At 44.1% G+C, this 71,234-nt stretch overlaps 4 protein-coding genes across 4 annotated transcripts in view; 1 reads left to right on the top strand and 3 right to left on the bottom strand.

Moving 5' to 3' along the window:
- Window positions 1-15,124, bottom strand: part of fads6 (fatty acid desaturase 6) — a 17,145-nt gene extending 2,021 nt beyond the window's left edge. The window contains exons 1-4 of the mRNA XM_079261263.1: window positions 14,657-15,124; window positions 12,087-12,253; window positions 2,853-3,033; window positions 2,516-2,703 (exon numbers count right to left, since the gene is read on the bottom strand). Of these exons, the coding sequence (XP_079117389.1) occupies window positions 2,516-2,703; window positions 2,853-3,033; window positions 12,087-12,253; window positions 14,657-14,855 (735 nt within the window). The 5' untranslated portion in view covers window positions 14,856-15,124. The remainder of the gene's footprint in view (window positions 1-2,515; window positions 2,704-2,852; window positions 3,034-12,086; window positions 12,254-14,656) is intronic.
- A 6,121-nt stretch (window positions 15,125-21,245) lies between these two features.
- LOC306771345 (pre-mRNA splicing regulator USH1G-like) lies at window positions 21,246-32,428 on the bottom strand (the record flags this gene model as incomplete). Its single annotated transcript, XM_079260511.1, has 3 exons — window positions 21,246-22,064; window positions 22,681-23,128; window positions 32,265-32,428. 3 exons carry the CDS (start codon window positions 32,426-32,428, stop codon window positions 21,246-21,248), a joined length of 1,431 nt encoding a protein of 476 aa, XP_079116637.1.
- A 2,476-nt stretch (window positions 32,429-34,904) lies between these two features.
- Window positions 34,905-51,366, bottom strand: LOC306772029 (protein HID1-like; the record flags this gene model as incomplete). The annotated part of the gene is made up of 19 exons (XM_079261406.1): window positions 51,300-51,366; window positions 49,388-49,537; window positions 48,873-49,043; window positions 47,805-47,927; window positions 45,449-45,555; window positions 42,729-42,845; window positions 40,889-41,120; window positions 40,767-40,823; window positions 40,547-40,687; window positions 39,618-39,708; window positions 39,386-39,537; window positions 39,158-39,236; window positions 38,910-39,074; window positions 38,624-38,842; window positions 37,381-37,550; window positions 37,218-37,301; window positions 37,046-37,137; window positions 35,050-35,208; window positions 34,905-34,968 (listed from the first exon to the last, which is right to left on the bottom strand). The coding sequence occupies exons 1-19, from the start codon at window positions 51,363-51,365 to the stop codon at window positions 34,905-34,907; spliced, it is 2,439 nt and encodes an 812-aa protein (XP_079117532.1). The 5' UTR covers window position 51,366.
- Window positions 51,367-56,771: 5,405 nt separating this feature from the next.
- plaub (plasminogen activator, urokinase b) lies at window positions 56,772-67,305 on the top strand. Its single transcript, XM_079260753.1, has 11 exons — window positions 56,772-56,884; window positions 56,970-57,030; window positions 57,103-57,207; window positions 57,289-57,442; window positions 60,866-60,963; window positions 61,723-61,764; window positions 61,831-62,029; window positions 62,118-62,269; window positions 63,359-63,499; window positions 65,028-65,176; window positions 65,257-67,305. The coding sequence occupies exons 1-11, from the start codon at window positions 56,828-56,830 to the stop codon at window positions 65,449-65,451; spliced, it is 1,353 nt and encodes a 450-aa protein (XP_079116879.1). The 5' UTR covers window positions 56,772-56,827; the 3' UTR covers window positions 65,452-67,305.
- The last annotated feature ends 3,929 nt before the right edge of the window (window positions 67,306-71,234 follow it).

Below are 71,234 nucleotides of genomic sequence, written 5' to 3'. Positions count from 1 at the left end.
TGATGTTGGGGAGCTAGCGAGATGTGAAAGTGGCGCCCTGTCTTGGCTCCTCCTCCTGTCTTGGCCCCTCCCCCTCTGGTTGTGCTCCTTGCGTGATCCGAGGCTTTTTTCTTACCTCCGCCAAGGAGGTTATGTTTTTACTGGCTTTTATTTGTTTATCTGTTTGTGTTCAAGATGACTCAAAAAGTTCTGGACGGATTTTAATTAAATGTTCAGGAGTTGTTGGAAATGTAAAATGAAAGAACTGATTTTATTTTGTTGGTGATCCGGATCACCGTTTGGAACTTTTTAAAGGCCGTGTTGGAGGTCTACGAGTGTTTTTTTATTTGCAGCTTTTTCCACCAATGATTTTCTCTTTCTCGGCTGTTTAGCAGGAGGAGGCAAATAAACCGAGCCGGGTCGGGAAATCCTTCCTGCATTTTCTCAGCCACGTTTACCTTCCGAGTTTCTTCTTCACTACTTTGTATTTTCATCCTAACACGCTGTTTATATGCAGGGTGTGGCTATCAGGTATGCGCTGCTGGAGGGGGAGGAGGGGAGCCGGGAGAAGAAGCTACGAAATATAGGAAATTAACAACTTCATTAGTTTCATCAGTTTTTACAGATTTACAGTAAACTGAGGGGTCTAACTATATTTCTTATTGTTCATGATTACAGAATGTATAGACTACTATCAGGACGAGGAACCACTTCACCCAGAGGAACATGTCTCTGTCTCTGTATATTATGTTTGGCCACAAATGCTCATGTGAGATAGCTGGAAAAATAAATGTTCATGATTTGACTTAAATGTTAAAAACAACATATATAAACAGATAAAACTACATGGTTACAACTTATGTCTTTTTATATTCACAGATGTAGGCTGCAAACATCTGAAAAGTTAAACAAACTGGTCCTGGATCCTGATCCGGATTTAGTCAGTTTCAAACAAATCTTTTAAGTTTCTGAGAGATCTGCTGACAAACATACGAACCAAACGGCAACCGTGTTCCCACCTGAGTAATGAAATACAAACAACAGCGGTACAGCAGTGGTTCCCAACCTATGGCCCCTGGACTCCAAAGGGGTTCCCTAAAGAGCAGAAGGGGTCCTTGACTGTTCAGAACCATCCATTTATTCATTTTCTGTAGCGTTTAGCCCAACTGGCGGAGGAGGTGGAGTCTCTCAGCAGGTACGCCTTGGACAGGCTGTCGGTCCATCGCAGGGTCGACACAGAAACACAACCAACCATCACGCCCACATTTATTCCTACAGAGTTTAAAGTGACCAGTTAAGCTAACATAAAAGAGCCAGCAGAAGTGGTTAGCATCACAGCCTTGCAGCTGTGGAGGGGAGCCTTTAAAAGGGGCTTAAAAAGAGGAAGAAAAAGTAAAGGTGCAGCAGAATAAATACTTAGTGATGGAAACAAATAAAAAACAAAAGTTAAAAATGCTGAAAAGAAAAAGTACGCTCCTGGGACGTACTGCACAACAAGCGGTGTGTCCGGTTGTCATGCATCTCCTGCCTGATGGCAGAACCAGGATGAGTCTGGTTTCATGTTTGTAGACGTTTAGATCCTGTTCATCCATAAGGAACCAGGAATGCACCGTTTCGTTAATGAGACTACGAGATGCCAAAGAGCAGGTAATTGGCCTTTATTTATGAATAAAACAAGAAAGGAAGGCTAAATGTTCATCAAAGCCAGGAAAGAGGCAGAGCACATCGTTTATGGTGAGAAGCAGCGAATCATAAAACCAAGAGTGGTTTCAACACGGAGGGCTCGAGGGAGTCACGGCTTTTTGGCACAAAGGGGGTCGTCAGGGAAAGTAAGTCGGGAATGACTGGTAAATCTGCATGGACTCAGTTTACTACTCAGCATAAAAACAGCTTCTTTCATTATTAGGACTAAATTCTGTGTTGCCTGGATGCAGAATTACGGCTGAGAGCGAAACGTCAGGGAAACATGTAGATTTAACGTCCGGGAAACATTATGAGTGACAAAGTTTACCCCTCTGATGCAGGAGTTCTTCTATTAATTACTATGACACACATACACTGTGATGTTTTCTGAATTTTAAAATGATATAGTATAATATAATTGTAAGACAATATGTTGTCATATATATATATATATATATATATATATATATATATATATATATATATATATATGATGAATATACTGTAAATAATAATCTTAATATAATTAATGATATTGATAATATAATACAGTATAATAATATAATAATAATAAAATATAAATAATATAATAATAATATAATTATTAAATAATAATAATTATATTAATAATAAACATAAATAATAATATATTGATTGAATTTCCCTTTGGGGATTAATACAGTATTTTTCATTTCATTTACCATAAACACCTACATAAATGAGAAAAGCCTTTCATTTCAGTGCATCAAAGGGTTAATTGATCATCGATGAAGTTTCAAAGATAAAAAGTCTGAAGTCCGTTCAGGTCTCCTGATATTTCGGACCTGTTCTGGGCTTTATGTTGCGTTCTCACCTGGAAAATGTTGACGTGGATGTACGGCACCGAGAACATGGCTCTGCACACCAGCATGCAGAGCAGGGCGCTGAAGGCCGACCTGAACCCGGAGACGTTGATGAGCAGCCAGTACTGCGAGTACATTCCCAGTGTTACCAGTAGCACCGTCCGAACCACCAGGATGAAAGGATGCCCGCTGAGCTGAGCTGCAAAGAAACCAGAAGGCACCACATGCATGAGAACTCATCCTGCTGACGTAACGGAGCCCTGAGGAGCTCCGTCTGAACCTAACGCTGATCGTTACAGTTAACGTAGAAGTATTTCAGGAAGCTCAGAACGAGTCGGTGTGTCTCACCGAGGGCCACCAGCGGAGTGATGACGGGCACAGCCAGGGGGGCAACAAACAGGTAGACAATGCGGGGCAGGAAGGGGACCTTCCACACGCTGGAGTCGCCCAGTCCGATGACGTTGGTGTGGGCGTGATGCATCTTGATGTGGCCGTGGACGCCGGCTTGAGCCGAGAAGGAGCCGCAGACCTGAGACATGTTTCCAGACAGAAGAACAGACGTTACAGCGGTGCAACAGGAACATCCATCTTCCGCAAGCTGCAGGGTTTGTGGAAGAGCTGGCAGAAGTCAAAGGTCAAAGAAAGCAATGAGGACATCTTGCTTTAGTCAACAGCAGCCTGTTCAGTAAACATCTGTTTCTGCAGGTCAGTGAACCGATTTTTCTTGGGTTAACGAAGGTCATTTAACAGCATTCTCTTCACTCTCCCAGTCGCAGTCATTTGTCTTCGGCTGAGGTGGGACTTGTCGCCATGGTAACAGCCCAGCCTTGACAGGAAGATGTGAATCAACCACCACATGTTGAGGGTCTCTGTCGGACTGAAACGATCTATGAATCCGGTTCTCTTCCTTACGGCGACAGAAAGCGGAAATAAAGTCTGTGACTCTCAATGTTCTGCGTATCAGAACTAAACCGTCGTCTCTTCTTCAGCCGAAACGCAGAAGCACTTTATCCGTCTAATGCTGATGATCATGATCTGTTCCTGCAGATTGTTGCTCTGCAGCATTCAGGCGTCTGTTAACACAATGCCGAGGAGGAAAGACATCAGAAATGATCTGAGAGAAGGATGCGTCTCATCAGTCTGGGAAGGGTTTTCAGCTCATTCTCAAACAATCAGGAGTCCGTGGTTCTACAGAGAGGAAGACTATTTACAGGCAGATAACATCCAGGACAGCTGCCAGTCGTCCTAGACGTGGACGACCAGACGACCGGGCGTCCAGACGACCGGGCGTCCACGCCACCGGGCGTCCACGCCACCGGGCGTCCAGACGACCAGACGACCAGGCGTCCAATCGTCCAGACGTCCACACGTCCAAAGATGCTACATCACAGACTTTACAGGCATGATGAATGTTTAATACAAAATACCTCCAAATGCACAACTTTCACTTTTTTTTTTTTAATCATGTTTTTGCTGCGTTTATCCCTCCGTTTGTTTATCTATCCATCATTCCGTCTGTTTCATAGCAAGTTTTCACGTAAACTGCTGGGAGGATTTTTACAGTTTACTAACTTCGATTCCAGTAAATTTCAGAATTGATCTGGAAGGAATTGTTGACATGGGAATTTTAAAAAGGATTATTTTCAACTGTGACAGCTTAAGATTCATTTTATGTAAAATCTTTATGTTCTCATAAGGAGTGGTTGGAAAATATTCGAGACGAAGGTTCTGCTGCTCATATATATGATTAAATTATGGTGACTCCAGTTTATGTTGAGTAATACAGACCACTTGGAGAGCGTAGACCAGCTGGATTCCACCCATCTAGTCATTTCCAGTCTGTTCGAGTCATTTTATATGGATCTATCATCAGATTCCAGATCTATTGATCATGGATCCACAGTGTATTGACTATATTGTGATGTTTGTTACATGTTTGTTCTCTTGCAGTGATGAAAAGTTGTTCCTGTTCTGGATGGCAGTATCCAGAAGGTTGTTCCTGTTCTGGATGGTACAATCCAGAAGGTTGTTCCTGTTCTGGATGGTACAATCCAGAAGGTTGTTCCTGTTCTGGATGGTAGCATCCAGAATGTTGGTCCTGTTCTGGATGGTAGCATCCAGAATGTTGGTCCTGTTCTGGATGGTAGCATCCAGAATGTTGGTCCTGTTCTGGATGGTAGCATCCAGAATGTTGGTCCTGTTCTGGATGGTAGCATCCAGAATGTTGGTCCTGTTCTGGATGGTAGCATCCAGAATGTTGGTCCTGTTCTGGATGGTAGCATCCAGAATGTTGTTCCTGTTCTGGATGGTAGCATCCAGAATGTTGTTCCTGTTCTGGATGGTAGCATCCGGACTGTTGTTCCTGTTCTGGATGGTAGCATCCGGACTGTTGTTCCTGTTCTGGATGGTAGCATCCGGACTGTTGTTCCTGTTCTGGATGGTAGCATCCGGACTGTTGTTCCTGTTCTGGATGGTAGCATCCGGACTGTTGTTCCTGTTCTGGATGGTAGCATCCGGACTGTTGTTCCTGATCTGGATGGTAGCATCCGGACTGTTGTTCCTGTTCTGGATGGTAGCATCCGGACTGTTGTTCCTGTTCTGGATGTTGGTATCCAGGATGTTGTTCCTGTTCTGGATGTTGGTATCCAGGATGTTGTTCCTGTTCTGGATGTTGGTATCCAGGATGTTGTTCCTGTTTTGGATGTTGGTATCCAGGATGTTGTTCCTGTTTTGGATGTTGGTATCCAGGATGTTGTTCCTGTTTTGGATGTTGGTATCCAGAATGTTGTTCCTGTTCTGGATGGTAGCATCCAGAATGTTGTTCCTGTTCTGGATGGTAGCATCCAGAATGTTGTTCCTGTTCTGGATGGTAGCATCCAGAATGTTGTTCCTGTTCTGGATGGTAGCATCCAGAATGTTGTTCCTGTTCTGGATGGTAGCATCCAGAATGTTGTTCCTGTTCTGGATGGTAGCATCCAGAATGTTGTTCCGTTTCTGGATGGTAGCATCCAGAATGTTGTTCCGTTTCTGGATGGTAGCATCCAGAATGTTGTTCCGTTTCTGGATGGTAGCATCCAGAATGTTGTTCCTGTTCTGGATGGTAGCATCCAGAATGTTGTTCCGTTTCTGGATGGTAGCATCCAGAATGTTGTTCCGTTTCTGGATGGTAGCATCCAGAATGTTGTTCCGTTTCTGGATGGTAGCATCCAGAATGTTGTTCCGTTTCTGGATGGTAGCATCCAGAATGTTGTTCCGTTTCTGGATGGTAGCATCCAGAATGTTGTTCCGTTTCTGGATGGTAGCATCCAGAATGTTGTTCCGTTTCTGGATGGTAGCATCCAGAATGTTGGTCCTGTTCTGGATGGTAGCATCCAGAATGTTGGTCCTGTTCTGGATGGTAGCATCCAGAATGTTGGTCCTGTTCTGGATGGTAGCATCCAGAATGTTGTTCCTGTTCTGGATGGTAGCATCCAGAATGTTGTTCCTGTTCTGGATGGTAGCATCCAGAATGTTGTTCCTGTTCTGGATGGTAGCATCCAGAATGTTGTTCCTGTTCTGGATGGTAGCATCCGGACTGTTGTTCCTGTTCTGGATGGTAGCATCCGGACTGTTGTTCCTGTTCTGGATGGTAGCATCCGGACTGTTGTTCCTGTTCTGGATGTTGGTATCCAGGATGTTGTTCCTGTTCTGGATGTTGGTATCCAGGATGTTGTTCCTGTTTTGGATGTTGGTATCCAGGATGTTGTTCCTGTTTTGGATGTTGGTATCCAGGATGTTGTTCCTGTTTTGGATGTTGGTATCCAGGATGTTGTTCCTGGTCTGGATGGTAGTATCCAGGATGTTGTTCCTGGTCTGGATGGTAGTATCCAGGATGTTGTTCCTGTTCTGGATGGTAGCATCCAGGATGTTGTTCCTGTTCTGGATGGTAGCATCCAGGATGTTGTTCCTGTTCTGGATGGTAGCATCCAGGATGTTGTTCCTGTTCTGGATGGTAGCATCCAGGATGTTGTTCCTGTTCTGGATGGTAGCATCCGGAATGTTGTTCCTGTTCTGGATGGTAGCATCCAGGATGTTGTTCCTGTTCTGGATGGTAGCATCCAGGATGTTGTTCCTGTTCTGGATGGTAGCATCCAGGATGTTGTTCCTGTTCTGGATGGTAGCATCCAGAATGTTGTTCCTGTTCTGGATGGTAGCATCCAGAATGTTGTTCCTGTTCTGGATGGTAGCATCCAGAATGTTGTTCCTGTTCTGGATGGTAGCATCCAGAATGTTGTTCCTGTTCTGGATGGTAGCATCCAGAATGTTGTTCCTGTTCTGGATGGTAGCATCCAGAATGTTGTTCCTGTTCTGGATGGTAGCATCCAGAATGTTGTTCCTGTTCTGGATGGTAGCATCCAGAATGTTGTTCCTGTTCTGGATGGTAGCATCCAGAATGTTGTTCCTGTTCTGGATGGTAGCATCCAGAATGTTGTTCCGTTTCTGGATGGTAGCATCCAGAATGTTGTTCCGTTTCTGGATGGTAGCATCCAGAATGTTGTTCCGTTTCTGGATGGTAGCATCCAGAATGTTGTTCCGTTTCTGGATGGTAGCATCCAGAATGTTGTTCCTGTTCTGGATGGTAGCATCCAGAATGTTGTTCCTGTTCTGGATGGTAGCATCCAGAATGTTGTTCCGTTTCTGGATGGTAGCATCCAGGATGTTGTTCCTGTTCTGGATGGTAGCATCCAGGATGTTGTTCCTGTTCTGGATGGTAGCATCCAGAATGTTGTTCCTGTTCTGGATGGTAGCATCCAGAATGTTGTTCCTGTTCTGGATGGTAGCATCCAGAATGTTGTTCCTGTTCTGGATGGTAGCATCCAGAATGTTGTTCCTGTTCTGGATGGTAGCATCCAGAATGTTGTTCCTGTTCTGGATGGTAGCATCCAGAATGTTGTTCCTGTTCTGGATGGTAGCATCCAGAATGTTGTTCCGTTTCTGGATGGTAGCATCCAGAATGTTGTTCCGTTTCTGGATGGTAGCATCCAGAATGTTGTTCCGTTTCTGGATGGTAGCATCCAGAATGTTGTTCCGTTTCTGGATGGTAGCATCCAGAATGTTGTTCCGTTTCTGGATGGTAGCATCCAGAATGTTGTTCCTGTTCTGGCTGGTAGCATCCAGACTGTTGTTCCTGTTCTGGCTGGTAGCATCCAGACTGTTGTTCCTGTTCTGGCTGGTAGCATCCAGACTGTTGTTCCTGTTCTGGCTGGTAGCATCCAGACTGTTGTTCCTGTTCTGGCTGGTAGCATCCAGACTGTTGTTCCTGTTCTGGCTGGTAGCATCCAGACTGTTGTTCCTGTTCTGGCTGGTAGCATCCAGACTGTTGTTCCTGTTCTGGCTGGTAGCATCCAGACTGTTGTTCCTGTTCTGGCTGGTAGCATCCAGACTGTTGTTCCTGTTCTGGCTGGTAGCATCCAGACTGTTGTTCCTGTTCTGGCTGGTAGCATCCAGACTGTTGTTCCTGTTCTGGCTGGTAGCATCCAGACTGTTGTTCCTGTTCTGGCTGGTAGCATCCAGACTGTTGTTCCTGTTCTGGCTGGTAGCATCCAGACTGTTGTTCCTGTTCTGGCTGGTAGCATCCAGACTGTTGTTCCTGTTCTGGCTGGTAGCATCCAGACTGTTGTTCCTGTTCTGGCTGGTAGCATCCGGACTGTTGTTCCTGTTCTGGCTGGTAGCATCCAGAATGTTGTTCCTGTTCTGGCTGGTAGCATCCAGAATGTTGTTCCTGTTCTGGCTGGTAGCATCCAGAATGTTGTTCCTGTTCTGGCTGGTAGCATCCAGAATGTTGTTCCTGTTCTGGCTGGTAGCATCCAGAATGTTGTTCCTGTTCTGGCTGGTAGCATCCAGAATGTTATTCCTGTTCTGGCTGGTAGCATCCAGAATGTTGTTCCTGTTCTGGCTGGTAGCATCCAGAATGTTGTTCCTGTTCTGGCTGGTAGCATCCAGAATGTTGTTCCTGTTCTGGCTGGTAGCATCCAGAATGTTGTTCCTGTTCTGGCTGGTAGCATCCAGAATGTTGTTCCTGTTCTGGCTGGTAGCATCCAGGATGTTGTTCCTGTTCTGGCTGGTAGCATCCAGGATGTTGTTCCTGTTCTGGCTGGTAGCATCCAGGATGTTGTTCCTGTTCTGGCTGGTAGTATCCAGGATGTTGTTCCTGTTCTGGCTGGTAGTATCCAGGATGTTGTTCCTGTTCTGGCTGGTAGTATCCGGAATGTTGTTCCTGTTCTGGCTGGTAGTATCCAGAATGTTGTTCCTGTTCTGGCTGGTAGTATCCAGAATGTTGTTCCTGTTCTGGCTGGTAGTATCCAGAATGTTGTTCCTGTTCTGGCTGGTAGTATCCAGAATGTTGTTCCTGTTCTGGCTGGTAGTATCCAGAATGTTGTTCCTGTTCTGGCTGGTAGTATCCAGAATGTTGTTCCTGTTCTGGCTGGTAGTATCCAGAATGTTGTTCCTGTTCTGGCTGGTAGTATCCAGAATGTTGTTCCTGTTCTGGCTGGTAGTATCCAGAATGTTGTTCCTGTTCTGGCTGGTAGTATCCAGAATGTTGTTCCTGTTCTGGCTGGTAGTATCCAGAATGTTGTTCCTGTTCTGGCTGGTAGTATCCAGAATGTTGTTCCTGTTCTGGCTGGTAGTATCCAGAATGTTGTTCCTGTTCTGGCTGGTAGTATCCAGAATGTTGTTCCTGTTCTGGCTGGTAGTATCCAGAATGTTGTTCCTGTTCTGGATGGTAGTATCCAGAATGTTGTTCCTGTTCTGGATGGTAGTATCCAGAATGTTGTTCCTGTTCTGGATGGTAGTATCCAGAATGTTGTTCCTGTTCTGGATGGTAGTATCCAGAATGTTGTTCCTGTTCTGGATGGTAGTATCCAGAATGTTGTTCCTGTTCTGGATGGTAGTATCCAGAATGTTGTTCCTGTTCTGGATGGTAGTATCCAGAATGTTGTTCCTGTTCTGGATGGTAGTATCCAGAATGTTGTTCCTGTTCTGGATGGTAGTATCCAGAATGTTGTTCCTGTTCTGGATGGTAGTATCCAGAATGTTGGTCCTGTTTTGGATGGTAGTATCCAGAATGTTGGTCCTGTTTTGGATGGTAGTATCCAGAATGTTGTTCCTGTTCTGGATGGTAGCATCCAGAATGTTGTTCCTGTTCTGGATGGTAGCATCCAGGATGTTGTTCCTGTTCTGGATGGTAGTATCCGGAATGTTGTTCCTGTTCTGGATGGTAGTATCCAGAATGTTGTTCCTGTTCTGGATGGTAGTATCCAGAATGTTGTTCCTGTTCTGGATGGTAGTATCCGGAATGTTGTTCCTGTTCTGGATGGTAGTATCCGGAATGTTGTTCCTGTTCTGGATGGTAGTATCCGGAATGTTGTTCCTGTTCTGGATGGTAGTATCCGGAATGTTGGTCCTGTTTTGGATGGTAGTATCCAGGATGTTAGTCCTGTTCTGGATGGTAGTATCCAGAATGTTAGTCCTGTTCTGGATGGTAGTATCCAGAATGTTGTTCCTGTTCTGGATGGTAGTATCCAGAATGTTGTTCCTGTTCTGGATGGTAGTATCCGGAATGTTGGTCCTGTTTTGGATGGTAGTATCCAGGATGTTGTTCCTGTTCTGGATGGCAGTATCCAGGATGTTGCCGGGATCCACATCTATCTCTGATATCTTGGAAAACCTGTTGGGAACTTCTGGATTTTCTCAACAGTTATTGTGGAGTTCTATACAGATATAATGAAAATGATTTTATCTCACAATGAGGAAGAATCCTTCACAACATTCCTGCATCCGGATGCTGATCTGGATCATGGGAGGTGATGACAGATAAAAAGGTAATCTCCTAGGAGAAGGTGATAAAACATATAGGTCTGTTGTTTCTGGCAAACATCTGAGTTGTTGGTTAAAAACTAAAGAAAAGTCTGAACACCGTTAGTCGATCGTGGTTTTGTTCATGAGCTTCAGACGGAAACAAACGTCAGTGAAGCGACGTTGGACAGAAGAGTGGATCAGAACTCCTCCAACAATGTGAGAAATCATAAAAAACACCTAAAGCTGCTGAGGTTCTACAAGCTGCTAAATCATGCTGTGGACTCAGTTTTTAATGCATGAGCCGTCACGGTGAGTGGAGGTGAGAGGCAGGAGCCAGACTAAACACAGGAATAGGATTTATTCCTCAATACAAACTGAGGAGGACAGCACGGAGACGTTACAGGCGACTACAGACAACGAACCAGAGCTGAGAAGAGAAAGCACGTGGTATGAATCCAGTCACAGAACAAGAAGCAGGTGGATCGAATGGACGGACTGAAACCAGGTGAACTAACAAACGGCTGGCAAAACAGGAAACGTGACACGAGGGAACTAAACACGGAAAGCTACAAAATAAAACAGACAACTGGAAGTAAAAAAGCAACACAAACTCCACATCAGGACATTAACGGTCTCCTGACACCAGTGATGCATCAGTATATTGTCTGTACAGAGACTGTTGATGTTTTTAAGAGGCTCAAGACCTTTTTAGCTTAGCATTAACTGAATTTTATTTTATTTTCCTATCCTTATTTTCTTAATTTATTATTTCATTTATTTTTTAAATTATTTCATTTGATTTCTTATTTTTAGCACATTATTGTGAAGTCCTTTTATGTATTTTTATTATTGTTGCTCTTATTTCTTCTTACTGTTTCTAAAGGTTATTTAACATCTGTTTTTAACTCCAGTGTTTTCCTTATGGGAATCCAGCACGCTGGGGGCCCTGCCTGTTTGGTCTGGGGGCTGTTGTCATGACGACCGCTGCTGTTTGGGTGGTGCGGGGTCCTGCACTGCAGCTTTATGGCTGCGGGGTGGGCCGTTGGCTGCCTGGGAGGTGTGCGGTTGCTGTGGCAGCGGCCCCTATGAGCATGCGGGGGACTTGCTCCTGGTGTGGATGGATCTCGAGGTATTGTTTCCTCACATCAGCACCAAGTCAGAGTTTTTATCACTTAATGTTTTGTTTTATTAAACCGCGTTCGTTTAAAGAGACAGTATTCAGGGAATGATGTATTTTGGGAAATGTGGGGGTGGGGGGAGGGTGGTGTTTGCTCTCTGTCCTTGTGTGTGTGAGTGTGTGGAAAGAGCTTGTGTCTTTATTGTTTTTAAATGTCTTGTTATCTACTTTGTTTTAATCCTTATGACTTGATTTGATCTTGTAAAGCACTTTGTGTTGCCGTTGCATGAAAAGTGCTCAAGAAATAAAGTTTGATTTGATTTATTTTATTATATATAATGTATATAAAATATCCTTTTAAATGGAAAATCTACACCTGTTGTGACACCTCCACACGGCAGTGTGTGTTACACAGATTGTGTGTCTGTGTGTGTTACATAGTGTGTGTGACGTCCAAAGTCGTTCATTATGATTATGATGCATGTCAGAGAAGATATTTATGAATCCAGACATGTTTAAAAGCTGCAGCTTGTCATTCAGGGCTGCAGATCTGCAACCAAACTCCAGAAAAAGCTTCGCCTCAATCATGTGGACGACAGCCTTCAGTTTATTTCTGTACATCTCACCTCGATGAAGAAGACAGCCCAGAACCTCCCCCAGGCCTGCGACTCGCTCAGCGCCCCGTGGCTGGCCAGATGCGTCCCTTTGACGGTGATGATGGCGTGGGCCATGCCCATCAGCAGCAGGCCCGATGAGAACCACAGCAGCTGAGAGGACGCCAGCAGGAGGAAGGCTGGAGGAAGACAAAGCACAGAGGAGAACTTTACTATACAGTTCAATTTTCCTTCATCACCCTCCCACCCGGATGTGTCCAGTTATTTATTTATCAGACTGAATCTGACACCTTTACCTCACACCACTCACTTTGTCACCCTTAAAGACCAAACCCACGAAAAAAATAGGTTAAAAAAAGTCTGATTTTATTTTTCCTTCCACTAAATGTCAACAAAAAAGGTTTGTTTTTTTTGTTTTTTTAGGAATTTTTATTATTAATTCCTAAATAAATAAGGAATAAACGATAAATTTTGACTTATTACAATGTGATGAGTCAAAATTCTTATCCTGGTGTCTTTTAATGGACAGAAGACAAAACTCAGGTTGTCTTCAGCAGGATTGTGAGCACATATGAAAAATGTCTCAGAAACTATTTAAATGACACGCTGATGTCCTGCAGGAAGCGTTCCCCACTCAGTATCTGCATCAAGATAATAAAAAGCTTCTGAGGGTCATGAGGAGAGTTTATGTCAATGAAAATAATCCGTTCTGAAGTCAAGATAACAGTTTGCTTGTTTGACTTCATCTAATCGCCAGCTTCACCTTCAGCTCCGTCACAAGATACTCTGAAACCATGGCAACCAAGGCAACTTCCATCATCATCCCTGAAGAGGCTGAAGATTACAAAAGAATAAAAAGAAAGAAAAATCCTTGCAACATTGCAGCATTCAGTAAACTTACCTCTGGTTTGGTGTCTTCTGGGTTACAACAACGTCTCTGCTGGCTGCAGGGTTTGCACGCCCCCCCCCCAACCCAATAAAACTCTGCTAATATGACGCGCCTCATGTTTCACTGCAGCTTATTTCCAGGAGATAAGTCAGGAGGCCGGAGATTTGCGAGGCCAGGATCCTCCTCAAGTTCCGCCCAGACGTGACTTTTCACCCAATAATACGGAAAACTGAACGTTTAGAAGTTAAAGATTCATGTGGAAGAGCAGCATGGACGTCTGAGTGACCTGCCGTCCACCTCAAAGCTGTCGACTCAGAGATCGAGTGACACGAGTCACAGGACCTGGCGGGCCTGACCAGGAGTGACCCACATCAAACGTGACACCTTGAATGTTCAGACCTGAGAGGTGTGGAGAACAAGCGCTCCCTCTCTGCTGGGTTGGAGCTCCGACTCAGCAGAGGCTGCAGTGAAGACATGTGCAGATGATGGCTGTTCTGAAGTCCTGATCCAGACTTTCTGCTTCCTTCCAGCAGTCCATCTTTCCTGCCATCTCTTAACGAAGCCTCAGACAACAGTTCTTCAGTTCTCTCTGGACATTCTCAGCAGGTGTTTTCAGTCCAGTCCTGGTCCCTGACCAGTTTCTACAGGAGTTAGTTTTGTTTTATCTCTGACTAAAAGGTCCAAACTGAAGGGACGAACCGGTCTTGTGTCGACTGAGCAAAGAGCCAAAGTCCAACTGGACCCGACTCAGTAGCAGCAGAGATAAGTCAGTCTGACACACAGAAGATAGTTTGATTCCCAAAGAGCTGGAAACTGAGCAGATCTCTGCTGTGCAGCGTGTCTTTAAAACTCATCAGGACAAGTGAAGGACAACAGAAGACGCTCCAGGACTAAAGACCTCTCTGTAGCAGAACAACCAGGTCTGAAAGTCACGAAGAAACAAACAAGTCCAGCAAAGACCTGAGAGACGCATCTGGACCTTCAGCTGATCGACCATCTGTTGGCCGAAGCCTCATCAGAAACGGTCTCCATGGAAACGTGGCTGTCAAGGAGACATCAATAAGGATGAGAAACAGACTGAAAAAGCCACGTGAGACAAGAACTGGTGGATCCTCTCAGATCCTGGACCTCCACGTTACCGAAGCGGTGTGGAATCTTCTGGACAGACACCTGAAGAAACAGCAGAAACACCCAAAGAAGAACTTGTAAAGTCCTCCGAGAAGCCAGAAGAAGAGTTCCTGGAGAGCTGCGTGGGTTCCGACTGCGCTGAAGAATGAAGCTGCTCAGAACAAATATTGACTTTCGAGTTTTATTTCTGTTTGTTTTATGAACATAAACCGGTGAACTGCTGCACATATTTCCCATTTTCCTGTCCGAATGAAAAGAAATGAGGGATAAATTACAACTTTCTGCATCTGAGCTGTTGCAGAATGGGAATAAAAACAGTTTTTACTGTATTTCAGAGTAAATGAAGATAAAAGCTGGTTAATAAATGATGAAAAGAGGACTGCAGAACAGGCTGAAAGGAATTTCACCTCAGTCTGACCTGTTTGAGCTGCTTTCAGGACAGAAAGATGTGAAATGAAAGGAGGCTGAAAAGAAGCGAATGAAGGAAATGGAAGATCAGAAAAAGGTTGTGGACTGAGCGCAGCGCTCCAACCCTGCAGAGGGAACTCATGATGAAGTTATTTACCAGGCAGCAGACTGAGGAACGCCGCTGCCAGGATGCTGCAGTCCAGCCCTCTCCTCTCCCACCAGCTGCTCTCCTTCACCATCTTCTGCACCAACCTGGTCAGCTCCATCATCAGGGACTCCTTCTCCTCCCTTCCTGCTCCTCCATTCTTCACCTCTGCCCCGTCATCCTCCCTCCACTCCTCTGGTGCGCTCCGCATGTTGAGCAGCTCTGGAGCAGGTCGGCGTGCAGCTGGCGTCGGCGTTAAGCGCTGCAGCCTGAAGACAAAGTCCACAGGTCAGAGTCAACAGTGAGAAAGTCTCTGCTGGCACGGAGCATTGTGGGAGAAGCCCAGCCCCTTCCTGCTGCCCGGAAAGCCTCCAGGACCCTCTTCTCCTACTTCCTCCTCCTCATCTCCTTCGTCCTATCAGCTGAGTCCTCGTCCCGGCCAGCGGAGGAGGAATTTATTGTCCCACAGCCGGAACATGTGAGGCTGTCCTGCAGAAATCCTCCTCGGAGCTGCAGCAGCTCTCTCCTCTCTGGTGTCTCATGCATTCTGCATGCCGCTCACCCCCCCTTCCCTGTGCCTCGCTCTTTGTGTGGGTTCCTCTCCCCCCTCCCTCACAGCTCGGTAACCTTGGCAAACGTCCTGGGGAAGGAGAGGGGACTGCTGTCTGGGAAGAGACTCAGCAGAAAGGAGAAGTCGTGGTGCGTTTAGGTGTTAGAGTTCTGGCTTCAGGCCATGCTGACTGCAGCATGCTCTTTAAAAGATGCACCGTGAGGGTTTTTTCTGAGTCAATCAGACAGCAGATACCGCCGAGAGGAACATAAGAGGACCAGACTGCCTGGAGCTCCTCTTACAGCCTTCATCGTCTGCAGAGACAGGTTCATCTGTCCACCAGACCAGTCAGGGACACGTACTAAACCTTAAATTATAAAACAAATATGATGATAAAGAAGCAAAAACAGCATTTTTAAATGCATTTCCCTCTGATCTAGTTCACATCAACAGTGTCTTCAGAATCTGTTGTGTTGGATCAAAACATGGAAAAACATTTTGCATGTTCCAAACCAGTTGGGTTGATGAACCAGAATGGCTTCAATAAAAAGACGAGGAAGCAGATACAACATGACTAAAGGCTACAAAGAGACAAAAAAACAGGTATAATAACTAAAAAGACCCACATCTGCTCCAAAAAAACAAAAAAACAAAAAATGACATAAAAACTAGAAGAAAAATTAAATGAGTTCAAAATCAGGCACAAAAATGGCAACAGAGAATCTGTCCATGAAAAAGACAGAAAATAATTAATAAAAAAGGTTAAAGCACAAAGAGATACGGGGTAAATGTGATGAAAACAATCAGAAAGAGATGCAAAATGACCCGAGTGACATAAAACACAAACCACAAAGATATCAGTCTGCTTGCACAGATAAAAAATACCACTGAACTCCATGAAACAGACAGCAGGTGCAAATCTGTGATAGAAGCAAAAAGGGACAAAAGAAAATCACCATGGCTGGAAAAACGCTCAAAAATCCACAAAGTGGCACAAAAATGGCAGAAAAAGTACAATAAAAACTACAAAACAACTGAAAACACGACGAGAGAAACGCAGAACAATCACCAGCAGATGAGCGTGAAGATGAAAAACAGCCACAAAGTGATTAAAAGATCTGATTATTTATAATCTTCATGAAAACAAAATGTTTTTATAGATTTAAGGCAGAAAGATGAAAAGACAGAAAAATACTTCCAGTTTTTATTCATGCAAACGTCTAGAAAACCACCAAGACGAGACGTGTTATGACCTCAAAATCACAAATCTGCATCAAGACGTCGAACTCCAGCGAGTTTCATTTACTTTTAATAATGTGACGATTCTTTACAAAAACATACAAATGGACATTCATGCAGAGTCATACTGCGTGTTCCAACCAGCGAAACCCGACCCAACGTGCAGCAACCTGAGACAGGAGTGTCACCTAACACACCTGTGACCTCGCCGTGACACCCCGTTGGTCTACTGCTGCTTCCATCCGTCACGACCACAGCTCAGTCGGGAAACGTATGAAAACGATGCTTTAATGAGTTTACATCCTCAGCACGGCTGCAAAGATAAAGGATTTCTGTTTGTGGAGAATGTTTCCTGTGGCCCCGCCTCCACCTGGGATCAGAATAAATCTGTATTTTATCCACAGCGGAACATAAACCAGGTGGAACGGAGACATTTTACCATCTAGCGACACACCTGAGCTCATTCTGAATCTGGGTTTCATCATGCTCCAGATGTTTGTACTGGTGAAACATCTGGACTGCAGCAGACCAGTTCTCCTGTTCCACCATCAGGATGTGGTCCTGCTGGACCAGTTCTCCTGTTCCACCATCAGGATGTGGTCCTGCTGGACCAGTTCTCCTGTTCCACCATCAGGATGTGGTCCTACTGGACCAGTTCTCCTGTTCCACCATCAGGATGTGGTCCTACTGGACCAGTTCTCCTGTTCCACCATCAGGATGTGGTCCAGCTGGACCAGTTCTCCTGTTCCACCATCAGGATGTGGTCCAGCGTGGTCCTGCTGGACCAGTTCTCCTGTTCCACCATCAGGACGTGGTCCTGCTGGACCAGTTCTCCTGTTCCACCATCAGGATGTGGTCCTGCTGGACCAGTTCTCCTGTTCCACCATCAGGATGTGGTCCTGCTGGACCAGTTCTCCTGTTCCACCATCAGGATGTGGTCCAGCGTGGTCCTGCTGGACCAGTTCTCCTGTTCCACCATCAGGATGTGGTCCTGCTGGACCAGTTCTCCTGTTCCACCATCAGGACGTGGTCCTGCTGGACCAGTTCTCCTGTTCCACCATCAGGATGTGGTCCTGCTGGACCAGTTCTCCTGTTCCACCATCAGGATGTGGTCCTACTGGACCAGTTCTCCTGTTCCACCATCAGGATGTGGTCCTACTGGACCAGTTCTCCTGTTCCACCATCAGGATGTGGTCCTGCTGGACCAGTTCTCCTGTTCCACCATCAGGATGTGGTCCTGCTGGACCAGTTCTCCTGTTCCACCATCAGGATGTGGTCCTACTGGACCAGTTCTCCTGTTCCACCATCAGGATGTGGTCCTGCTGGACCAATTCTCCTGTTCCACCATCAGGATGTGGTCCTGCTGGACCAGTTCTCCTGTTCCACCATCAGGATGTGGTCCTACTGGACCAGTTCTCCTGTTCCACCATCAGGATGTGGTCCTGCTGGACCAGTTCTCCTGTTCCACCATCAGGATGTGGTCCAGCGTGGTCCTGCTGGACCAGTTCTCCTGTTCCACCATCAGGATGTGGTCCAGCGTGGTCCTGCTGGACCAGTTCTCCTGTTCCACCATCAGGATGTGGTCCAGCGTGGTCCTGCTGGACCAGTTCTCCTGTTCCACCATCAGGATGTGGTCCAGCGTGGTCCCGCTGGACCAGTTCTCCTGTTCCACCATCAGGATGTGGTTCTGCTGGACCAGTTCTCCTGTTCCACCATCAGGATGTGGTTCTGCTGGACCAGTTCTCCTGTTCCACCATCAGGATGTGGTCCTGCTGGACCAGTTCTCCTGTTCCACCATCAGGATGTGGTCCAGCGTGGTCCTGCTGGACCAGTTCTCCTGTTCCACCATCAGGATGTGGTCCTGCTGGACCAGTTCTCCTGTTCCACCATCAGGATGTGGTCCTACTGGACCAGTTCTCCTGTTCCACCATCAGGATGTGGTCCTGCTGGACCAGTTCTCCTGTTCCACCATCAGGATGTGGTCCTGCTGGACCAGTTCTCCTGTTCCACCATCAGGATGTGGTCCAGCGTGGTCCTGCTGGACCAGTTCTCCTGTTCCACCATCAGGATGTGGTCCTGCTGGACCAGTTCTCCTGTTCCACCATCAGGATGTGGTCCAGCGTGGTCCTGCTGGACCAGTTCTCCTGTTCCACCATCAGGATGTGGTTCTGCTGGACCAGTTCTCCTGTTCCACCATCAGGATGTGGTTCTGCTGGACCAGTTCTCCTGTTCCACCATCAGGATGTGGTCCTGCTGGACCAGTTCTCCTGTTCCACCATCAGGATGTGGTCCAGCGTGGTCCTGCTGGACCAGTTCTCCTGTTCCACCATCAGGATGTGGTCCTGCTGGACCAGTTCTCCTGTTCCACCATCAGGATGTGGTCCAGCGTGGTCCTGCTGGACCAGTTCTCCTGTTCCACCATCAGGATGTGGTCCAGCGTGGTCCTGCTGGACCAGTTCTCCTGTTCCACCATCAGGATGTGGTCCCGCTGGACCAGTTCTCCTGTTCCACCATCAGGATGTGGTCCAGCGTGGTCCCGCTGGACCAGTTCTCCTGTTCCACCATCAGGATGTGGTTCTGCTGGACCAGTTCTCCTGTTCCACCATCAGGATGTGGTTCTGCTGGACCAGTTCTCCTGTTCCACCATCAGGATGTGGTCCTGCTGGACCAGTTCTCCTGTTCCACCATCAGGATGTGGTCCTGCTGGACCAGTTCTCCTGTTCCACCATCAGGATGTGGTCCAGCGTGGTCCTGCTGGACCAGTTCTCCTGTTCCACCATCAGGATGTGGTCCTGCTGGACCAGTTCTCCTGTTCCACCATCAGGATGTGGTCCAGCGTGGTCCTGCTGGACCAGTTCTCCTGTTCCACCATCAGGATGTGGTCCAGCGTGGTCCTGCTGGACCAGTTCTCCTGTTCCACCATCAGGATGTGGTCCAGCGTGGTCCTGCTGGACCAGTTCTCCTGTTCCACCATCAGGATGTGGTCCAGCGTGGTCCTGCTGGACCGGTTCTCCTGTTCCACCATCAGGATGTGGTCCAGCATGGTGGAAGGTCTTCCCTGAAAGAGACGTTGTCTGGATGGGAGCAGATGTTCCAGCATTGATGGAGCTTCCCAGATGTGGAAGCTGCCCACGCCATCGGCACTAATGCAACCCCATCCCATCAGAGATGCAGGCTGATAACAAGCTGGATGCTCCCTCTCCTCTTTAGTCTGCAGGACACGCCGTCCATGCTGTCCACAAACTATTCCACATCTTCATCACATGATTCACCATCATCATCAATGGTTGTCAAATTATTTGTCAAAAGTTTTTTTTTTTGGTTTTCCAGCCTTTTGTTGCCCCTCTTCCAACTTTAAAACATGTAGCTGCCATCAAATTCAAAGTGAGCTCATATGTTCAATGAAATCAGCATCTGATATGTTGTTTATGTTTGCTGGGAATAAAACAAATGGTTATGATGTTTACAAATCACAGCATTTTGGTTTTGTTTCCATTTAACAGAGTCGCAGCTTTTTATTTTGGAATTAGTCTGAAAAACTCCACATGGAGCCAGAATCACGTTTATCTCCTCACTCAACTTATCCTGCAAATTAAAAGAAAATTCATCATTATGTATGAGTTTAGTCTGCAGGACAGCATCCTGGTCCATGGAGCTCCAGCTGGAGTCCAGCTGCAGCTTGTAGCTGCAGCGAGGCACCACTAGATGGCGCCGTTTCACCAGTATACTGGAGCATCCAGTAAAACCAGTTCAGCCGTCCAGCTGTGTTCACACTAGGGGGGGAAATCTAATTGAAAAATCGAAAATCGGGATGTTTTTTGCTTCACAGTTTTAAAATTGATATTTTTTTCGAATAAATAAAAATGATTATAAAATTTTTTGCCAATTTTTATTGTTTTTATTGATCTTTTTATTTCTTCTTGGGCATTATAGCATCAGAATGATGGTCTGGTTACTGTGTTGTTTTTCCTCAATGAAATCAAGTCAAATGATGAGTAAAAAAGTTTTAGCGTTTTTTTTTGTTTTTAATCTACAAAAATCAGCAATATTGCAATATTGAAGAATTGTGAGAATCGCAATATAAATCAACAACCAAAAAAATTGGAATCTCATTGGGACAAAAGCATATCGTCACAGCCCGAGTTCACACCCTCCTATCACAGGAGAAAAACAGCTGAATAAGCTAAACCTGACTCAAGTAATAAATAAAAATTCAATGACAATCATGATGTTGCTTTGAAATTGTTTCATTAAAAACTAGTTTATATGAATGGAGGCGACAACGGTGTGCTGACTCGCGGTCAGACTTCTGCCCCTCTTGGCAGATATTTGCTGCACTGCTCCCGGAAAAATGCTCCAATTTGTCCACAATTGTTTGTTTGCTTTAAATGATTCTTTTCAGCTCAGTTTAACTCAAAAGCAAAGTTTTACTTCATTAAAGCTCCGTTTTAGATTTATTACTTTTTTCAGTCTCCAACTATTTCAGTGACTATCAAGTTTTGCCTTTCCTTTCAAGGATAACTTTGACAGATGTTTCCAGAGTTAAATGTCTGATCAGGAGAAATCCTGATGTACCAGTCAAAAGTTTGGACACACGTCAGATTTCATCTGGTACTGGATGTTTTCTGACTATTCTCAGTTTGGAGACTGGACGATAAATTCATTGTTTGGTGGAACAACAGAAGGCGGTCCTCGCTCTCTTCCACGCCCCACAACTGTGTCGTCACGCAGCACAAGTAAGACGGGACCTACTGGTTGGTAAAGAGGCGAAAAGTGATGCTTTGCCATTAAAGCAACATATGAAAACTGAGGTCAAAGGTCAGTGTCTTCAATTGTCTCTGCTTCTTCCAAAGTGTCCAGACGTCTCTTGCAGGCGTCTAGCAGTTTTTTTCTGGGGCCTAACGGGATGTGGATGCTGGTGAGGTCCTGATCTGAACAAAGCAGCAGAGCATCCAGGTCGATCTTCTCCCTCCTGAGGATGGGCATGAACTCGCTGAGGCTCTGCGAGGCCAGAAAGGTCTCTAGAGGGTTGTTCTCGGGCTCCATGTCCTCATCCAGGCCGACGTCGTCCTCCTCCCAGGGCAGCTCCTGCAGGTTTCGCTCCTGCAGACTCAAGGCGCTGCCGATGCTGTCCTCGTCGAGGCTGGGGGAGCGTCGAGGCAGATGCCCGCGCAAACGGACGTTCGGCACACGGCCCACAGGTTCACTGCCTGCAACGCTTTCTTCATTCCGACCCCCGACCCCAAACATGCCTCCGCTCATGTAGTTCCTCCTGAACACCATGGTGCCCAGTCCCGGTCGGGTGAACAGGGAATCGCGGCCGGAGTCGGCGCTGATCTCCGAGTACGCAGCCTCATAGAGGCCCGGGTCGCTCATGGCACGGGAGGCGGACTCGACGTCATCGTCGTCGCGGGGGAACATGTCTCGGATGTTGAGGCGGGACCGCTCCCTGGGGTTGGCGTACGTGCCTTGTTTGAGGAACATGACGTCGTTGCCGAGCTGCAGGCCAGACAGCGAGCGCACGCTTTTCCTCCCATCCTCATAGATCTTGAAGGTTCCATCGACTTGTTTCTTCTTCTCCAGCTTCTTCAGTATCTTGGCCTTGCCCTTGGCTGTCGACTGCAGGGTTGCCTGAGAGGAAAGCAGACATTTAGAAGCCTGAGTGGGCAAAGTTTCCTTCAGGCATCATTAAAAACATCCTGCACCTTTTATAAGCTAGCTTCTGCTCCAGCAGAGTCAGACGTGCAGGCGGTTACGAATTCACCGTGTTTTGTAAGGAGCATCGCTGCGGGCGAGCTCCATCCAGAGTTCATGCACTTTTTTTTAAAGATTGTGACCAACTTTCCTGACATTATCCAGAAAATGAAAGTCTTCTACACTCAAAAAGAAAAAAAAAAAAAAGAAAAAAAAAGAAAAATGAGGTAAATGTTGCTTAAAATAAGATAAATTATCTGCCAAAAGAACAAGAAAATTTGGCTTGTCAAGACTTCCCAAAACAAGTGAAATACTCTTAAAACAAGAGGAATTCTCTGGCAGAAAAACTAAGAATTATCTTACCTTTTTAAAAAAAAAAAAAAAAAAAAAAGCATATGTGTACTAAATTTAAGATTTTTAATCTGAGAAACCTGACAATTTGAGGCGTAAACGTACAGAAATGTTCTGAACAGACTGAAACCCAGCAGAGCAGGAGCTAATCTGGACATGCACCAGATTTCTGTTCTCCTCCACATCAACAACGAGCAACCACCTGCGAGTATGGCGTGCTGGACATGACCGTGTTGAACTTGCGGCTCAGCGTGCTGCTGCTGGTGTAGCTGGAAAAGCTAATGGCATCCAGGTTGTCGAAAGCCGCCGACTCCTTGGTGAACTTCCTCTCCATGCGTTCCCGGTGCCTCTTTTGGAGTCTCTCGCAGTCTTTGATCCGGCGCTCCGCGGCGCGAAACGCCCGGTCTTTCAGCTTGCTGATCAGCTTTGGGTTGAGGGTGATCTGCTTGGCGGCGATGGAGTCCAGGTAGCGGACGCAGTCCATGTGGCCCTTGGTGGCGGCCATGTCCAGCGGTGTGTGGTAGTCGTTGTCCAGACACCACACGTTGGCACCGAAAGCCACCAGGAAGGACAGGCAATTGTGGTGGCCATTGGCAGCTGCCAGGTGAAGCGGCGTGTTCCCCCAGATGTCGCATTTGTCCGGGTCGCCTCTGCGCGACAGAAGAGACGACTGGTTGAGTAAAAGATTACAGGATACAGAAATGCAGTTTCCAGTCTACCTGATTCATCACGTTTCCAGCTGGTTCACTGTTAGCCAATTCACCGCGACCCGCCCCCCCCCCCCCCCAAGTCAACGTCCCAGAATTCCTTTGTCACGTGAAAACTTTAATTTGGCCAAAACTCGCTGGCTTCAAACTAACAAACTTCTTATGTTTTCTTTGAAAAAACAAACAGCCGAGAGTGGATGTGTTGGGGGGGGGGGGGGGGTGCAGGTCCTGGTTGCCAGTTTAGGACAAATAACCTCAAATTTATCTAATATAAAGCGAGTTGAAGAGAGTGTAGTTACTTAAAGTTATCCAGTTGGAGTATTTGAGCTCACAAAGCATAAAAAAACAGTTAAATTAAGGTTAAGATGAACTTTTGGAGAGTACGTAGAACAGATGAAACTGGTTCCAGTAGGAAGCTGCCAAAATACCAGAAGTCACAAGAGTGTTTATCCTCAGAGTGAGATGGTCTGTCCGGGAAAGTGTGTGTACTTTCAATGTTACATTTAAATGTGTGTGTGTGTGTGTGTGTGTGATAGCAGCCTGAGCCTCCACACTGTAAATATCAGGTAACTTTCTTTTTTTCCTCAATTAGTTATGTAAACACTTTAAAAACCCACTATCATTTTTTATATTTTTTATTATCTGGGTTGACGGGGGGGGGGGGTTGACTAACACATTTAGTCAACTTGTTTTGTCACCTTGTTAATTTGCTTCCAGTTAATATACTTTTCTTTTGAGCTGCCAGTTCCTGGGTGGAGTTCCCAAACCTGCCAAAGAAAAGAGTCCCGGCTGCTCTGGAGCTCCTTAAATCAGGCTGAGGCCTAATCGGGCCGTACCATCTTTTTAGGAGGGGTTTAGGTTCTTCTATTGATTGATTGTCAGTTGTGTTTTGCATTATTTGGGAATCTCAGATTGGTTAGTTTATTGTCTTAACAGGTTACATGTAACACTTTATTGATAAGTTAAGTTTATGTTATAGTTGGTATCACAGACTGTATATAAAAGATGGGCGGAGCCTCTGTGACGTTACCCGTAGGTTTCTGAAGAGCTGAATTGAAGCTCGGTGGACGGTTCCTACCATCACCATCTTGTCTCACCAGGAAAATACAAATATGGGCAAAGAGGTGGAGCTGAGAGGGGGGCTGTGAGCGTCATGGTGGATGATTGACATCGAGCGAACTCCGACCTGCTTGTAGCTAAGAGCTAACCGAGCTAACCTGGAGATAACAGGAGCTAACCAGCTAATGGAGGTAAGCGGGCTAAAGCTAAGTCACGTTGTTAACTGGCTAAAAGTTGCGGTTGTTCTACGTTCTTCTGACTTGAAGCAGGAGATCGGGTACCTGTCAATCAAAAGGACACGCCCCTAAATATGCCAAATTTTGAGATTAAATTACTTTAAAACGGGCGAGTTAGAAAAAAATTCACTCCCCCCACAATTGTCATGAAGGTAAACCTGACCTATTAAACCTAAAATGGATGTTTGAACCAGGCTGTAAACATGTTTATTCCTGCTGTAAACGCGTTAATTCCTGCTGTAAACGCGTTAATTCCTGCTGTAAACGCGTTTATTCCTGCTGTAAACGCGTTTATTCCTGCTGTAAACGCGTTTATTCCTGCTGTAAACACGTTTATTCCTGCTGTAAACGTGTTTATTTCTGCTGTAAATGCGTTTATTCCTGCTGTAAATGCGTTTATTCCTGCTGTAAACGTGTTTATTTCTGCTGTAAATGCGTTTATTCCTGCTGTAAACATGTTTATTCCTGCTGTGAAGTTGGTCTTTCTAACATGGGATTCTATGGGGATTTGCTCTGTTTTGCAGCCCCTAGTGGATGAAGGGGGAACTGCAGGTTTATGCACTTCCACATAGGCTTCACTATTAACTGCAGGAGGTTGCCGCTTGGTTGGTATAGTGTATTGTATTGTCGTCCCCCCCCTTGTGTTAAAATGGCCTGATCAGCCAGTGTATATATGTGTCCCTTGTGTGTCCGTTGAGTAGGTCAGTTCATGTTTGAGTTCCTTATGTTAAGGCCTATGTTGAAGTTTGTTTCTTTGACCTCTTTTGGGGCCAAAGTTATTGCACTAAAATATTTATTTTGATGTTTTTGTTAAAGGAATGTAGACGTATTTTCCCTTGTGCTTCTCTGTTTTTTTTTCGGCCCGGTCCTTCACAGTGTGTTAGGAGAGGAGATTCTGGACTATGTGAAACAGGAGAGTTAGGAGCAGCTCGGGGTTCTTCGGCCCAGGTCTGCTCCCTGCTATAATCTGTGTATATGAAAATAAATATTCTTTCTATATGAAAGAGTCTCTTTGGATCTCTGCTTCGGTACCATGCGTGAAGAAGACGGGGATCGTGCTCCTCCAGGTCTGTAATAGGTGCAGGGTGATACTTCCCACTCTTAAGTCTCCTTCTGATTAGAGGAATCATACAATTCTTCTACGTGAGCATCAGAGGTTTGGCGACCATCTTTTTCCAGCCGTCTGGAGGTAAAATTAGCTGAACCCCACACCCATCTCGAGCTGCCTCCTCCTCCAGCTCCTGCAGCGATGAACTGTGTTCACAGCTTGAAATCAGTCCGTCCTCTGGCGGTTCTCCCTCCTCCTGCATGGCTGGGCCCTGATCAATAATTGAAACTCTGCAGGTTAAACATGACAGTGGCGACGCTGCATTATTCATCTCACACGGACACCCAGCAGCATGGTTACCACTCTGCACATCAGGGTCACCTTCACCAGTACCAGCCCAGATTTCAGCCCCCCCCCTGCCGTGCAGATGTTACATCACACATCAGCGTCAAACGGTCCATGTTAGATTAGCTCCTCAGATCCTGTTCCCAGGATGAGACATGTTCCGCTGTAGTAACACAGAGGATGAGTCACACTTCAGTCACACAGACGGAAACTCGAGCACCTGAAGATAAAAGTTGGATGTGCTACAACCGTTACATAACAAATTCCTTTACCGGCAACAAGACGGCGAATGTGTTGCTTCTTCTTTTACAAACCGGAGATCGTACGCAGAGACATCAAGCAGGATATCACAAGTTTAAAACCTTTTCTGCAGCTCTGAGTGAAACACACCAGCTGAAGTGGAGTTTCCAGAACTTTTCTTTTAAATGCCATGTGGTTAAACTGGCCAATCAGAAAGAGCCTCCACCAGGAGGGTCGCTGAGCAACCAAACCCTCTCCTGCTCCCAAATTTTAATCAATTAAAACTAACTTCATTGCAGAATGCTGTAACTTTAATCCTCTGCCAGCTTCTTTTCATGTCTACTTCCATTAAAACACAAAGAAAGTCCAAAAACACAAATCTACTGATGTGTGGGAACGCGATTCACCAGTTGTCATGGTAACCGAACGGGAACGTGTAACTAAACCGAGGCCATAGGACAGGAATAAATCTCAGAATGCAGATTTTAATCCTGACATTAATAATTTAATCTTTTATTTTGGCAATTTTTATTTTAGTGTTTTATTGTATTGTAAAGTCATGTGAGTGAAGACTTTATTGTTTCCCATCAGACAGAATAGACGACTGAAGTGAACTCTTTGACTGGGAACTGTTGCTGTAAAGCAGGACAGATGTCGTGGAAACCTCGGCTAAAGGTGGAAGCATGACGCCTTCATCCTTCTGCATCACTTTATGGTCAAAACTTCGCTCAGAACCCTGCGAAACATAACCTGATGCTTGTCTTCTGCCCCCTGGTGGACACTTCCGACACTACAGTGATTTTCACGTATCACGAGGATAAACTGCAAATAAAAGAAAATAAATTGTTCATTATTTTTCGTATTTTACTTTAGACTAAAATAAAGACTTTAGATTTTAAAATATCTAATTTTCTTCTCAAGTTTTTCTTGGATCGGGCTTTAAAGGGTTAAATGCATCAAGAATCCACCAAGTTAATCATAAATCCTTTTTTTTTTTTTTTTTTTTTTTTTTTTTTTTTTTTTTTTATTTTTTTTTTATGATTTTTTCTGGCAGTTCTGGAGCCAAACTTCTAAAACTTTCATATGTACATCGCTTTGGATAAAAGCGTCTCCTAAATGACTGGAGAATAGAACAGAATAGAAAACTGGAAGGTAAACGAAATATACAGTTGTGCTCATATGTCTTCATCCCCCTTCATTAAAGAAAAGCTGAATTTACAACAGTCACTCAAATAACTGGAGACTTAAAAAAGGAACAATAACTAAAAATTTGCCAAAATATAATTTAGCAATATAAGACACCGTTTTTTCATCTAATGGAGTTGAAGAAAGAAAAAAACAAAAACAAATGTGTCCTGGACAAATGAGAGACTTTTCTGTTGAACAGTGGGACAAAATACCTGTCAACAGGTGCAGAAGTCTGACTGAGAGGAACAGAAAACACCTGACTGGAGCGGAAACATGAAAGGATTCTTCAACTAAATATTACTTTATGACTGATGTAATATGTAATAAATTATCTTATTTGTTTGCTTTTAAAAGAAATATTTCTATTGAACCAGAATTAGAAAATAATGTCATGATTTTCATAAAACTTTTATTTATTATTACTTTAGTTAATTTCAGCTTATTTTACAGGCAGCTGTTTTTTTCCTTCTTGAATGAAAAGTATGAATAAATATGAGCACAACTTAGTTCATCTTTAGGGTTAAGTTTTTAAGTCAGAAACGACCTCTCAGCTTCATGAAAGGGAGGCAACAACTAGACAAATTACTCCCAAATATGAGTATCTTTTAAAGATTAAAAGGAACTTTTACCATTTTTATTTTGCCGTTTGACATTTTAAATATATAGCATTGTTTTATTTTTTTACATTTTATTTTTATTTTTTTTTGTTGTATTACAAAGTGCCATAAAAACCATTATTATAATTATTATTACTATGTAGCCAGGACGTTTATCATCTCATGCCCACAGAGTGTGATGCCTTCCAACAAACTTCTTTCCTGACACACGTAGAGCTGGAAGAACATTCTGCAGACAGACTCTAGGAAACACCCGGTGACTTTCCATCCTCCTGCAACATAAAGCTGGTTCTACCCTGGTGGGTAAAAACAACAACCCACCAATCCCTGCTAGCATGTAGCATGTGTTTACTGTATTAGTCTGGCTTATTCTGGCCTTTGATAAAACAAACACAGTCAGAGTAAAATGACATGAAATGAACCCTTTCTGATCTGAACCAACGGTGCAGTCGGATGTAACGTAACGTACACGTCCACATGGCCAACAGCTGTTTGTGTAAAACCAGTGAAGTGTATATTGATGCAGATGTTTAAAACTGCTGCATCGTCTGATAAAATCTCCACTCAGGTAACGGAACGACAACATGCAGTGATTTCAGACGTACAAACACGTGTGATGACCTCACACAGAGGAAGTAATAACTTCTCAGAGCAACTTCCCGTGCTTTCTGACCCAGGCAGGAGGTTCTGGTTGACCCAGGGGTCTGGAGGGCTCCCATCTGCAGGTTTTAGTGTTTTCCTGCTACAACACACTTGATCCAGCTTCTTGTTTTCATCTTCTGCACCTGCCTGTTAATGGGTCAGGTGTGTTGCAGCAGGGAAACACTACAACCTGCAGGATGGATCAGAGCTGGAGACGCCTGGATTAAACTGGCAGCTTGAACTTTGTTTGGATGCATCGTTTTATCATCATATCGTCGAAATGATTCTGCAGTGGTCCCGGATTTTTATCCGCTCTTTATGCAAAATGACCTCTGAATGAGGTCGGTGATGCGTTCACTGACTGCAGGATTGTTTGTTTGTTGTGTGCTGTGAAAGACAAGGACAAACTAAAGAGCTTTCATCCCTGTTTGCAGATCAAATCAGAAGCAACAGAAAGTTATATTCCTGCTACGCACACCATGACTTCCCCAAAAGCAGCGCTGTAATTAAAGCCTCTCCTATTTTTTACTTGATAACTATTTTATTAAATGTTTTATTTACTATTAACTATTTATTTATTATCGTTTCAATCTGGTTCAATTCAAAACTGAAAGTCCTCGTTCTGTCTTAAAATGAAAAGGTTAGGAGTTATTGCTAAACTAATGATGTAAAATCTGCATAATTAACAAAAAATTTACTACATTAATTACACTTCAAATGTCAAATACATTTGTTCTATCTAAATCAGTCATTTTCATTTATTTAACATTTAACAGTATCTAATCGTATTTTGTCTCTTTTTGTTATTCTCCCCATATTCTTAAAGTTTATTTATTTATGTTGTAATGAACCTGGATGGCATTACTTTAGCTTCCAGTGCTACAGTGAGAAACCTTGGAGTAATATTTGACCCTGACCTGTCCTTTGGCCCACATATTAAGCAGGTTACTAAAACAGCCTTCTTTCATTTACGTAATATAGCCAAAATTAGGGACATTCTGTCTCGGAGTGATGCAGAAAAACTGGTTCACGCTTTTGTTACTTCGAGACTAGATTACTGTAACTCTCTATTACTGGGCTGTCCTAAATATGCCCTGAAAAGCCTTCAGCTGATCCAGAATTCTGCAGCCAGAGTCCTGACCAGAACCAGCAGGAGAGATCATATTTCTCCAGTTTTAGCCTCTCTTCATTGGCTGCCTGTTGAATCTAGAATAGAATTTAAAATACTTCTCCTTACATATAAAGCCCTCCACAACCAGGCACCACTATATATCAAAGACCTCATTGTTCCTTATATACCAAGTAGAGTACTTCGTTCGCAGACTGCAGGCTTACTTGTGGTTCCTAGAGTCTCAAAGAGCCGAGCAGGAGGCAGAGCCTTTGGTTATCATGCCCCTCTCTTATGGAATAAGCTCCCAGTTAGTGTTAGGGAAGCAGACACCCTCCCCACCTTTAAGACTAGGCTGAAGACTTATCTTTTTGAGAAGTCCTATAGCTAGGGATGGTTAGCATCCCTTAGTTATGCTGCTATAGGTTTAGACTGCTGAGGGACATTTCCTGATACACTGAGCTTCTTTCTTTTTCTCTTTATCTCTCTCTTTTACCCCCCCCATAACAGTGTTGCATCATTAACATGTATGTCTCCTGTCTCAGCAGGTCTCCCTGGCCGGGAGTAGCAGTTCCTGTTGTCTGTTGTCTTTCTGTCCTCTTCCCCCCACACAGCAGAGGCAGATGGCTGCCTGTCCTGAGCCGGGTTCTGCCGGAGGTTTCCTTCCTGTTAAAAGGGAGTTTTTTCCTTCCCACTGTCGCCAGTGTACTTGCTCAGGATGGGAGATTGAGTTGGACTCAACTCAATCTGTTGGTTTCCTTATATAGGCTGTTATGAATTGGCCTTCATTATGTTTTCCCCTCTGTCTGTAAAGCGTCTTGAGATGGCATTGCCGTGATTTGACGCTTTATAAATAAAGCTGAATTGAATTGAATTATTTATTTAATTAGAAATAAATCTTAGTAATAAAAGGGGTTAAAATATTCTTTTCAGATGATTTGAATCAATTTGTGCAAACAGACTTATCCCAAAGAAAAAGCAAAAATCCTATGTAAATGAACATATTCACCTCCATAACACGCGAAAACCTGCTAAGAAAAGGAAAAAAAAAAAAAGATGTTTTTCTAAGGATATATTAATTTAATTTCTAAATATCAAATTTATTTTTGGTCCATTTCTTGTGAAGGACAGAATACACACACACACACACACACACACACACATTTTATAAAATATACAAAATTTTAAAGAAACATGTTTCTTTTCTTTTTTTTTGCAGTTCTGATACTTAAGAGAGATTAACAAAATATTCAGTCTTCATTTTAAAGTTACAATTGCAATGCATTGTCAAAAAAAAACAAAAAAAAGAGGCTTTGCAGGATTTTGTGTTCATATAAATATTTACCATGAACTGGAATCAGATCAACTTGGACTGATCTTGTTTTTTTTTACTGAAGAATATAAAAAATAGTGAACATATTTGCATTAAATTGACAGAAAATCAGTTTAACGGTAATTTTGCAGGTTTCTAAGCAGGTTTTCTCTGCTTCTGACAAAAAAACATGTTAGTTTAAAATCTAAAATGTGGTTTTAAAAGTTGTGCATTTAAACTCTGGAGGCTAATTCACTCACATCAAGTCTGCAGCATTTTGCAGTAAATATGTGGATGAGCTTCTATCACGGTTGTTTTTAATCTGCTTTTCTCTGGTCTGCAGCTGATTTACTTCCACTAGATCCATCACGCTGACCTTTCTGCTGTTAGCTGCTCTCAGCTTCACTGCTGGGGTGTAAACCTGCAAACAGCTGCATGAGTAACCCCAGCCAGGCTGTTTATCTCCTCTAAATGTTTATCTGCACCTTAAAAACCTTTACTTGCAGCTCACAGACTGATCTTCCACCCGTTTAGCATCACAGCCTGCACACTTCCTCTGGGACATTAAATACAGACAATAAACATGATAAACATGAACATGCCTGCTTTATGAAGTATTCATGTGGAAGTGACCTTTCTGTGTAATGAGGTTGTTCAAATGGAAAGCTCTTCATGTCCTGCAGATGGAGGACGGAGATGTTTCTGCAGACACATTTAGAACGAGCTGGAAAAAACTGGTTGCTGGAAAGACTGATTAAAGAGTTTTAAAGCGTTGCAGGGGAAAATGTTTATTTTAAAAGATAAATAACAAAAAATAATTAATAAATAAATAAAATTCCTTTCCTAGTTTTAACATGAATCTCGCGCGTTTTAAAGGGATGCAGGGAAAAAGGTTTCTTTTAAAAGATAAATAAATAAATAAAATAAAATAAAAATTTCTTTCCAAGTAGTTTTAACATGAATCTCGCGAGTTTTAAAGGGATGCAGGGAAAAAGGTTTCTTTTAAAAGATAAATAAATAAATAAAATAAAATAAAAATTTCTTTCCAAGTAGTTTTAACATGAATCTCGCGAGTTTTAAAGGGATGGAGGGAAAAAGGTTTCTTTTAAAAGATAAATAAATAAATAAAATAAAATAAAAATTTCTTTCCAAGTAGTTTTAACATGAATCTCGCGAGTTTTAAAGAGTTGCAGGGGAAAAAAAAGGTTTCTTTGAAAAGATAAATAAATAAAATAAAAATCTCTTTCTCAGTAGTTTTAACCCGACCCTCTCTGGAAGACTCACCCTCTCCCCACCACGAGCCGCAGCGCCTCCAGGTTGCCGTGGTAAGCGGCCCATAAGGTCGGCGTCATCCCATCCTCGTCCGGGGCGTTCAGCTCCTTCCGGTTCGCCTCCCTCAGGACGTCCAGGTAGCCGTCCCGGGCCGCCCGGTGGTACCGGTCGTTCATGGCGGCGCCTCGGCTCACTCTGCGGTCGGTTCCATGGGAGAAGCGGCGGGTCTGCCCCGCTGCAGAGGCTCCGCTCAGTCCGGGACGCAGCGGCGTCACGCAGCGTGTCGGGTTGCTAGGAGACGGCAGGAGACCTGCTGAAAGTCACGTGGGCAGGGACCGTAACTACTAACTCCGCCCACCTGCAAAGTCAATAATCACGTCTGAGTTGTAAACAAATAAATAATAAATGAATAAACAGTCAATATGATGAAATAGAAGAATCAACGATAAATAAATGAAAACCTTTTAAATAAATACCCATCCACAAACAACTAGGACACACCTTTATCTTTAACTTTGAGTAAAATGTTTAATAAAAAAAAAAATCTAAAGGTGTTTTTTTAAAATTTTTTTAAAAATCTATTAATTTATATTCCTTAGATCAGGGGTAGGCAACTCCGGTCCTCGAGTGTCACAGTCCTGCAAATGTTAGGAGTTTCTCTGCTGCAACACACCTGGCACACATCAGACCTAATCAGCAGACTTGTGCAGAGCTTGACATCAAACTTTTGCACAAGGCTGCTGATTAGCCATTGATTTGAATCAGGTGTGTTGCAGCAGAGAAACTAACATTTGCAGGACTGTGGCCCTCAAGGACTGGAGTTGCCTACCCCTTCTTTAGACTTTTTAAAAGTACTTCTGGAGCTGATCATCCTCCTCCACAGCCTCCTCTTCAGGAAGGAGCAGAAACCAGAGATCATTTATCTTCATTTATTTGAACTCTCATGTGAATATAGCTGATGGGAATTACATGAATCTGTATTTTCGCTTAGACAGAAAACACCTGAAATTTCCTGAAAAAATTAGTCTTTTTCCATCACATTCCTTCTGTTTTCACATAAACAATAGAATTAATTAAAAGATTTGCTCTGCAAATGTCTTCTGCATTCATTTCTTGTATTCCATCACCGTTAGACATCTGAGGACATCCTCTCTGCAGCATCACGACTGAAATGCTGCCTCCTGCTGGCGGACTACAGGAACTGCTGATTCCCTTTACGGTTCCATGTTTTCATGGTTTGAAAAGCTTTTCAAGCTGCTCCACCTCCTGGAGGCCTTCTCTACACCCTGGTTCCTCCTCTCTGCCCCCAGAACCACCACCAGCTCTTCTTCCTGCTGGAGGTCTTCAACATCATCGTATTGGTTTGACAGTGAGAGAAAAGACGTGGACACGTCAGTAAAAACTGTTCAGGACACCGAGTGAAAACCTGGTTCAGCAGCAGATGAGCCAAGAACTGGTCCAAGTTTACTACCTGCTGTGGATGAACTGGTTCGCTGCTTAAAAACAGTTAATGTGTAGCTGAATGTGTGTGTTTCTGACTGACAGATAACACCGTTCACCACAAAATGTTGGAATCATTCATAATTCGCACCGTTTAATCCGATCAAGGGTCGCCTAACCTAACAACCATGTCCGGGAGGAAGCTAGAGAGAACCCATGCATATGGCGAAAACATGCAAACTCCACACAGAAAGACCACCGTTTGAGTCCCTCCCAGCTGAGGATCGAGGCCACAGTGTTGGAATCATGCTGACATATTTTCATATTTGTGCATAAAAATAGTCTAATCAGTCAAAACCTTCAGGTGTCCTCCTGCAGAACCACGAGGACCCCGATGAAGACGTCTCCTCTGTGGTTTTAAAAGTGGACGTAATAAATAATCTGAGTGTTGCAGATGGAAGGTTATCTTAACTAAAAGTCTTGTTTTCTCTGCATGGCCATGAAAAAGCTTTTCTTTGTGTCCTGAAGCTCAAACATTTAACATTATTATGGTTTTCTGCTCCTGCCACCTTCAGGACGTTTTCATTTGTTGTGTGAATGAACTTGTTCGACATTCTAGATGATAAAACTCACCTCTGATCAGGTTTTTCCACCTAAAACCAGCTTTACTGCCAATTCTTAACCTTTTTAAATGGAAGCAGCAGAAGGCGATGAAGCTTTTCAGCAGATTCAGATTAAACATCACTGATGTGAGTTGACCTGCTGCTTCATGCACTGAAATCCACATGAGAAGAAATTATTGGCTTTTACTGCTCAGATTTCCTAAAGGAAAAGAAATGAATATGTTTTCCAAACACACGGATGATCACCTTCTGGATATGGACTTGTGGTTAGATAACTTTAAACTCTGTTAACTTTCAGGGATTAAATCTCCTCTACATGTTAAAGCAGAGTCTCAACACTGAACTCATATCCATGGTTTTATTTCAGGCTGAATGAGACAAACCACAAAGTATCTGGGAGCCTTGCATGTGTGAAGGAGAGGAGCATTCCTCCTCCTACTGTTGGCTAAAGTGAGAAATGAACGTTCAGTGAATGTCTCCCGGCTGAGCTGGACGCGGGAAGACGCTCATGGCCACGTTATCTATCTGTGCTGAAGTCGGCTGAGTGAATGACGTGTTGACTGGCCGGTCCAGGTGATGAAGAGCTCGTCTAGATCCTCTGGATCTCAAACAGCCTGATGTCAGTGTCGTACCAGATCGGAGGATCTACGTTGCTGCGGCAACAGAAGAAAACATCTGATAAGACAGCAGGAAAGATAAAGCGACGTCCATATGATCGACTCAGCTGGGTTTACCGTAGGTAGATGACGCCCCACATGTAGGTGCGGAACCACATGGCCGTGCCGGCGTTGGCTTGGTACTTCCTGATGAGGATGGGGTGGGGGATGGGCAGGAGGCCGACCAGCGTGCCGTGCTGCAGGAACTTGAGGATCTCAGACTCATCAGTTAAACCCCTGAGGACGACAAACAGCCATCGGGATCAAACCCCCTGAATGTGTCAAGTTTGTTTGAGAACAAGCTGCAGAAAACTGCGGATATTAAAAAGTTTATGACGTTATGCTTTTATTTAACGGAAGCGTCTTATGTTTCCCGTCAGACGGTTGTTTCATTCGTTTTTCCTCAGTTTGCTCATCAGACGGAGGTCTGACGTCACCTTCCTTCGTTTACGTCTCGCTTCAGCTTTGAGGTCATTGTCCAGTTGGAGGACGGAGCTCCGTCTCAGGATCCGATACCTGGACGACTTTTTCACTAGGGCTGTGACGATATGCTTTCGTCCCGATTTGATTCCGATTTTTTGGGTGCCGATTCGTTTTAAATTGCGATTCTCAAGATTCCTCGATATTACAATCGATATTAAAATCGATATTACGATTTTTGTAGACTTAAAAACAACAACAAAAAACCCCTTTTTGCTCGTCATGTTTCTTCATTACAATAAAGAAAAAACAACCCAGCAGCCAGACCATCATTCTGCTGCCATTATGCCCAAGAAGACAAGTAAAAAGATCAATGAAAATAATAAGAATGACAAAAAAATTATTTATTTAAAAAAGAAAAATCTATTTTTTTAACAAAAAAAAAGAAAAAAGAAAAAGATTTTTAAAGCTGTGAAGCAAAAAAATCCAGATATTTGATTTTTTAAATTCTATTTTCCACCCGTTTTTTACCCAGATGTGACTCATATCGGATTTTTTTTAATGAGTCTGAATGACGCAGATTGGTTTTTTTAAATCAGAGCGAGGCCACATTGAACAGACATGCGATCTATGTCGAAGCGACCTCTGTCTGAACCTCACGCTGCATTTCATCCGACTTGAATGGCACAGAAGTGAGACAAACATCCCTTTAGTGGGTCAGGTCTGGATTTCACAGGGAGATATCCGCCGAGAACCGGGTGGTCATCCTATCGGGTTCGGTGCAGGTCAGTAAAATGTAACCCACACAGGACTCTGCATGTCTACGTCACTTATTCTGTTTTTATTTTGGCCGATTGTGTACAGCACTTTGTTTCAACTCTGGTTGTTTTAAAGGGCTTTTTAAATAAAGTTAAGTTATGCACAAAAGGCCATTTTTAACATTTGAGCTAATTTCTTTTTGCCGGTTCCGAGTGTGCAAATACTTCCAAATGAAAAAACTTATTTTATTTACATCCTCGAAGCAGTGTGTGTTCCTCTGTGCATGTGTGTTGCTTCTGGTCCACATCAGCGTTCACCCTTCCATCGTGATGAAGATGAAGAGAAAGTGAACGACTCCGCAAAATAAAATTGGATTTAGTGCAAAAACATAGACAAAAAAGCTTTTCCTCCAGGATTCATCAGTTTTTAACACCAAATCTGACCAACAAGCCAGATTCTGTCCATAAAGGACGCTCCCGCAGCATGATGCTGCCGCCACCGTGCTGGTCGCGCAGGAACCAGGAAGTAAATCCGTTTTTTCTCCATATTTGACCAGTAACACCGATTGATAGTAAAACATTTGGACATCCGTTCCAATCTAATTGCTAAGTAGGCATACATTGCTCAAACTTTCGACCAATCAGAGAGCTTGAATTGAAGGTAATGTCCAATCAGGAGCAGCAGAAGTGTGTGTTAGTTCTACATTGTTCTGTCAGTCGTAACTCCTGTTTTCTTCTTCTGGCCTTTGCGCTGCACTCTCTACTGATACATCCTGATCTGACAGCTGCAGCTGTCCTGGAAAAACATGTCTGGATGTAGACTGGGATGGAACGGATTGGGATTCTACATCCAGCTTTACACGTTGCTATAAAAACTATTAAATCTCTGCGTTTACTTGTCAATGCAAATCTTCTCCACTTGAGGGACCAGCACTTGCAGCAGCCTCATGATGGTCTGCAGAGGAAGTTTGGCTTTCCAGGACACCATCTGAGAACGGACAGACAATGGAGGTATCACATGACAGGAACCATCTCATACTGCCAGGCAATGGGCGGCCTTGTTCTCACCCAGTCTGGATTAGCGCTCCACGCTGCAGACGATGAGACGCTTGACATTCGACTCCGTGACATCTCTGACGGTGTGTAGTACACCTGATGATGGATTAAAACACTTGAATGGCAGAAAGAAACAAGTGAACTCAGAGTGTAGGTGAGGAGGCGTCCGTAATACCTCGTGGTCTCTCTCCGAGTTGGATTCGGTGTCGCTGGCGGCGGCGATGGCGCTGCTGTCGGCGGCAATGGTGCTGCTGTCGGCAGGTGTCTGCGGAGACTGACAGCGTGGCACAGCAACCATTGTCCCATCATCACTTACCTGAGACTTCTCCGTTATCTTATCAATTCCTGAAACATGCAAAGCAGTGTGATGACTGAAACACAACAGACAGGTACGACTCTGTGTCGGACGGTAACTATGGACTTGTGGGCTGCGTGGCGTTCCACAAAGCTCCACTTTGGGCCCCCTCTGATTCGCTATCTACATGCTCCGTTCATGGAAACAAACAAAATCTACGCTGAAGACAGTCAGTTAGACATTACTGTCCCTCCTACAGATTACACGCCTCTGTCACGCCCATAGACTGTATGTAAAAGATGGGCGGAGCCTCCGTGACGCCATTCGTAGGTTTCTGAAGAGCTGAATTGAAGCTCGGTGGGCGGTTCCTACCATCACCATCTTGGCAGGGTCTAGTTATGGTTGTTTTGCATCTTGTTTTGGTCCATATTTTGTGTCATATAAAAACTTTATGGCCTTTTTTTGATATTCTACTTTTTGTGTTTATTTTTCAGTATTTTCTGTTTTGTTTTCCTTTGAGTTTGTTGTGTTTTTTAAGCAATTTTTTTTATTTTGCAGCCAATGTTTAGGCTATTAATATTTAGTTTAATGCTGATTTGTGGCCTTTATTTGCATTTCTTCCACTTTTTATTTGTTTTGTTTCTCAGCTGCATAATCTTTAAGTTATGCATGTGTCCCTTATTAGTAATTGCTAGTTGTAATGATAGTTACCACATGTTTCTCTAGTCCACGTGTGTCAAACTCCAGTCCTCAAGGGCCGATATCCTGCAGATTTTTGCTGTTTCCATGCTCCAACACGCCTGACTGAAATAAATAAATAGGTTGACAAGAAGCTGCTGGATCTATTTTATTTGAATCAGGTGTGTTGGTCGAGGGAAACCATAAAAACCTGCTGGATACCGACCCTCGAGGACTACAGTTCAACACCCCTAGTCTATACAGTCAGTCAGTCTTTCGACCTTTTTAGTTATCTTTAATTCTGTTTCTGAATCAGTTTACAGTTTTCATTTAACTCTAAACTTCAGCTTCATAATGATCCATTTTCCCACTTCAGACAAATTAAGGGAATGTTTGCAGGATTGACTGCTTTTAACTCGAACCTTGGAGTACTTTGACTTCCTACCTGGGGTGGCCTCCAAAGTGGCTTTTAGTGTTCCTGGCTCAGCAGGTACGGCAGGTCTGGAGCCCTCCATGGACACATTGTCTGTAGAATTAACCCTGGAAATCCCTGCCTTTTTCTTCTGCAGAGCTTTCTGGATCGACGCCCTGTCAGTCGGCAGGTTGGCCAGCTGGTGGAACACATTCCTCTTACGGATGATGGCGTACACCAGGTTGGAGTTACCTGTGGAGGAGATTCACTCGGTGTCCTGAACAGTCTCTCGCTGAAGTGTCCACGTCTTTTCTCTCACCATCAAACTGATACTGGATGATGTTGTTGAAGACCTCCAGCAGGAAGAAGGCCAGGTGGTGGTTCTGGGGGGCGGAGAGGAGGAACCAGGGTGTAGAGAAGGCCTCCAGTAGGTGGAGCAGCTTGTTGGCTGCCACCATGGACAGGCTTTTAAGGTAAGGTGAAACTGTGGAGACAAACAGAATTGTGGGAAAGCAGAGCAGTCAGTCCACTCCACCAGCAGGGGGCAGCATTTCGTTTGAGACTCACTGTTCACTATGATGGTGAGCAGGCAGTCAAAGAGAGGATGGAGACGCTGGTGTCCACAGGTGATGATTTTATGAAATATCTAATGATGATAAAATATAACAAACAAATGCAGCTGATATTTGCAGAGTTAATCATTTAAATATATTAAAGTAAAAATGTGCAAATAAAGAGGTGAAGTAAAACACAAGAAGTGCTCGTATCGCATGACGGAGAGCGCTTGTTTCTCACCACTATGAGCAGGTCAGCGTGTGTTCCTGTGAAAACAGGAATGTCCATGGGTACCCGGAGAGTGTACGGCTTGTTCAGACGGACCCCAAAGTTTCTCTCTCCGCTCAACAGCAGCAGGATGAACACGCCGATATGCACAAGTCCCACCCGAGCTGCAGAGGAACAGAAACAGCTGGAGACTTCAGCTGCATACGAGTTTATCCTAAACACACACACATGCACACGGACTCACATTGATCTGCTCTGGCATCATTCAGGTAGAAAAGGATAGGAACCAGCATCTCCAACACATCGCTGCTCTTCAGGACAAAAAACAGGAACTTCTAGAATACAAAAAACATATAAATAGAAATGTTTGAGTCTAGGAATCCCATAAATAATAAATAAATAATATATACATCACAGCAGATCCGCGAGTTTCTCCATAGAACGAGACTTTTCCTGTAAAACGTTGAACTAATCAGGGACAGGGAGGGTTTTAAATACATTTTTATCTTTGTGCAAGCAACGATGATTTATGTTTATAGCTTCATTTACATAAAGTGTCCTTTCCTGGTCAATTTGAATATCTTGCGGTCATTTAATTTGTTTTGGTTAGAATTTTCTGTATGTAGTTAGTGTTGTTCTGCTTTATTTGGATCCATTTTGTGTCATTGTGCAAAAACAATGACATTTTTTATTTATACATTTTTGTACTTTTTTCTCTTTTGTATTATTTTTAACAAAAAAAACCCAGCCAGCCATCCATCCATGGTTCCAGGCCAGCAGAGAGATATAATCCCTCCAGCGTGTCCTGGATCTTCCCAGGAACACCTCACCAGGGAGGCGTCCAGGAGGCATCCTGACCAGATGCCTGGCCTACTTTTGTCGTTTAAGTGAATTTATATTGTAAATAAGACTTTGTGTCTCAGTGGGACTACCTCTATAAATAAAGGTTAAATGGAAAAAAATAACTCCATAGACATGGACTCAAACTGACTGAAAATAATCAAAGACATGCCAGTCCAGCAGTTTTGCAAAGTACCAGAAGAAATCCCGACCCGACAAACTTAAAAACCAGACGCAGAGTGTTTGAACTTCTGGAAAATGACACGAAACAACAACTGTTTGTTTTGTTTTTATGTTTGAAGCTATATTTTCTGGAAACTTGCAGATCTTTACCTTGTTGAAGTCACAGAACTTCCAGAACAGGATCAGCAGCTCCTGGTGGAACTGGATCTTCTTTGTGGATCGAGGAAGGTAAGTCTGGATCAGAGGGTTGTTGAGCAGCTGAGCCAGGCCTTTCAGAACAAAGCTCAAGTCCTGGTGAAGAAGAGCAGAGGACACGTAAACCTCCCACCGTTGTCACCCTGTTTGCTGTTAGAAGGAAGGTCAGGAATACCTCTTCTCTGTGAATCCTGGAGAGATAATTCACAAAGAGGTTTTCGGGTGCCGCTTCCTGAAAAGAGACCATTATCACCCCAACGTCTAACTTTAACAGAAATAACTTTGTTCTGGTGCTACCTCCGGCCCCTCGTCAGCCGAAAGCGATGCAGAGGCGTCCAGAGCCCGCAGGGCGGCGCTTGCCGCCGTTCCAGCTTCGTGCTCCAGAGTAACGACCAGGATCTGGACCGCCTGCTCCACCAGCTGCTCCCGGGAGTCGGAGAACAGCAGGTGGTTGTACGGGATGCCGTAGCCCACAGGGTCGTAGGCACACACCACGTTGAGCAGGGAGGTGAACAGCGGCAGGGCATGTCTGAAGCAGGTAAACACACGCGGAGGTTGGTAAAAGGCTGAGCTGTGCGCCTGCATCAGGCTCAGAGGAGAAGCTTTATATTTCACCTGCATGCAGGAATAATGACCTAAAAGCAGTCTTTATGTAAACTCTGCTTTTACTGCATGCACAGTACTGCATGCCAGGCAACAAACTGGCAGATACAAGTCCACATATTTAAATAACAACTTCATTAAATACAGCATTTGTTTCCCTGTTCGTCCTTCTAATCTACCGATCCAACAGCTGGAGTTACAAGTTCCTTTATGTTTAAATCCTGTATAAAAGTAGAGCTTTTTTTATTCCCGGTATACGTCATACGTCACGTGCACCCTCTGTCCAACCCGCCGCTCTAAAGAGGAATTAAGTGTTTCATGTAAACCCTCATTCTGAATTATTGTCTTCATGTAAACTCGTAGGAGAATACATTGATTCCGAATTAATAATTCCGAATAAAAAAAAAAAAATCATGTAACCATACCGACTATCAATAAATAGATGAGCTGACATCGAGGAGCGTTTCTTCTGTATTTGTATGTTTCGACGAACAACAATAGCAATTCGCAGATGTTTCCACTGAACAGAGTTTAGCTCATAAGCCTCAATTCTTGTAAAATATCGTCCAGCTGACGAGAGTTTACGAGAATTGCTAGGTAGCCACGTTATTTCAGGGTTTTCTACTTGCTACGAAGAATTTGCTCCAACTTTTTGAAAACTCTGAAATTCATTATTGTTTGTTCCATACCACGTTATCTTAACCGGAAGTGAACTGGTCATATGACCCCCAACGACACGTCCGGGACACGTAAACGTAAAAAAAAAAAAGTGGTTTTGCAATAAATTTCCAAATTGAAGCGTCTGAAAACCACCTCATGAAATCATAAAAACTTTTTAGTGAAATTTCAGGCTTTTTTTCAAAATTTAGGTGTTTCTATTGGCGGTTTTTATTGCGATATTTAGTTTTTTTTTGCACAATTCTAGGTTTAATGGAAACGCACGTACTGTCCACAGCAGTTGAGCTCTTATGCAGTCATGTCAGACAGCGATATTTTGTTAGAAAATTGCTTGTTGGTGATGAACACCGGATTTTTTTTCATTATAAACCTCCAAACTGGCTAAGATTTTGCTTCTAGATTCAGCTTCCTGCCAAATTAACAATGACCTGCTCGGTTTTTACAGGAGCAGAAGATAAAAATCTGCCTAAACTGGTCAGAAAGTACAAGAACAAGTTGAGTTATTCGGTTATTGACGTTTATCAAAGAAAAGACTTGTTTGTCAATATCAAGAAAAAACTATTTTTGTCTTAAGATAAAACCAGTTAACTCATTAGCTCAATGTAATAATGGCTGTCGGCCATTTACGGCATTCTTTATGAGAATTACCAGCATGAAAACAAGTTTCTGGGTCATTACAACTTATAGATTCATCAGGAGACAAGGTTTTTGAGACTTATTTGTTCAAACTGGAGCTAGTTTACCTCATTAAACAGTGCACATTAAAATCCAACTAGGAGTCAAACAAAAGAAATAAGTTTCTTTGTTTCCAGTTTGTTAAACTGGAAAAAAATTTAAAAACCAGTCAGCTGTTTACCTGTTTTCTGTGGAGCAGAAGAAGGAGACCCAGGGGTTGAAGACTTTGCTGTCAGAGGAAGGAGGGAGGTACATGGCTTCAGAGAAGCAGGTGAGAAGCAACTTCAGCAGCTCAGTTCTGAAAAAAACAAAACAAGACGATGCTAAAATGTTATTTAGTCATACAGAAGCTGGAGGTAAGACAGCAAATATAGGATAGAGGGTGTGTGTATTTGTGTGTGTGTGTGAAAAGTGAAGCCTATGCGGAAATCCATAAAACTGCAGTTCCTCCTTCATCCACTAGGGGCTGCAAAACAGAGCAAATCCCCATAGACTCCCATGTTAAAAAGACCAACTTCACAGCAGAAATAAACATGTTTACAGCAGAAATAAACATGTTTACAGCAGGAATAAACACGTTTACAGCAGCAATAAACATGTTTACAGCGGAATAAACATGTTTACAGCAGCAATAAACATGTTTACAGCAGCAATAAACATGTTTACAGCAGGAATAAACATGTTTACAGCAGCAATAAACATGTTTACAGCAGGAATAAACATGTTTACAGCAGGAATAAACATGTTTACAGCAGCAATAAACATGTTTACAGCAGCAATAAACATGTTTACAGCGGAATAAACATGTTTACAGCAGCAATAAACATGTTTACAGCAGCAATAAACACGTTTACAGCAGCAATAAACATGTTTACAGCGGAATAAACATGTTTACAGCAGCAATAAACATGTTTACAGCAGCAATAAACATGTTTACAGCAGCAATAAACATGTTTACAGCAGGAATAAACATGTTTACAGCAGAAATAAACACGTTTACAGCAGGAATAAACATGTTTACAGCAGGAATAAACATGTTTACAGCAGCAATAAACATGTTTACAGCAGGAATAAACATGTTTACAGCAGGAATAAACACGTTTACAGCAGCAATAAACACGTTTACAGCAGCAATAAACACGTTTACAGCAGCAATAAACATGTTTACAGCAGGAATAAACATGTTTACAGCAGCAATAAACACGTTTACAGCAGCAATAAACATGTTTACAGCAGCAATAAACATGTTTACAGCGCAATAAACATGTCTACAGCAGCAATAAACACGTTTACAGCAGCAATAAACATGTTTACAGCAGCAATAAACATGTTTACAGCAGCAATAAACACGTTTACAGCAGCAATAAACATGTTTACAGCAGAAATAAACATGTTTACAGCAGCAATAAACATGTTTACAGCAGGAATAAACATGTTTACAGCAGAAATAAACATGTTTTCAGCAGCAATAAACATGTTTACAGCAGAAATAAACATGTTTTCAGCAGCAATAAACATGTTTACAGCAGAAATAAACATGTTTTCAGCAGCAATAAACATGTTTACAGCCTGATACAAAACACATTTTATGTTTAATAGGTCAGGTTTACCTTCATGACTACTTTGGGGGGGGAGTGCATTTTTTCTAACTCGCCTGTTTAATGTTAAAATTCAGCATAATTGGGGGCGTGTTATTTTGATTGACAGGTAGAGTGCAGCACAAACACTGTTTTTAACTGGCTAACAGCACGCATTAACATGCCGAGCACTGTTATCTGGTTAGCTCAGTTAACGCTAAGCTACAGGTAATTTAAAGTTTGACACGTGTCAATCATCCACCATGACGCTCACAACCCCCCCTCTCAGCTCCACCTCTTTGACCATTTCTGTATTTTCTGGGAGTGACGACATGCATGACGCTGCCAAGATGGCGACGGTAGGAACCGCCCAATGAGCTTCAGTTCAGCTCTTCAGAAACCTACAAGTGACATCACAGAGGCTCCGCCCATCTGTTTTACGATCTATGTGCCAAAAAAAACTACTTTATGTCAAAAACTTAGTTTATTTATCATATCCCCAAGTAGCTGCCTTCAGTTCACAGTCACTACTCTTCCTGGGGTCTCAACTTATTACATCATTTGCTTAAAATACATACAAGCACCCAACAACACACACATACAGATACTGTTTGTATGAAAAGTGCTTTATAAATAAACTTTGATTTGATTTAATATGTTCATATGAAGATTTTTACATGTTGGCGCCCCCTAATGAGGACTAATTCTGCATCCGTCCTGCATCCTGTCTCTTTTCAAAGCTCTCTCCTGCCAGTAAAAGTCAGTCCAATGTTAATTGTTCTTATGTGTCACTTTCCCTCTGACCATGTCCTCGTGCCTTTCTTTGCCTCGTTGTGTTTTCTAACATGGCTTCTGCGTCGACTTCCTGTTGTTGCCGTGTGACACGTTGCTGTAAAGCGAAATGCTGCCGTAAAGCGAAATGCTGCCGTAAAGCAATGCTCCAGGATGGAAAATATCTTATGAAGAGCATTTCTCAGCCTCAAGACACTGCGACATCTTCAGGAATGAACATGATAAAAGTCACTGTGGAGTCTAAAGGAGTCAGAAGAATGAGATTAAAGTTGTGAAGTTTTGCAGTTACGTTAAGTTATTAAAATTTCTAGAACATTTGCAGCTACGGTGATGACCGGCTTTGCTTAAAAGGAAAACTGCTAAATAAACTGGGTAGTTTTTCAGGTATTTCTGTAAAAGGAATACGGTGTTTCTGCTCACAGATGTTTCCTGATCTTGAACAAAGTTTAGTGAGTCGTCATAAAGCAAACAAAAGCAGCTTAGAAAACCCAAAGGGCAAACAGTCTGAGCTGAAAGGGTGCCGGAGTCTCACCTGTTCAGATCATGGACGTAGTTGGGTGGAGGCGACTGAGCAAAGCCCACCCCGGCCTCCCAGATGTACTCGCAGCTGTCTATGGATCGCATGTCCTCGGCTGTGTCCTGCAGAAAACCAGAACTTTAAAACCCACTGATGTCCAGAGATGCAACCTCTTCAGACCACCTAGTTCCCACTCACACAAGCCAGGAATCTCTCCTGAAACTGGAAGGATTTGCAGCCAGCTGTGCTGTTCGCTCGTTACCTCAGGATTCCACTCAGACATCTCTGACTGAATAGTCGCTGTACGATGATACAACATCTGTGTACTAAAACACGGGAACTGTTGAGATAACTCAGGTGAGTTGTGCACAACACACGCCGTCGGTACCGCCCCCCCCATCTGTTTCCTCGTCATCTCTGCACTGACGCGACGGTCTTGGACGCGTTTCCTGTTGCTTCTGCAGGTTTCCACCTCAGCTTCTCGTAACAGCACTGATTTAAACGAACATCCAAGCTTTTTATGAGTATGCACAAGTTATCCATACATCCATCTTCTGCCGCTTATCCGGGGTCGGGTCGCGGGGGCAGCAGCCTAAGCAGGGAAGCCCAGACTTCCCTCTCCCCAGCCACATTGGCCAACTCTGCGGGGGGATCCCGAGGCTCACATTCAGATGGTAGGATCAGAATCTGCTGGAAACATCATGACAACATGGATCCATCCATGTTTTTGTCCCACTTTGGTCCCCTTAGTACCAACATGACATGGTTTAACCCCCTAGTCTACCTGAGTCCTGCTGCTGACCATGTCCGTCCCTTTCTGAGCACAGTGTAGCATCTTCTGATGGAAACTTCCAGCAGGATGATGCACCATGTCACAAAGCTCACGTCACCATGACGATGAGTTCACTGTCCTCCAACGGCCTCCACAGTCACCAGATCTACATCCAGCAGAGCAGCTTGCTGAGTCTATAGGAGTTCTGAATGGAAAATGTGGTCCAACCCGGTACCAGTAAGGTGGACCTGGTAAAGTGTCCAGTGAGGGTGTAAAACAGGTCTAAACCAGCAGTGGGACTGTGTTCACACATACTCACACAAAGTTGAGTACTCCACTAAAAATATCTGCATGTGACACCTCGGTGCAGATAAGGGCAGCTTTCTGCACAGATATGAGGAGGTGCTGCAGCTGTTTTACATACGTAAGCTGACAGTGTGTCACGCCGCGACACGCCACAGCTCCCTGGCTTAAACCAGCGCTTCTCAACCTTTTTTACAACCTTGTGAAATATTTTTCACCTAACAGGTGCAAAGTACTTTTGGTTCAGAAAAAACACGAAATACAGCATTTTATCATTTGTGTTTGGCCTTTTAAACTTTAATTGTGTTTTGCACATCTCTACTATACGCTTCTACCAGGACTCCATTGTTTGCGTTGTCAAGGCGACGGTGGCGTTCAATTCACCTCGAAATGTGGGATTTTTGGGAGGAATGAAATGGTGTAAATCAGTTTATCAATGTAAACTTACATTCATTGGAATATATTAAATATTTATATATTATGTTTATATTATTTAAGGATGTTTTAAAGAAAACATAAAAAAATATATTTTTTAAAAAACTTTCACGTACCCCCTGGAATGCCTGTAAGTACCCCCAGGTGTATGCGTACAACCATTTGAGAAACAGTGGCTGAACCAAACACACCAGCTCCTAGTTTAAGCTCCTAGTAAACACTTTTCCTGGAAAGTTCATCTGTTCAGCAGCGAGGAGTCACCGAAGCAGTTTGTTTAACAACACATCAGCAGATAATCTCCTCAGAAACATCTTCTGACCTCCAAAAGACCAGAAAACTACGGGGAAGTGAGAGTGCAACCTGGCTTCCATCTGCTGTGTGTGTGTGTGTGTGTGTGTGTGTGTTTCACGCCTCATAAGTCACAGAGGCAGGTGGGAATCAGCAGCAGCCGCCGGCCTTTTCCTCTGGAATGGAGGAGTGATGTCATCAGCTCCCAGTCGCTCCAGTGTTTGCTGAGCTCAGTTAAGAAGCATCCGCCTTGTTCAAACACCCCCGACCCCCCCCCCCCCGTCCTCCCCCCCACCCCCTCCCCGTCAGTCATTAACTGGAACTACCGACCGGGAAGGTTACATGAAGGTGATAACGGCGCTACCTGGAGCTGCTGACCTCTTTAGAGTTGCTGCGGTTTCCTGCTTCATGTGGAGGAGTTGTCGTCCCCCGTGGAGCGACGCGGTGGGGGCGAAATACATCCATCACACTCTGTGTTTACACCGACTAGTTGCATTTGATATGAACGCGTATTAACTATCTGTTTAAAGTTCATTAATCTGCTCAGATTGTGGAGTTTCTGCTCTGACCTACCGCGCTGCTCTTCTTGTGGCTCTGGATGGTGAAATCTGGGCAGAAGAGCAGGTCAGCGGTGGCCAACAGCAGCGACTCGGCCAGCGGACGAGCTTCGTTTGCATCAACGTCTTCATCCAAACACTGGAAAACAAGAACACAGGTTAGGGTTACACCGAACCTTTCTTCGGTTTTACGGATAAAAATCTTTTTTTTCGGCCCCGGGACGTTCACGCGGTGCTTTATGTTCCTAAAGTCGGCGTGTCCAGCGTCGCTCCTCCAGGCTTTCAGTATATCCCTGCTCCAACACACCTGACTCAAACTATGCAGAACTTCATTGGCTGTAATGCAAGCCAGGTGTGTTGGAGCAGGGATACAATGAAAACCTGCAGGACAGCGGCCCTGGAGGGCCCAAAAGGCTCCTTTCTACCGGGAAGCTGGAGGTAAGCTGCATCCGGTTGGATGCCTGACACACATGACATCATTCAACGGGGCGATCCAAACAACCAGAAACATGTAAACACAGTCAGACCGGTCAGGCAGCAGGAGGGACGCGTCGGACCTACGCGGAGCAAACGGCGGTGATGTCACGAGGACGTCCTCCTCCTTTCAGCTCGACCGAGTCTCGTTTTTCTTTTCTCCTGACATTTTAGGAAGACGTTGGGTTAACAGACATCTCTGTGTTCCTCCTCAGAAAGCTCCTGACCTGAAGCAGCCTTCCACCTGCAGCAGCTCTCTGCAGTCCAACACTTTCATTACGGGACATTCAATCCCGCTTTAATTCAACCACCGGCGGAGGGGAGGGGGACGCACAATATGGGCAGTGTTTGTACTTCGCTCCCCTGTTGACCAGGTAACCAGAGACCCAGCAGCCGTCGGCGGACAGACAGAGAGAGGAGGGGGGATCTGGCTTCTGTCCCCTCAGCACCGGCCTTGGTTTACTCTGCAGAGTCGGGTCTGAACATCAGCTGACAGGTCCCGCTCTACAAACTGTCTGCAGGCAGACAGGACTCCTCTGGCAGCTGATTTCCCATCAATGATTCTAACACAAGGAAAAGTGCAGCAACAGTTCAGATATGAGAGTTTTACCCCTGATCTGCTGGCTCCGGGGATGGTGGACCAGAAGAAGCCCCTCCAGTCTGCATCCTCAAAGATGTAGGGGAGGACCCGGGTCAGCAGGCGGGTGCAGTTCACCACGATCTGACGCTCCTTCTCCGAGGGACAGCCGGAGTCGGCACACTGGACCAGCCGCTCCACCGCCTGAGAGGAACAGCAGCATGTCTCCTTTTCTCTCAAAAAACTTCAAACCAGATTCATCAGGAACATAAACGCATCCATCTCCTCATGCAGAGTTTTTTCTTCTTCATATTTTTCTGGTTAAATCTGTTCCTGGTTGACATAGAGTGAGTCGACCTCTGCACTCCAGCGTGGGAACAACAAACATCTGAATTCCTTGGTGTCCAGCTGTATCCAGGATGGACAAAAGCAGCTGGAAAGTCACTCCCAGGCGTCCAACGTGTGAAACCAGACTTCCTGCGGAGCCTGAAGCATCCAGACCAGAACCTGCAAGTTTCATTAAACCCACAATCCTGCACCTATTTCACCTTGTAGCAGAGGGTTGCCAGGTTGGATGGAGACTCCTCTCGGACAGCTCGGATCTCAGCTGCAGGCACCAGGGCGAATATATCCTGGACGGCGATGGAAGAGTCGACCCAGAACTGATCCCAGAAGACGTCGTCCGTGGCTTCGACGGGCTGCAGGGAAACATCAGAACACACGCGTGTTTTCTGCACGATGGTGTGGAAATATAACGGAAACCAAGTTGTATTTCAGCAAAATGACATTAAATATTTAATAAATCTGCAGCGGAATTAACAGCTAACTAATTTCCTGTCGTTTCACATGATCCTGATACCTGATAAACAGACCAACTGGCAGCTTTTTGACCCGACTCCCATCACTGAATACCTGCAGAGAGTCCAGACCTCCACCAACCAACAACCGTTGGATTTACTGCACTGGTCCAGTTTGACCAAAACAACCAGGTTGAGGGCTGGGATCCGGTTTCCGTCCCACAGCTGCAGCAGGAGGACGTACCTGCTGCATGTGGAGCTTCCACAGTGTAAAACTAACCATGTGAACAGTGGTCAACATCTCAGAACAAGGCAAAACATCAACAAAAGGAACATTTCAGAAGGTTTTAGCTTCATCTTTAGGAAGCACACACACACACACACATTTATCTGTGTGTCTCGTTCCACACAAGCATGACCCTCACATGTTCTGCCTCTGACAGGTGACTCATCAGTCTTTCCACTGGTGGGAAAACAACACGCAAAGGCAGAAACACGCGTTCAAATGTGCGGTTTTCTTCCGTTTACATGAGAAAAAAACTACCGAGTTTTTCAGAGACGAAGAATCTGCGTCAGTGTTTGGAACAGGACTGATGTCTAGTTGAGCTTTCAGGACACCTGTTGCTGACGGCTGTACCTCACCCCGCGAGCCTCACCCCGCACTCCTCACCCCGCGAGCCTCACCCCGCGAGCCTCACCCCGCGAGCCTCACCCCGCGAGCCTCACCCCGCAAGCCTCACCCCGCGAGCCTCACCCCGCACTCCTCACCCCGCGAGCCTCACCCCGCGAGCCTCACCCCGCAAGCCTCACCCCGCACTCCTCACCCTGCGAGCCTCACCCCGCACTCCTCACCCTGCGAGCCTCACCCCGCACTCCTCACCCTGCGAGCCTCACCCCGCGAGCCTCACCCCGCAAGCCTCACCCTGCGAGCCTCACCCCGCGAGCCTCACCCCGCACTCCTCACCCCGCGAGCCTCACCCCGCACTCCTCACCCTGCGAGCCTCACCCTGCGAGCCTCACCCCGCACTCCTCACCCTGCGAGCCTCACCCCGCGAGCCTCACCCCGCACTCCTCACCCCGCGAGCCTCACCCCGCGAGCCTCACCCCGCACTCCTCACCCTGCGAGCCTCACCCCGCACTCCTCACCCTGCGAGCCTCACCCCGCGAGCCTCACCCCGCGAGCCTCACCCTGCGAGCCTCACCCCGCACTCCTCACCCTGCGAGCCTCACCCCGCGAGCCTCACCCCGCACTCCTCACCCCGCGAGCCTCACCCCGCGAGCCTCACCCCGCACTCCTCACCCTGCGAGCCTCACCCCGCAAGCCTCACCCTGCGAGCCTCACCCCGCGAGCCTCACCCCGCACTCCTCACCCCGCGAGCCTCACCCCGCACTCCTCACCCTGCGAGCCTCACCCCGCACTCCTCACCCTGCGAGCCTCACCCCGCGAGCCTCACCCCGCGAGCCTCACCCCGTAGCGGCGGGAAAACATGAATCTTTCCACACATATGTTTGCGTTCAGCTTCATTCTGGTTGGGAAACTGATAAGGTTGCACCTTGCGTGCTGCCATCTGGACTGGAGAGTTTTCTGCGCAGCTTTCCTTTGAGCGCAAACGCAGCGCTGCGCCAGAAACTGCGTCCTGGTTCCGGAGGAACCCGAACCCACCTGGGTTCTGGTGGTCAGCTGGATCACCGCTTTCCTGAAGTGCAGTTTGCTGTCAGCGTTCCCCATGTTCTCCTTCCAGCCTGCTCTGCCTCGCGCGGACAAGCCTCATCCAGCTCTCACTGCGCGCTGGTGCGTTCACCGGCTGCTCGGAAATTACACACACTCTGCTGTAGGACTCCTCAAAATGCTCGCGCATTTCTCACTTTGTTGTTGTGGAGCATGAATGATTGTTGAATGATTAAATATTACAGAGATTGTTAATTATAAACACATTTACATCTATCCAGCACGAGCACGAGCCGCCCCATGACTGAAAGGAAAAGGAGGTTTTTTTTTTTCCTAATAAATAAATAAAATTTAATTTAACAACTGAATTTCAAGCATGTTTTTTTTTAAAATATCTGTATGTTAAGAACTTTTAAAAGACTAAATGTTTTGTTTCTTTCTGATTAAACAACCATCTGTTCATCCCTGACAACCAAACACGACACAGTGGGGGCAGAGAAGCAAAATATGGGAAAGAACAACTTAAATAACTGAAAAATAAATTCTCTTGTCTAAACGAGATTATCTGAGAATACAAACACAGAAGTAAAAGCAAAAAGAAAACAGAAAAATAAAGTACTCATACTTAGATTACGAGACTAAAACGTTTACTTCACGTCAGTCATGTTTCTTTGTTTACTTAGTTTTTACTTTTTTCAGTTTGTAATTGATTGTATGCTTGACTTCAGATCACTAAAACCCTTAAAATCATTTATTCATTGTCACCAAAAGGATATTTGATAAATCCGATGGTACCTGAAGGCAGCATCAGCTGAGCAGGATCCACACTTGGAGACTTCCGGGATGCTAAAGTACATATTTGTTCTCATATTTGATGCGTTTTCACCTGGTGTACCTGCTTCCATCTTTATTCCGGACAAAAGTTGGGTTGGAGTTTGAAACCTGAAACCACGTCACGATGACGTCACCGCCTCATAAACAACAACATCAGAAGTTATTATGAAAGGATGCTGTTTTTGTGAATAAAGTGGCGCCTTGGCTTGCTCCTTTTAAAGTTTGATTCACAAACAAAATCAGAGGATTGCCTTTAAAAATTCTACAGAACATTTACCCTTCTAACACGTATATTTTAAAATTTGACATCAACAGGAAATGTACCTTCTGTAAAACTGAACCTGAAAATGTAACTCACCTGTTTTATGTTGTTTTTACTGAGAACTTGAGAAGTATATAAATGTAAAACAACATTTAAAATAAACTTAGAAAAGAAGAATATCATCACTTATTTCGATTACAAAGACAAAACTCTACTTTAGTCAATCTTTAAATTCTATTAGGAAAATTTCATATACATAAATGTACATTTTATAAACTCACCTCCAGTATTTAAGTTATTTCTGATTGAAGTTATCCATCCATCTACCCAGAAGGATGGAGGAGCAGTGGCTCTATTCTGATCTCCTCTCGGATGATCGAGTTCCTCACCCTCACATCTTCCCCGGGGTCTCCTCCCAGAGGGACGTGCCTGGAACGCCTCACCAGGGAGGTCCAGGAGGCATCCTCACCAGATGCCCGAGCCACCCCAACTGGTTCCTCTCGATGTGGAGGAGCAGTGTCTCTACTCTGATCTCCTCCCGGATGATCGAGTTCCTCACCCTCACGTCTTCCCCGGGGTCTCCTCCCAGAGGGAGGATTGAAGTTATTATTACTTAAATCTCTACAACTGATCATGTAACACAGAGTGCCGTTATTGGCAGGCTTATTGATGCTGGTGGAGCCACAGCACTCTCAGTGTCAGAGGAATGCAGCTGATTCACGTTGTGCAGCAGCTGAAGGACTGTCTTTATTAGTAGAAGACAGCGAATGACTGTTCCTGTTTTTTTTGTTATTTTTTTTCTTTGTCAAGTCTGTGTGCGTTCATCCAACAAGTGAGTATTTAAGTTTGTTAGATGACCTGTTTTAATATTGTAATTATTAGGCCTGATATTGCCATTGTTGCACCATGTAAAAACATGGCCCCGGTCCAGGACGTAGTAATTTACTTATTTATCTTTATTGTATTCTCTCATTTCTTTGTTTGCTACTGTATGATGTAGAAGTATTTACCTGGATATGTTTATTTCTGTTCTTAGAGTGGTTGTGAAGTGCTGCAACAGCTAAATACACTGCTCAAACAGAAAAAGGGAACACTAAAGTAACACGTTGTAGACCTAAATGAATTAAATTCATTCAATTTCCGAGCCGCTTATTCGGATTAAGGGTTGCAGGAAAGCTGGAGCCTATCCCAGCAGTCTTAGGGCGAAAGGCAGGGTACACCCTGGACAGCTCGCCAGTCCATCGCAGGACCACACAGAGACAAACAACCACTCATTGCTATGGGCAATGTAGAGTAACCCGTTAACCTAACACGCATGTCTTTGGAGAGTAGAAGGAAGCTGGAGTACCCGGAGAGAACCCATGCATACATGGGGAGAACATGCAAACTCCACACAGAAAGACCACTGACCAAACCTCGCCCCAGCCAAGGATCGAACCAGCGACCTTCTTGATGTGAGGCCACAGTGCGAACCACTATGTCGCCAAAAATTATCAATGAAAATCAAATGTATCAACCCATGGAGGTCTGGATTTGGAGTTATACTCATATTAAAGTGGAAAAACACTCTACAGGCTGATCCAACTTTGATGTAATGTCCTTTAAACAAGTCAACATGAGGCTCAGTAGTGTGTGTGGCCTCCGCGTGCCTGTATGACCTCCCTACAACGCCTGGGCATGCTCCTGATGAGGCGGTGGATGTTCTCCTGAGGGATCTCCTCCCAGACCTGGACTAAAGCATCCGCCAACTCCTGGACAGTCTGTGGTGCAACTTGGCGTTGGTGGATGGAGCGAGACATGATGTCCCAGATGTGCTCAGCTGGATTCAGGTCTGAGGAACGGGCGGGCCGGTCCATAACATCAATGCCTTGGTGTTGAGGAACTGCTGACACACTCCAGCCACATGAGGTCTAGCATTGTCTTGCATTAGGAGGAACCCAGGGCCAACCGCACCAGCATATGGTCCCACAAGGGGTCTGAGGATCTCATCTCGGTACCTAATGGCAGTCAGGCTACCTCTGGCGAGCACATGGAGGGCTGTGCGGCCCTCCAAAGAAATGCCCCCCCCCACACCATTACTGACCCACTGCCAAACCGGTCCTGCTGGAGGATGTTGCAGGCAGCAGAACGTTCTCCACGGCGTCTCCAGACTCTGTCACGTCTGTCACATGTGCTCAGTGTGAACCTGCTTCCATCTGTGAAGAGCTCAGGGCGCCAGTCTTGGTGTTCTCTGGCAAACGCCAAACGTCCTGCACGGTGTTGGGCTGTAAGCACAACCCCGACCTGTGGACGTCAGGCCCTCATACCACCCTCATGGAGTCTGTTTCTGACAGAGCAGACACATGCACATCTGTGTCCTGCTGGAGCTCATTCTGCAGGGCTCTGGCAGTGCTCCTCCTGTTCCTCCTTGCAAAAAGAAGGAGGTAGCGGTCCTGCTGCTGGGTTGTTGCCCTCCCACGGCCTCCTCCACGTCTCCTGATGTACTGGCCTGTCTCCTGGTAGCGCCTCCATGCTCTGGACACGACGCTGACAGACACAGCAAACCTTCTTGCCACAGCTGGCATTGATGTGCCATCCTGGATGAGCTGCACTACCTGAGCCACTTGTGTGGGTTGTAGACTCCGTCTCATGCTACCACTAGAGTGAAAGCACCGCCAGCATTCAGACCAAAACATCAGGCAGAAAGAGAACTGAGAACTGGTCTGTGGTCACCACCTGCAAAACCACTCCTTTATTGGGTGTGTCTTGCCAGTTGCCTATAATTTCCACCTGTTGTCTGTTCCATTTGCACAACAGCATGTGAAATTGATTATCAATTAGTGTTGCTTCCTAAGTGGACAGTTCCATTTCACAGAAGTGTGGTTGACTTGGAGTTACATTGTGTTGTTTAGGTGTTTCCTTTATTTATTTATTTTTAGCAGTGTATGTATAGATAACATTTTATTGTGTATTATATGTCTGTTTCAGAAAACCACACCTACAAGTCAACCCAAACAGTTATTTCCGCGTTTAAAGTAATAAACAACCCAGACCAACAAGGAACGTGTCATCCTTGTGCATTGTGACAGATGCCCCCTGGTGGTCATAATTAAATTAGTAAAGTGCAACATCCTAACCAGCCAACAAAACAGATTAAAAATAAAAAAATGTGCTTCAATAATTAATATTTATTCCGAGGTTCTGAATGAACTGTCACAAAGTTATTGATACTATATATTGTAAATTATTTGTAGTCTGTCACAGATTTTTTATAATGGTTATTTTTTTTATCTATTCTTTTTGCTGTATTAATTTTATTTATCTTTAATTATGGTTATGTACTGTACTGAACTGGTTATTTTTTGTTACTCTTTGTTCAATGAATGTCAGTTTGAATAAAGCTTTTAAAAGAAGTTGTTATGAGCACATACAGTTCAGAAATGATATGAAAGCAATGTGCTTTACCTTGTAAGTGTATATAAACTTAATGAAAATGAATTAGATTTGATCTGATTCTGTTCTTCCGGAACATGAAAATGAGACCATGAAGACGACACAGTGGATGGACTCCATCCATCGTGATACTTCAGCTACAGTCAGGCTATCAAAGTGTGGCGTTCAAGGAGCAACACAAATATCCTCAAACTGAGTCACAACTTGTCACTAAATGCCACAGAAAATAATGCTTGTGAGGCTTTTTGTACAAACAAGCGTCTTTACTCCTCCACACGCTTTATTGTTCGACAAGTTTGTCTCTGATAAACTGGTTTCTTTAACTGGTTCTCAGGAACATTTTCAGGGCTTCTGAAGGTGTTTTTACTCGGATGTTGTCTTTCCTTTGTTCTGTTCTCTGTCTATGATCCCACGCTGCTTAATATGGAAGTTCAGGCTCCAGGAAGGATCCATCCCACCATCACACATGTTGCCATGGCAATGACAGAGGGTAAACAGGGCAAAGGTAAGCCCATACACACAGGGAACTATATCATTAAAAGTATTTTAGTTCAGAACACTTTCTGCTTTATTTAAAAGAAAATGTTTGATTTCATTCATTATCTGTTAATGTGACCTTATGTCCATGTGATGCTTATTTTAGATAACTGGCAAATGATGATAGTGACTGGAAATGTTCACTGTATGCATTTTCCTGAGATAAAAATCAGTTATTTACATGGTAAAGCGCCCCGGCAGCTGCAGGCCATCTTCTGGCACTAAAGTTTGTTTCCTGTGAGTTGATGTGGATCAGCAATGACTCAGTCGCCTGCATGCAGCTATGTCTTCCAGTGGGCCGGCCAGCTGTCAAGCAGCTGCGAGCCAATCAGAGCTCTTGGTCCTCCCAGCACAGAGCAGACAAAGCAGACCAAACCCCGAGGAGGCGCCCACACGGCGCTCTGCAAGCACGCTCATGCGAAGTCTGTTTTGATTTCAACCTTTGCAGTGAAGCAACATGAGAGGTTTGGATGTTTTCATGTGTGCGCTGGCAGCTCTGTCAACCGTCGAAGCTGTAAGACATTTTTTATCTTCTCTGCTCTGAAACTCTGAATATGTTCTGACTCAGAAGTTTCTCTGTCTTTTTCGTCACATTTCAGGGCTTTTGGAAACACCAAAGAGACAAAAGATTTTCTATTTTCTCCTCCTCTGGCAGTCCAGGTAAGCAACTCAACGTTCGTTAAGACTGCACTTTTAAACGTTAAGCGTGACGGGAATCGTTTCATCTGACAGATGAGATCTGCCTTAATGGTGGCACCTCTGTCCCTTCGGTGAGCACTGGTGAGCATCTGTTTTGTCTTTGTCCTGATGGTTTTGAAGGAAGAAACTGTGAAAAAGGTAAGAAACTTACCTGCAGCCCAGATTTGATGTATGTTTTTAATATTTGAATCAGGCTCCGGTGTCTTGCTGCTCCTGTAGGGAAAAGCGATGAGTGCTACGAGGGGATTGGGTTGTACTACAGAGGAAAGGTGTCTGTTTCAGTCAGCGGACTAACGTGTGAGAGGTGGGATTCGGACACCAGACGGCGTTACCTGTCCACAGACATCCGCTCTGGTCGGCACAACTACTGCAGGTACGCTGTGTTGGACGGATTGTCGGTGAAAAACAATGCAAAGTTCTTCTGGATCTGTTTTGAACGGAGATGGACTACTGCCTTAAAGAGGCCCATTTAAGGATGAAAACCCTCCCATCCTGCAGGTTTTACTGTTTCCCTTATACAACACACTTGATTTAAATTAAAAGGTTCTCCAACAGTGTCTTGTCCTCTTTGGCACCTGCCTGTTAATGGGCTGCAGATCTGGGTCAGGTGGGTTGCTGTGGGGAAACACTGAGGCCTTGTCTACACGTAGCAGGTATCTCAATCAAAACTGGAAATGGACAGGCTTGATACAGGAGACATGAAGAGTAGGGCAGACTCTGAGGTCCCAGGCAGACGAAAACACACTGCCACAGGGTTAACCACCCTGGTTATCGGGAAAGGGGCCAATGAAGCGAGGGGCCAACTTGTGATTCTCAATACAAAGGGGAAGGTCCTTGATAGACAACCACATCCTCTGCCCCACTTGATACACCAGTGTATCTGCCAATGATTAGCAGCCCAGGAATACAACACAGAAGTCTTCAATAGGGCACAGCGAGCTCTCCTCCCTCCTCGCTGACATCTCAGTGCTTCTGCGAGGGCAGAGGGCACTGTGACAGCATTCTCCTGTAGTTCGAAGATAGGCGGTTGGCATCCATAAACAGTGTAGAACGGAGACAGCCCTGTGGCATGGGAAAGAAGCATATTCCACCCAGGGAAGGTTCTGCAACTACATAGAGGGGTCTTGTTCACGCAACATGCAGAGCTTAGTCTCCACCTCCTGGTTGACCTGCTCTGTCTGCCCATCCATCTGTGGATGGTACCCAGAGGAAAGGCTTACTTGGATACCCAGGAGGTTGCAGAATTCCAGAACCTAGGAAAACAAATTGCGGCCCTCTGTCAGAGACTATGTCAATAGGAAGTCCATGTAACCAGAACACCTCTGGTTATGGGCTAGGATCTCCCCAAGTTCCTTAAATAATGGCAGCTTGACCAGGGGGACCAAATGAGTTATTTTAGAGAAAAGGTCAACTATGAACTACTAAAAAGTTATTGGTCACCATGGGTGACGTGGAATTGGGAGTGGTCGCAGAAAACCAGCCTGTGGTTGCTGTTAAGACTTTGCATGGGAACAGACATGGCATGAAGCGATGAACTCTTTGGTGTCTTGAACCAAGATTCCCCATCAGAAGCAACCCTGCACCACTGACAGCATCTTGTTCACCTGGGTGACAAAATAAACGGGACTATGACATAGTGACAGTACTTACTGCACTAGGTGCTGTGGTACAAAGAGGTGATCCTTGGGACAGTTATCAGGAATCAGGTGTTGCTGGTGTGCGTCCTTTGTCTCTCTCTCTCTCCCCAAACCAAGTCTGGTGACCCCCCCAGCCACACAGACTGGGGAAGGATTTAGTTACTCCGACCATCTGCTCGTCCCTCCTCTGGATCCTCCTGAAGTCTTGAGAGTGAATCTGGCTTTGTGTTCTTGGTTCCTGGTATGTAGAACAGAGAGAAGTTAAATCTACTAAAGAACAGGGACCATCTAGCCTGTCTTGGGTTAAGTCTCTTGGCTGATTTTAGGCACTCAAGGTTCTTGTGATCTGTCCATATGATGAATGGGGGCTTAGCTCCCTCCAGCCAGTGCCTCCATTTCTCAAATGCCAGTTTAACAACCAGGAGCTCGCAATCCCCCACACCATAATTCCTTTCAGCTGTGGAGAAACCTCTACAAAGGAAAGCACATGGATGAGTCTTGCCATAAGAAAACCTCTAAGAATGGCACATTCTCCTGAGTTAGAGGTATCCACTTCAACAATAAACTAGCGATCAGAATCTGGTGCATGGAGGACAAGTGCAGAGGTGAATAATTCCTTTCAGTGAGAGATGACTTGGTCAGCTTCTGTGTTCCAGATAAACCAAAGTAAGAGCATGTGAAAGGTGAAGCGATGGAACTGTAGTTTCTAATGAACCTGCTATAAAAATAGGCAAAGCCCAGGAATCTCGGAAGTTGGTTACAAGACTAGAAGACTGCAGGAGCATTAGTCCGGCCGAAAGGCATCACTAGATACCCATAATGCCCTGTGAGGGTGTTGATTCCAGTCTTCCATTCATCTCTGTCTTGATGCTGATAAGGTGATAGGCATTTCTGAGATCAAGCTTTGTGGAGATGATGGCACCCTGAATGAGAACAACATAGTCATCATTTCCTGCATGTTACACTCCAGTTTGTTTATGGATTTTACTACACGAGCTCCACTCCTGTGTGGACGACGGGTCCATGGTGGCCAGATTATACTGTAATGGGTTATTATGAGGACCCGGAAGTTCACCCACACACTAAGAGCTGTGAACAAAAAACAGTTTATTCCAGGATGAGGAATCAAGGATCAATCTGGCAGAGGATCAATCCTGGGAAATGAGCAGCTGTGAGAGTCCAGCTTCTAGAGACAAGCTCAGGTGGAAGGCAGGAGGTCAAGATTATATAGCAGATGAAGTACTTCACCAGGACGATAGGCGAGGCTCGGGGGGTCCAAAGACAATGCAAGGGTCTGTGTCCAGAAAATCCAAGAGGCTAGAGGTGTCCGTTGTGGGCAAGGCAAGGAGAGAAATCCAGGGATGTGAAGAGGTGGGTTGGTAACAGGAGACAATCCGTAGAATGCTGGACAACAACTAGACATTAGTCTGCTGATAATCTGGCAGAGGGGAAGTGACTGGAGAGTGTTTACGTAGGCTGGGAGTCATGACAAGATGGGCAGAAGGCCAGATGAACTGAATAAGACTGATAAGCATAGAGGACACAGCAGAGGCAATTAGGAAGGACTCGTAGGCCAGATGTGGACTCGTAGGCCAGAGGTGGACTCGTAGGCCAGATGTGGACTCGTAGGCCAGAGGTGGACTCGTAGGCCAGATGTGGACTCGTATTCCAGATGTGGGATCGTTGGTCAGATGTGGACTCGTAGCCCAGAGGTGGACTCGTAGGCCAGATGTGGACTCGTAGGCCAGAGGTGGACTCGTAGGCCAAATGTGGACTCGTATTCCAGATGTGGCCTCGTAGGTCAGATGTGGACTTGTAGGTCAGATGTAGACTCGTAGTCCAGATGTGGGATCGTTGGTCAGATGTGGACTTGTAGGCCGAACCAAACCCCCAAAGCTCTGCTCTTTATAACAACTAAACCTTTCTGAGGTTTCCCAGATATGATTATCTTATCTGTTTCAGGTGAGGTGATGAAACTCTGTTACATTTCATTTGATTTGTGATGATGAATCTCATACCAGCCAGTTTTTATCAGTTTATCCCATTATATATTCATGCAATAAACATGTTTTCAGGGCTTTAAACTTTACAAAACCTTCACATCCACTGCAGCGTCGGAAATGTAGGAGTAGTGTAACGGATATCTCGTTTTCCTTTAGAAATCTTCACTACAGACGCCGTCCGTGGTGTTATGTCTGGAAAAACCAGCAGCTGGTGTGGGAGTACTGTCAAATTCAACACTGTGGACTTCAGGCCTGTAAGTATTTTCTCTCTGAAACTAGAAAACATCTTGTATTTACAGAAGCGAAGCCTGTTTCTGAGACTTGTAAATAAGAAATATTGACAAATAATCTCATACTTATTAGACTGAAATTCCTAATAGAAATTTAATGTTATAATTATGACAATATTGACAATAATGAATGATAAAAAATTAGGATGAAGTTATTATAAGATAAAAACTTAAATAAAAGTTATGAAATAAAAAAGACATAAGAATAGGATTTAAAATAAAAATTATGAGATAAAGTAATAATTAAAATGAAAAAGTCCTAATTATAACTTGTTTGTAATTATGAGATAAAAAGTCACAATTATGTGATTAAAGTCTTAATGGAAAGAAAAAGTCAAAACAATGACAATAAAAGTTCTATATGCAAGAAAAGTCTTGATTATGACATAAAAAGTCATAATTAAAAGAAAAAGTCATAAGACATATTCTTTTGGCCTCCTGCATTTTCTGTACCATCATAATTAAAGACTCCATAAGATTAATAAAATATCTCATAACTTTATCCCATAATTTTGACTTTTCATTTAATAATTGGAGATTTTTTTCAATCAATATTTTTGATTATTTTATTATTTTGTTGGCAGGAATGAGTTTCCATACAAACTAAAAGGGTTAAATGTGCACTTGTGTTTTTTTGCTCAGATCAGATTGAGAATGTTTGGAACAAGCTCAGTCAGATTTAAGAAGCATGTTTCATGCGTGTAACACGTCTTTCATCCCCAGTCACAGCTGCACCTTCCCCCGCACCGATCACACCACAAGCCAGTAAGTTCATCATCAAACTTTCTTTTTTTTCCCCCGACTGCGTTTTAACATGGTGTAATCCTCCAGCTGCAGGGCCGACATGTGGTCAGCGTACCAGAAGGAAGCAGATGAAGATTGTGGGTGGAACAGTTGCCACTGTGGAATCCCACCCGTGGGTTGCCGCCATATTCTGGCGTAGCAAATTCAAGGAGAAGGTCTTCCGCTGCGGGGGCAGTCTGATCGCCGCCTGCTGGGTCCTCACGGCCGCCCACTGCTTCCCCGATGGGTAGGAACTGACGTCATTTACTGTAATCACAGCAGGTGCTGAGAGAAGAGAGACCAAACTTATGTCATCATTTATTCTGTAATCTCAGATCTCATACCAAAGCACGCCGCTTCTCCGTCATTCTGGGAAAAAACGCCCTGAATGAGAGCGACCCGGCTGCGGAGCAAACTTTCAGGGTGGAGGACATTTCCATCCACGAAGGTTTCGACAACAGCGAGGGAAACTTCAACAATGACGTTGGTGCGAACACATCTTTGTTCTACAAAAACACCACGACCACACACACACACACCCTGAAAAAGTTGATTATTTGATCTTTTATTGATTTTCTGAAACCGGTAAATCTGATTAAGGGTCGCGGGGGAGCTGGAGCCTATCCCAGCAGCCTTCAGGCGAGAGGCGGGGTCATTTGATCTTTTAATTTGATTTTATTTATGTTTCATATTCAGGGCAGATTAATGTCAATGATCCCATTCTGGTCTGGATCAATATTACCAAACTCATTTTAGTTGAGGAGCCACAGACAAGCGGGATAGTCCGACACAATACCAGTATAACAACCTAAACTACAACAAATTCACATCAACATTTATAAATCTGTGGGAAAAGGAGCTAATAATGCTGAATCAGTCATGTTTCTTTGTAATCTCATTGGCAGTCGTTTTAGTTAGAAGATGGAAATTATGATTTCTCTTTTGTAATGAATGCATCATTGGTCATTACAAAAGCAAAGTTTGGTCAAAACCAGCCCAGACAGCGGCTGACTGAGCAGCATCAACCTGCTGGGTAGAGCCTTCAGTGGGCAGAAAACTCACAGGAGATCCAGGCCAGATCTGGGTCTGACCCGGGCAAGATAAATCATTACTTGAGATTTTTCATCTGACCTAGAGCCGGATCAGATTTGGAAGAACTGATCAGAAATGGTCCATTGGGCCTAAAGACACCAGCCCAGACCCGACGTAAGTTCTGCCCCAGATCTGGCCCAAAATGATCTGGAAGCCCAAATCAGCAACACTTAAAGCAGAATCTAAATCTTTAGACCCAGAGGAACGGCATGATAATGAAGTCCAGGTCTGATCGAGTCGACAAAAATGGAGGAATTCTGATGCCAGGTTAGACCAGAGGATCAACCTGCCAGCTGGTTTAGCTTCAGAGGAAACTGTTGGTTGCAGTTTGCAGTTTTTGCCACAAGGTGTCGCTGCATCCCACACACTGAGCATTTTATTATCCTGACGTTGAATTTATGAACTCTCAAGACTTTCCTTTCATAAGTTGATCTCAGCGTTTATGTGATTCAGTAAATCAGTCCTCCTGGTGTCTGTTTTGCAGCCCTGCTGAAGCTGAAGGCCAGGAATGGAAAGTGTGCAGAGGAGAGCAGCTCCGTGAAGACCGTCTGCTTGCCCCCCCCTCAGCAGAGACTCCTCCCAGGAATCACCTGTGAAATCGCTGGATATGGGAAAGAGAAACATGGTGAAGAAAGCGTCGTTGCTGTGCAGCAGATCTGCATGTCATCTGCATGTTATCTGCATGTCATCTGCATGTTATCTGCATGTCATCTGCATGTTATCTGCATGTTATCTGCATGTTATCTGTATGTCATCTGCATGTTATCTGTATGTCATCTGCATGTTATCTGCATTCCATCTGCATGTCATCTGCATGTTATCTGCATGTCATCTGCATGTTATCTGCATTCCATCTGCATGTCATCTGCATGTTATCTGCATGTTATCTGTATGTCATCTGCATGTTATCTGTATGTCATCTGCATGTTATCTGTATGTCATCTGGATGTTATCTGCATGTCATCTGCATGTTATCTGCATGTCATCTGCATGTTATCTGCATGTTATCTGCATTCCATCTGCATGTTATCTGCATGTCATCTGCATGTTATCTGCATGTTATCTGTATGTCATCTGCATGTTATCTGCATGTTATTTGCATGTCAGCTGCATGTTATCTGTATGTCATCTACATGTTATCTGGATGTTATCTGCATGTTATCTGCATTCCATCTGCATGTTATCTGCATGTCATCTGCATGTTATCTGCATGTTATCTACATGTTATCTGCATGTTATCTGCATTCCATCTGCATGTCATCTGCATGTTATCTGCATGTTATTTGCATGTCAGCTGCATGTTATCTGTATGTCATCTGCATGTCATCTACATGTTATCTGGATGTTATCTGCATATCATCTACATGTCATCTGCACGTTATCTGGCATGTTATCTGTATGTCATCTACATGTTATCTGGATGTTATCTGCATTCCATCTGCATGTCATCTGCATGTTATCTGCATGTTATTTGCATGTCAGCTGCATGTTATCTGTATGTCATCTGCATGTCATCTACATGTTATCTGGATGTTATCTGCATATCATCTACATGTCATCTGCACGTTATCTGGCATGTTATCTGTATGTCATCTGCATGTTATCTGCATGTTATCTGTATGTCATCTGCATGTCATCTACATGTTATCTGGATGTTATCTGCATTCCATCTGCATGTCATCTGCATGTTATTTGCATGTCAGCTGCATGTTATCTGTATGTCATCTGCATGTCATCTACATGTTATCTGGATGTTATCTGCATATCATCTGCATGTCATCTGCATGTTATCTGGCATGTTATCTGCATGTCATCTGCATGTTATCTGCATGTCATCTACATGTTATCTGCATGTTATCCGTATGTCATCTGCATGTTATCTGCATGTTATCAGCATGTCATCTGCATGTTATCCGTATGTCATCTGCATGTTATCTGCATGTTATCAGCATGTCATCTGCATGTTATCTTTATGTCATCTGCATGTTATCTGCATGTTATCTGCATGTCATCTGCATGTTATCTGTATGTCATCTGTATGTCATCTGCATGTTATCTGCATGTCATCTGCATATTATCTGCATGTTATCTGCATGTGGCAGCTGAGTATTTAACCGCAGCAAACGCGATTTAACCATCCCGCTTCTCTCCAGGTCTGTGGCACATATCTCAGTTCCTCAGAGAGGCTCGGGTGAACCTCATCGCTGACGACGTGTGTCGACAAAAAGATTATTATGGAAACATGATCACCGACAACATGTTTTGTGCCGGTCGCCCTGACTGGAGCCAGGATGCCTGTGAGGTATGTGAACATGTCTGATCAGGAATTCAGCTCAGTTCAACATCGCAGGTTTGCTTCAGTGCTGCTCGTCTCTCCCACAGGGCGACTCAGGAGGACCGCTGGTGTGTGAGGCTGGCGACAGGTTCTTCCTGTTCGGGGTTATCAGCTGGGGTGACGGCTGTGCGGCTGTACAGCGACCTGGTGTTTATGCCAGGGTTACTAATTACAACAAGTGGATAGAAGAGAAGACGGGCCTGTCGTCCATCACTGCTGGAACTTTCTTCCCTCAGAAATGACTCGAGGATATGAAGCATTGATGTTGCCATGGTCTTATTTTTCCTGTTGACCCGAAAAGAAAACATGCTTCCAGACAAGTTCTAAAGAAAGGACCAATGCTAATGATGGGGAAAAGAAAAAAAAAACTGCCATTTATGCACAAAACAGTTTACAGGAATCAGTATTTGCCAGTTTTGAGAGAAAACAAAGATTACAATGACAGGACTCACCAGCTTCTGCAATCAGTAAACCCAACAAGTGACCAGTGTTTTCCCCAGATATGATACAATATCCCATATATTCCCAGAACTGAAAGTATAAGAAGAGCTTCCTCCACTTGTCCTCTTATGGATGTCCACTGCAGTTGTTTATTCCTGCTTGAGGTTTTTTTCCCCAGTCAGGACGACTGAATGAACGTTGCAGCCTTTTCTATTCATTTTCACCCAGATTATGGAAATGTTCTTGATTTAAATTTATTTCAGGATTGCTTCAGATTTGCTTTGGAAACCAAACTAATTCAGAATATTCCGTAAAAAGTTGTGTCTTCGTGCCAAATGTAATTCTTTATACTCGGACATGAAATGTGGACGAAGCTGTCAGTAGAAACAATCCACAACAAAATCACAGTTCAGGACTTTGCAGGTTCCAGAGTTTCTAAACTGCTAAACAGCAAAATCCCTGCAAGAATCATAAGATCAGAAAGAAAGACTGCAGGGGCGGCTCGAGCTCATCTTTCTGCCAAACACATAAAACAAATATGCAATTCAGGCAATGAAACGATCGAAGAACACCAATATGTTGCTAATTTTTTCACCCAAAAACAGGGAACCGGATGTAGCCAACTGCTAAATAACAGGCAGACACGGCGATCAACTTCACCTTATGTGGCGCCTCGTCTACGTCCTGGGATGACAAGCAACCAACTGAGAGGGCAGATATGATGTTTGTAGCGTGAGACAAATACTAAATCTAAAGTCTACATCAGCGAATAGAAGAAAGAGAAGAAAAGAAATCAAGTCATTGCAGACAAAACTGCAGTCATAAACAAAAAAAGAGTCTATAAATATCCCTAGAAATTCATGCAAAACCAATAAAGTCCATAAAAAAAAACACCTTAAAAAATGCATGACAATCAGAATCCAGCCGAGTTTACAGATATAAAACTAGCATGTTGCTTCCCTTTCGGCATGTCCTTCTGAAGGTGTCGCCACAGCGAATCGTGGGAGAATCATGTCCCTCTTGGGGCCGTAGCAGATATAAAACGAGCATAAGCCGAGCAATAAAGCAGAGTGATGGATAAATAAATGTTTATCTTTATTCCAAAGAGCCAAGCTGGACCTCCATGTTGCAGGATGATTCATTTCTAACTTTGTTTTTGCACCGTTTTGCCGTAACAGCTGTGACACCTGCAGCTGATGAAGCTGATTCTGTGCTCTTCCTCGGGTTCATCTAAGTTGTCTCACACTTTAAAAGCAATGTGCTTCGTCTGATTACATGTTAGGAGGTGTTTTTTTTAACTTCAGACACAAACAGGAGGCATCATGTGAGTAGAATATGAGCTTCTATCTTTCTTTCACTGAGAATAAGGCAAATATAAATATAAAAAGTCAAAGTGCTTAGGCTCTTTTAGCAGATCTTAAGTTTAGAATTTGTTCATTTTCAGGCAAACTTAATGTCTGTTAAACATCTTTACTGTACAAAAGCATTCTCTTGTGTTTTGGTAAAAGCTGTTATTCTCTCTGAAGTCAAATGTGTGAAGATGCAGATTAACTTGTGCTTAGAGTTGCAGACAACAAATCTGACAAAGTATATTTTATGTGGTAAATAAAAGGAGTTTTTTTTTCTTGATTACAGCTGCTTTAATCAACAGTAATTTCCAGCCGTATGTTAATGGATAATAAAACCTCTCTCTGGCACAATCACCCTTCTTTGAGCATATATACGTCTATACATAAATTCTACATGCTGACTCAGTGAACATGAAGCCTGTCTGTACTCTGCCAGATGAAACACTTTGTGTGTTTTCTTTTTAAGGACTCATTTATTTACAGTATTTATTGCATTTTTTTAAATTACAAGATTGAACATAAATAATAAATATTAAGGAGCATTTCAGACATGAATATCTCCCTAAGTTGAGATCCCATGCAGAAAGCTGATAGTTTACCTCATCCCTAAACCCACTCAGAGGAGATCTTATTGAACAAAGGTGTTTACAAAGCAGTGTTCTCTTCATTCCTCGTCATCCTCTAACAGGTTCAGCCATAAATGGCCCCAAGTCTTCTCAAAATGTTCCTGCTTCCTTTTCAATATGCTAGTCAGTTTCTCCGAGGGAACAGATACTAACATCGGAGCGTAATCACTTTTTAGCATCCAAAACACACATATCCAACAACATCCTTTCTGTTTCTACATAATTTTGCTCTTTATGATGAATTCCTGAGATAAAAACTGTCTCTTCAGAGACTGTCTCCTCATCGTTATCTTATCCCCCTCCCTGTAAGTCCATTTTACTGGAGTGCCATGAACACTTGGTGCGTATGTCTGGGATATCATCACTGCATTTATGTCATGTTGGCCTAACGTATGTTGGCATTAACCATGTAAACTGTCATGTTCTCATTCAGATGTTTCAGGTTTTGTGTCAGCGTCACCGCAGCGTTCTTCTCAGTCCTCTACTAACCCTCTACTATCATCATGTATGGGGACAGTTGCCACACTGATTTAGTAACAAATAAAACTTGATTTTAATTGTTCATTTTTTAAACTATATATTTATAAACGGATAAGCTTGACCGAAATCTCTCTGACAAATGCAAGGTTTCAAAAACCATATTTTGAAGTATTAAACTTTACCAAAAGTGCATAAACTGGTATTATTTTAGAAGAACATGAAAATTAATTTAATAATTTAAGCAACACCCAGCCTCAAACAGCAAAACCTTGAACCATGCTGTTACTTCAAGTTTTGAAATAAATTAGTCTGTAAATCTCAACACTCAATCAGCATTGATGTGAAATAACTGGTCTAATTTCTTTGGTATGAATAAAAAATGCAGCCTTCCAGGAGTTCTGTGTGTGTGGTCAACTGAAAAGAAACAATAAACATTACAGTAACTACACATGTATTTACTCTGCATAAGTAGTGATTAATGCAAAATAGCTATTTGGAATACACAATTTAAAAAAAAAAAAAAATTTGGCAAATGACCACAAGAGGTCTCCCTTTACCATGTCATGGATATCATAAGCAGACGGCAACAGGTCCTTTAAATAGAACATAAAGAAGCTGTTTTATAGATACAAATGAGAAACAGTAACATAGGAAATATGCAGTATTAATTCAAATGGAAATATTAGCGCTTCTCACCGTAGAATGAAGCCACATAAGAACTGTTTACTCCTGTAAACGTTTGTATTAAACCATCCATACTAGAAAAAACATTTAAGGGTGGACAAACACTACATAAGAACAACTTCAACAGTAAATAAAGCAACACTTACATCCTTCATATACACACACTGACGGGAGTTACTGACTTTGTGCAGCATCAATAAGCCCACATGGTTTTTCTCTGGGAAGCTGTACATTATCACACGCGGACAACCTGGCATGTCTGGGCAGGGATATTTGCACAATTGGTATCACATTGTGGCAAATGTATATGGAGCCACCATCAGTACATGCTTCATGAGCCCAGGCCTTGCACTGCAAGCATTATAACCACACCTCAGAGTAGCTTTCCAAGCAGACAATGCAGTTGTCCTCTACTTTGGTGTCCTGATCAATATGCTTTGTCTTCTGGGTTTTCTTTTTCTTGCCACTGTTTCCAGATTGTTGGTTGTTGTTGTGCTTTCTGTTCTGAAAGGTTGTTGCCTTTCTCTTCTCATTCCTTGGTTTCTTTTCAAGTTCTAAAGCTTCCTTTTCAGGCGTGTCTGTCAGAATAGCCAACTTAAGCGACTTGTCCGACATTCTGGGATTTTTTGTGGCCCTGCTATTGGGGGACTCCTAATGGAGCTGTATTGACAAATAGATGGCATCCTGGCTTGGACAGGTGGAGACGAGGAAGGAGCTGACTGCTCAGCGTGCACAGGAGAAACAGGCGGCAGTGGTCTGTTAGTCTCCAAAGATGATACAAAGTCAGAGTCTTTGAACATATCAGGGTCAAAAGGCCAAATTCCAGTGGCGTGAAATCCTGACTGCACATCAACTGGTCTTCCAGCCAATGGGGGGCTAACCTAACAACGCCAGGTATGTCATAGATGGACATTGTTAGGCCTGAATGGTTCCTCATCCAAGAATCACAGAAGGAGATGACATATCGTTTAAAGGGCCCAAAAACACCTCTGTCAAGAGGCTGGACCCTGTGGGAGCAATGGGGGGGGGGGACGACTAAGCATGACAATTCCATTCTCTCTGCAGAAATTAATTCCTCTGATAGTGAGGACTGGTTGTCCAGTATTAGCAGGACTTTTGCACTCACTCAAAAAGTGCACGCTGGATGTGTGATGCTGGAAATGTCTCAGAAATTGGAGGAAATTTTCCTCAACCCTCCACCCTGATGGTATTTCTGCTCCAATGCCAGGTGGGCCATCACAAATGTAATGATCTTCAAAATGGACACAAGGACAGATAAAGAGAGGTGGAATCATGTTCCCCAATGCACTGGCTGCACACGCCACTGTCACAAGCGTCCCTCTTTCTCCAGTTGTTGCTGACCCCACCGGTCTGATGCTGCGTTTGGCAGCTATATGCTATGGAGATTCCAGTCTCATCATGTTCCACACATCATTTGCATCAGATTTGCATTTGTCCAACACCTTGCAAGGTTCTCAAAAAATAGATCCAGGTGAGGCTTGTAGTATGAGGGCGCCGTGTCGTAAGGGTTGGGTGTGGTTTCATAAACCCTGAGAACCAGTCACGGCCTGCCACGGAGGATTCACACTAAGTCTGAGGGAACTTGTGGTGTGTAGCCAACTGGAAAGCCATGCAAGGGACCAGAGAAATAAAGGGTAAATAATAGGGCTGTGACGATATGCTTTTGTCCCAATTCGACTCTATTCCAATTTTTTGGGTGCCGATTCAATTTAAATTGTGATTCTCACAATTCTTTGATATTGCTGATTTTTGTAAATTAAAAATAAATTAAATGTATAAAACTTTTTTTGCTCGTCATTTTTCTCAATTTCAAAGAGGAAAAATCATCACAGTAGCCAGACCATCATTCTGCTGCTATGATGCCCAAGAGGACAAGTTGAAAGATCAATTTAAAAAAAAAAAAAAGACAAAAAACTTATATAGGATTATTTCTATTTATTAAAAAAAATTGATTTTTTTACCAAAAAATCAATTTTAAAATTGTGAAGCAAAAGAATCCCAATTTTTGATTTTTCGATTCGATTTTCCCACCCCTAGTAAATAACAATTCACTGAAACTGCAAATCCTAAAACCAAAGTCCTAATTCTCTTAATTTCTCACATTAAACATCTCAGTTTCTCCTTTTTTTTTTTTTTTATCATGATACACTTTTCATTCTCCCCATCAGTCTAAACTCTCACATAGACCTACACCATGTCCTCTTTCTACACATGTAGTGCTACACTTAGCTTCATACCTTCTTCTTGCTGACTTCTTTGGCACTGAGATCATAGACTAGGTTGGCTGCCTTCTGCAGATACTCTGCAATGATACTTTCCTGCTGGTTAGCGAAAACCCTGCGGGGAGTCCAGTATCCTGACTTCATCTCCTCTCCTGCTCCTAGCCTCTTTCTCTTTTTCATGATGCGGTACAGGGTGGTGTCG

The sequence above is a fragment of the Telmatherina bonti genome (genome assembly GCF_933228915.1).
Source record: "Telmatherina bonti genome assembly, chromosome: 21".
Classification (NCBI taxonomy): domain Eukaryota; kingdom Metazoa; phylum Chordata; class Actinopteri; order Atheriniformes; family Telmatherinidae; genus Telmatherina; species Telmatherina bonti.
The sequence above is the reverse complement of the archived record's forward strand: the minus strand, read 5'-3'. Positions and strand labels throughout refer to the sequence as shown.

Excerpts from the sequence above, each read along its gene's own strand:
- plaub (XM_079260753.1), top strand. The coding sequence starts at position 56,828 with ATGAGAGGTTTGGATGTTTTCATGTGTGCGCTGGCAGCTCTGTCAACC. Across the intron at positions 60,964-61,722 it reads ACACTGTGGACTTCAGGCCT|TCACAGCTGCACCTTCCCCC; the intron begins GTAAGTATTTTC and ends TTTCATCCCCAG. Across the intron at positions 62,270-63,358 it reads AAACTTCAACAATGACGTTG|CCCTGCTGAAGCTGAAGGCC; the intron begins GTGCGAACACAT and ends TCTGTTTTGCAG.